A 55,353-nucleotide genomic window follows, 5' to 3' on the forward strand; every position below is an offset into this window, starting at 1 on the left:
TCTCAGCCATTCACTGGACTTGGATTCTGACTCCCTGGACTGGAAATTGCACAGCAAGAATGAGTCACACTTTGCAAATTCAGATATAAGCAATGAAAATAAGTCAGTGGAGGATTATTCCAATAAGGAAGATACTCATCACTTGGAGGATGTCAAAGATGGTGTTGGCAATCCTGCTATAGGTAAGAAACTTATATATTTGTGTACCAGCTCTATTTTGTGAGCGTGCATTGATTTTAGTAAAGCACTTGTATGAAAGCATGTTAACTTTTTCAAATTTCTGAAAGGGGATCATTAGTTCTCTTAGCAACTTTTGCAAGTGTATATCATTTCAGACAGCAAATTTTTTTCCTTATGCAAAAATCATTTGGCATTTTAGTAACAGTTACTTTTTCAGTCTGAAACTGATGGTATTTAAACTATTTATTTATCCATTTGATCTGCAACTAAAACACAGCGGTATTAGGGTGGGTTTGTTAATTGTTATAGTTGTTTAAACTCTCATTATGCGGAAGCCTATAGATAGTCACATGAATTGTGCTGTATGCAGAGATATCTCTTTGCAAACATTTGTTATATGAAGGAATGGGAGCTGAAGCTGCTTCTCAGGCATTTGATGCTGAAAAGTTGGATATAGAAAAATTTACTTCTTTAGGTCCTGCAGTTGTGAAGAATGATAGGCTTGTTGTTAGAATTGGTGGCCATTACTTCCCTTGGGATGTAGCTGCTCCTATTGTTTTAGGATTAGTAGCATTTGGAAGTGAAAACATATTTGAGTCAGAAGGCATGATACCTGTTGATCAAGTTGAGAAATCTCTTGTAGGGGATCCATCAGAAGCCATTGCTAGCACTGGTGGAAGTTGGAGACTTTGGCCTTTCCCTTTTAGAAGATCAAGATCCAGGAAGACTTTGCAGCCAGCTCTAAGTGATACCAGAAGTTCTGATGATTTTGTAGTTTCAAACGGCATTATTTGCGTTGATGATGATAAAAATGTGCTAAAAGGAGAGGCCACGAACAAGATGATGAAGGCAATTGCTCCAACATCTGAACAACTGGCATCCCTGAATCTGAAGGAAGGGAGTAATGCTGTAACATTCACGTTCTCCACTGCAATGCTGGGGAAGCAAAAGGTTAATTCTGATTTGTCATTGCATTTATTACTCATGAATTAACTTGTGCCCTGAAAAATAAAAGAAATTTTCTGCATTTCCTTTCTCTTTTTCTTCTCTCCCCCCCTTCCAAAAGAAAAAAACAAAAGAAGAAAGCCCATAATTTTTTTTCTTTTGCACGTTCTGTTTTAATTTCTATTGAGTGATTAATTGTATGTTGCTCAACAGGTTGATGCCAGAATTTATTTATGGAAATGGAACACTCGCATAGTGATCTCAGATGTTGATGGGACAATAACAAAGTAAGAACTCTGTAGCTTTCTAGTGTATTAGTTATTCTAAATCTTTTGAAACATGACATCATTTCAATTTGAAGTTTCACGGTTTTACATATTATGCCAGTGAGAAAGTAGCATTATGCATACTCTTATCAGACTTGAGTGTGCCAACCAGTTTTGGTGGTAATAGTTTACTGATGTTAGACAAAAGTCCTGGGTCAAATCCCACTCTTTGTTGAAAATAATTTGGGAAGTTGTCCTCTGTTTCTTTCAGATCAGATAAAATCTTGAATAATGTTGCAGTGTTTATTAGACCCTGAGAAATGTGGCTTCTGGGCTTTTGCTTTCCTTAAGGCTGTGGTTTTTCCTAGTCCTGTTTGACTTTGTTTGTTTGACATTGTTATTATCATTGCAGATCAGATGTTCTAGGCCAGTTCATGCCTTTGGTTGGGATAGATTGGTCACAAAACGGGGTTGCACATTTATTCTCAGCTATTAAGGTACCTCATTTCATGTGTTTGTATTGAAATATATTTGAGTGTGTATATTATGGTTGATGCAATGTTTGATATATCATATTTTTACTCATTAGAAAGAAAACCTCTAGAGTTGGGCTCCATACAAGTCTAAATGGGAGAACCTTCTTTTTCCCTCGAGTCTTTTTGTATGGACCCATCTTTCTGAGACATATTAGTTTATGGGCAATGTTTGATTTCTTTTTTCTGAGAATGATAGTTAAGTGTGCAACTGTTCTCTGCATTGTGTAAAACGGTATCTTGACTTGTTACTACTCACAATATTGTCATATCTTGCATGGATTAATTTTTTTTTTCTTTTTTTTTTTTTGATGGTTTGTTGCAGGATAATGGGTATCAATTCCTTTATCTAAGTGCACGTGCAATTGCTCAAGCCTATCTTACTAGACAGTTCCTGGTTAACCTTAAGCAGGTTCTTGAGGCTTAACTCACAATTTTGAGTTTCAAGAAGTCATGACCAAAAAAGTGAAACTTGGGTTTCTTTGACTATTCAATTTTTCTTTATTCAGACAAATTGATGATCCTCTTTTTGCAGGATGGGAAGGCTCTACCAGATGGTCCTGTTGTTATATCACCTGATGGACTTTTCCCGTCTCTGTATCGTGAAGGTAAGTGGTCGTTCCTCTTACTAACTTCTGTGCAAAGTGATTGGTTAATTCTTTTATCTATGCATGAGTCTTGTTAGTTTGTTGTTTCCACTGAAACTCTCAAACAAATGATGAAGTTATAGGCACTGAGCATTTAGTGAATTTTCTGGAGACACTTAATGCTTCTGATTATAATGTCCAGCCTAAATGTTCCCTTTTTTTTTTTTGGTCAGTCATCAGAAGGGCTCCTCATGAATTCAAGATTGCATGCCTGGAGGTCAGTTTTCCTCTCTCTCACACACACACGCACATCACTTTTTTTAAAAAAGGAAGGGGAGTACAATATCGAAGTTAAGTTTCTTTAGGCTAATCCATCAGAATATCACCTATACAAACCCCTAAAAAAGGGCTTCCATGGGACAATCTATCAGAATATTACCTAAAGAAGCCCCTAAAAGAGGTTTTGTCTTGTGGAACAATTGATCAGAATATCACCAAAAGAAGCCCCTAAAAGAGCTTCCATGGGACAATCCATCAGAATATCACCTAAAGGAATCATATAAAAGAGCTCCTGTAGCCCAAGGCCACAAAGATGAAAGAACTAAGAATACCACCTGATTCCACAGCAAATTATAGGACAATTTTGGGGTCTCTCCAATGTCCAACCAAATTCACCAAATAATCAGGAAAAACAAAATCTTAAACTTTGGCATCTTTCTTTCTCCTAATCCTATATTTGTCTAACCAAGAAACTTCTAAAAGATTTTGACATGGTTATGCCGCCTCTAAAATGCTAGATAGTGCATGCCACCTCACTGTATAATCTGTATTCCTTTTATCTACCATTTTCAAATAGTATTGCTTGTTTCTTCTGACAGATTAAGCTTAAATGTTTTGATGTTCAATTTAGATTATGCTAGTCAATGTGTTTTAATGGAAACTCTTAAAACAAACTTGTACCGACTTTGGTATATTTCTCATGGAAGTTGGGTTCTAATGTTTCAAATTCTTTTGAATATCAGGAGATCAAGGCATTGTTTCCTTCTGATTGCAACCCTTTCTATGCTGGTTTTGGTAATAGAGATACTGATGAGATTAGCTACCTAAAGGTTGGGATCCCAAAGGGAAAGATCTTTATCATTAATCCCAAGGTATATCAAGGTTTTCATGCTTCAAAGAAATCATTTATTATGGCAGAGTTTGATTCTGATGGTTTGCATTTTCAGGGTGAGGTTGCGGTGAACCGCCTTGTGGACACAAGATCATATACTTCCCTTCATGCTCTTGTGCATGGCATGTTCCCGGCCTATACATCATCTGAGCAGGTTTAGCCCTTCTCCCTTTTGTCCACTCTGTGCATGTGATAAGTTCGGAGCTATTATGGATTGTTATAATGATAAGTCAGTTGTAGATCTTCACACCCATGGGCCCAATGCTTCCTTGTCCTGCAATTGAATGCATGTATTCAAGCATATCAAGTTGAAGTGAGGCTAAGAGGGTGTTTGGTTTGACTACTTTCAACATTTGATTTGGATTGCAGAGTCAATTTGAAAATAAGTGATCTCTGTTTGGCATTAAGGTTATGGGAAAATTTGCTCTTTTTTTATTTTTAGAAAAAACACCATTTTAGCTGTTAAAAAGGTAGTTTGAAAAGTTCATTGTCATTTTAGAATTTTTATAACTAAAATATATTAAAAAGTTGACTTCAAATCAATTTTTTTTAACACCCATTAACTAACATAAAGAGTTTCCAATGCAGTGCCAAGTAGATCTCATCGTTGAGTTTTTGATAAAACTATTTAGAAGTTTAGTTACTTCTAAGTCCTTTTAAGTGTTTGATTAACATGTCAAAATGACAAAAATAAAGTAAGGTACATGGTATTTTTAAGTAGTTGAAAGTTTGTCAAAGTGAGGATAATTCTGTTAATTTTTAAAATTTTTTTAGGACAATGTAGCGTTTTATTTGGCCAAGTAGTAGTTTTAGAATAAGTAGATAATCAGAAGTAAAGGTTATCTTATTTTTGACTTGTAACTTATTTTAAGCATGTACATATTTATAACTTGCAAGTCAAACCAAACGCTATTCTATACTTATGACTTTCTATTTATAAGTAGGTTTGACGAACTTATCAGTTAAACCAAACACTTTGAAGTCTTAGTAATATTTATTTATTTTTTGTTAAAAAGTTATCGGGTGTTGAATTTACCCTAAGCAACTGAGATATGTTACCATCCTTCCCTGCGTAAATTATGTTGGAATTTTCAGATGTAATAGCAATTCTTCCACGGATTGACATTTTTTTCTGTTTCCTCTTTTACCCTTATGGAAACAGGAGGATTATAATTCATGGAATTTCTGGAAATTGCCACCTCCTGATATTGATATTTGAAGGCGTGAATTCAAAATTAGCCCCGAGTGTAAAGGCTAATGGTTTTTGGCCGAGATTGTTGTATAACCATTCAGGTAAACCCATATTTCAGTTCTTATGTAATTTCACGAGAATCCATTAAAGGACAATGGAAACGTGTTCAGTGAAATAAGTTTCTTTTTGTGTTGAAAGCTAAAATGACCAATCACAATTCAAACTGTGACAGTCGTTGAACAAAAAACAACCAATTTCAGAATGTTTGCTCTAGTTCAGTATATCAGATTATGTTCATTTCTATTTATTTCCTGGATAGTCATATTGTGCTGGCAAATTACAGGTTTACGAGTGATGAGACGGTGATGGAGGAATTTCCCCCATGCAAGCTGTGTCATCCATTGATGATTCAAAAGGATTAATACGAGATCTGCACAAGAGAGAGCCGAATTCATGAACAGTAAAATGTACAATATACGTGACATTGTATAGCACATACATTTAGTCCCATACAAAATGTAAGAGCGCAGTTAAGTATGCCCTAGAAAGCATTGATGTATTATTGTCTTCTGTCAAATGCCTTGAATTTGATTCTTTTTCTCTAATTTATAATTTTTTTTATAAATTTAGTTTTAATCAATCGTAGCTTCTGAGTCTTAGATGATACAACAGATGTTTAGTTCTTTTCTTTAGTAATTTATATCGTGCTTGGAGAATTATTTGATAGAGTTGATTCCATCAATAGAGTTAATAAAAAATATTTTTTAATAAAAAAATAAATTATTTAAAAATAAAATGATTTGTTCAAAAAAAATTATTTTTTATATTTTAAAATTTTTATTAAAATTTTTTAATAAATTTTATTTTTAAATTAAAATTAAATGATAAAAATACATTATTTTATTTAAAAATATATTTTTTATAAAAATATTTTTTAATATTTCTATAATTTTTTTTTTTAAAATATAAATTATCTTTTCGAAAGCAACAAACTTTAATTAGAGATCAATTTTAATGGGTGCATTGAAGTTATTTGTCCGAATGTTTTTGAGCGGACTCAAAGCCTCTTTATAGGGTGGTACTTTTAATCCAAAAAGAGGGAAATTATTTAATTTTTAGTTCAATCAAATTAATTATTTTTTTATTTTATAATTTTTATTTATTTTATTTTTTACATATATTAAAAAAATAATAATTTTAATACTTTTTTAATTATATTCCTTTTAAAAATATTAAATTTTATTAAATATTAAGTTATTTTTAAAAATAAAATAAAATTAAATAGAATTATAATAATCATTTTTCTATTATTATAATATAAAAAAGTGAATAATAATTTTAAGATAATCAAAAAATAAATAAATAAAAATTATAGGATGAATAGATTATTTGGTTTATTTCTTTCTAAAAATTTCAAAAAATTGGTGGAGTTGAGTAGATTTTATTTTGAGATTGAGTGATTAATTGGCAACAAGAACATACTATTGAAGAGGGATTAAATATTTAATCATAGATTAACCATCTTGGACGATATAAAAATATGGTTTAATTTTGCTAAATTATAGAAAGTAAACAATAATTTTTTTAATAAAATCATTTTGCAGTTGATGAAAATATTTTTGAGTTGGGCTGAAGGTAAGAAAGGATTCACATGCATAAACCCAAATAAAATAAGAAAAAGTCCGTTACCCAATTTGCAAGCACTTGAATCCTTTCAAATTTTCTGGTAGCACGTGCTCGTAAAATACACACTAAAAGAAAATTCAAAATTTCATTCCTAATCACGTGCCCCATTGTGAACTTCCACCAACTACCAGTCTATTGAATTTCAATTGTATATTCATCTCACACCAGAAATACAACGCATTTAATGTGGACAATTTAAGTAAATACTTATATAGTTAATCGTAATTTAAGTTTCAAGCTTATAATATATTAAAACTCTTTCAATTGTAATTTTTCTCTATTTTGCCTCATTATTTTTGATAAATTGATAATTTTAGGAAAAAAATACACGAAACTACTTTATATTTACGTATGAATTATTTGGTTACATGTTTTATAATATTTATAAGTATTTAATTTAACAGACTATATGGATGAATCGAGTTACGTTCTAGTCATTAGTTAGATAGTTTAAAAACGTTCGCGATATCAACCTTTTGATTCTTTATAGTTTTTCGAGCATAATCTTTTGTTTGTCAATTTTTTTTGATGGATTCTCTTTTAGCAATAGATAAATCATTATCTTAGACTCCATAATTTGAATCGTTCCAATCTCTCAAAGTTAAATGGTAAGCCAAAGTTTTACTATACTTTTTCTTATTGTGGACTTCATGTAATGATGCGATATAGATCTATATGCTTTGGAGTCTTTGCTACTCTCTTTGTGGATGGCTGAATTGATGATTTTGCAACACATTTCTTTTATGTTTTTCATTCTTGGCCTTGCACTTCATGGAATCAGATTAGAGAGTCCCAACGTTGGTTGTCCAGACGATAACAACAACATCTTTATAAGAGTAAATCTTTCTCTCAAATTGGATCTTGACATGATTTCTATTCTTATGCGTTAGACTTTGTGGAATGATATGAGTTAAAGTAGATTAAGGCTCTTAGTATATGTGTACTATGAGCTATTCTTTTATGGATTTCTCATATCTTTTTTATAATAGATGTTAAAGTTTTTTTTTCATCAAAATAATAATTTTTTTTTCAAAAAAATTTATTTTTAGACATTAATTATGGTACGATAATATGCAATAAATAATAATAAATGCATTTAATATTTTTGATAAAAACAAAGTAATCGTTTAGGTCTTATTTAGTTCAATTCCTCTATTTTTTGGAAAGTAATTTCTCACGATAGTAACTACTTATTTTGGATAAGTAAGTTACTTTCTTCGCTTTAAAAAAGTAAATTCTTTAAGTTTCTAGGAAATTTAAAAAAAATTTGACAATCAAACAAGATGAATATGGCAACTTTCCGCGAACTTGAAGGTTTTTAGTTCATTTAATTCCAATCAAATAAGGCTTTAGCATTACAAGGATGAGGATGACACATGTGCATACTTTTAGTTCATGGAATTTTCTCCAGTGAAATAAATTGTGTAGACTAAATAATACATGTAACTAATATATACATTCAAAATGATTAATGATTTTTTTAATAAAATAATTAAAAAGTTTGATTTTATAAAATATAAAAATATTTTTATTAAATAATTTTAAAATATTAATAAACTAGTAAATTTTTTAAAAATATACAAACTTAATAATAAAATATATATATATATATATATATATATATATTAATAAGTTAAAATATAAATTATTTATGTTTAAGAAATCTAAGAATATAAATATTTATTTTAATTTAATTTGATGATTGAATAATATTATATATTTAGTATTTTAATTATTTAAAAATAATTAATAAAAAGTTAAATAATAAAATTTTAAATTTAACAAAATCAAAATATAAATACCAAGCTATTAAATTATAAAAATAAAAAAAAGCATGCAATTTAATTTTGATATACGAGGAAGACGTTAACGTAACCAATATCCAAACCCGAAAAGAAATTCCAATTAACGTTACGTCATGTCGTCAATAGTGATTACAGGAGCAGGAACAGAACGCTGGTCGTTTGAGATGTGGACTTTTGAGTTGGGAAGCTGGAAGAGGAGAATACGTCGTCTTCTCCTGTAGTGTCCGTTAAAGAACAGAACACAACAGAATAAAAACAGAACAGACGACAAGAGAACAGAGGGGTTGGGTCCAAAATCCAAATCCATACAAATTTCCTTTGCCATTCTCACTCACTAACTGAAACAGAAGCCGACCACAAAAATCAAAATATACAAAAATGGTCCTCCCTAAACCTAACAAATAACCCACACAAAGTCCCATGCTTACGTGTCAACAACTGCCATCATCTTTCTCTCTCTCTCTCTCGACATTTCCAAGAAAAAAAAAAAAAAAACTCTTTCTTGATCATTTCTCCTTTTGAATCTGTAGAGATCGGAGATCTCTTAGCCCCTCCTGGCCTTTTCCTTTTCTCTTCTCCGGGTCAGTTTCTTATGGCTTTGCTTTTATCTCTATGCTTTATTTATTATTCGTTTCCATTCTCGTTGTGTTTCAATAGTATAGCAATGAAATAATGGGCTTGTTTTTTGAAAAATGTTTTACGTCTTTGCTGGTATTAAATGATTTTACAGTTTTGGCACATTCGAATAAATTAAAACGAATATGCTTTTATTGCACCCCAACTACTCTTCTTTCTTATTGCTTCCTTTTGGATACGGTGCTTTTCCAATTTAAATGTTTCTCTGACGATTTTTTTCGGCTGCTTTGGTCTCTGATTGATTCTTTCTTATTTGTTTCTTAATTTACGCTGTTGGGTATTAGCAACTCATGTAAGTTTCGCGGGTGTCCTTCATTTTTTGTTTTGATGCTATAGTAGGCCTTTATCTCTTCATCTGATTTTTGTTTTTTTGGTTCCGCGCCAAAAAGCATTGTTATTTTGAGTTGTCATTAATCGGATAATTGAACTGTTATGTGAATTTGGGTTTTTTTTGATCTGGGTTCTATCAGAATTGATGTTTTGGAGATATTGGGAGGCTTAGGAGCGTGTTGATTGCGAGGGTTTTGAGGTTTATACTGAATGGAGCCTCGCAATTTTGTGGGGTTCATAGCTCGGGTTCTTAAGTTATGATTGAATTTTGAGATTTTGTGTGTTGGGTAGTCTGAAATATCCAATTATCCTAAGATGTATGCTGTAGGGAGGCTGGGAAGCTATATAACCAGAGGGGTTTATACAGTCTCAGGCTCCTTTCATCCTTTTGGTGGGGCTGTGGATATCATTGTGGTGGAGCAGCCAGATGGGAGCTTTAAATCCTCGCCTTGGTATGTCCGGTTTGGGAAATTTCAAGGGGTTTTGAAGGCAAGAGAGAAAATTGTTAACATTTGTGTTAATGGAATTGATGCAAATTTTCATATGTATCTTGATAACAGAGGAGAAGCTTACTTTCTCAGGGAGGTAGAAGGAGATGAAGGGGAATCTGTTTTATCATCTTATAGTGATGAGGCAGATGAACCATCCCAGAAAAGGATGCCGTTGAAGTCCAAAAGTTGTAATTTTGATTTAAATCAGTCAAATACATGTGGCCAGATTGATGGAAATAATGGTAAGATTGTTGCTAGGACTAGTTCCCGACGGTCAAGGATATTTGGTCTTGTTTTTGGACAGAGCTCAATGAAGGAAGATGGTTATCGAGATGAAAATAACGGTGATGATGATGGTGTTGTAAGAATGAGTTCATTGGACCGTGCAGAGATTGCAGCCAACCTATTGGATGTGAAGTGGTCAACTAATCTCGCCTCTAGTAGGTCCAGGAAAGGTAATGCTTCACAGTTTTCTGCTTCGTATACTTCTGAGGGTACAGGGGTCAGGGATAGGCCGAACAACGATGGACAAAGCCAGGTTGGCTCATCTGTGCAGGTTGTCACTGAAAACAGCATGGGCCATTATATGTTGGCTGAGGAAACTGGTTCTTGTAATATGCAAATGGGCACTAGTTCTCACTCTGGCTTTGAGAATGGGAAGTTTTCTGTTGAAGAAAGTAGTGTAGCAGTGTCCAGTTTAGGTGCCACTGAACAAATTGTGGAGACTTTTGTATTAGACGAAAGTTCCCTGGAAGAAATATCTGGAATATCAAGAGGCGCCAATGAACCTGGTTTACAGAATCCTGATGAGAATTCTCATGGTATGATCTCTGAGGTGGCTTGTTCTGATTCACAAATCCAGGATGTGATTGGAGAATCTCCCAGCAAGAAGTTTGACCAAGAACAGTTTTCTGATGAAAGAAATGTTGCAGTAGCAGAGGTTGGCATTTATGAGGAGACTGGTTCCAATAGAACTCAATCGTTCATTTACTGCGAGAATTCTGAGAACTCACTGGTGGGGTTGGATGGTTCAAAAGAGCAATCTGCGGAAACACTCTACCTCGCTAGTGGAGGACCTGGTGACATTAATTTTTTTGCTGAAACTTTGCATGTGACAACTGAATTTCTACTTGAGGTACATTTTCTATCTGTTTATTAATTTGAAAGATTGCTTATGAATAATCCAGACTTTTAAAAATAATTTAGTGTTTTGATAAGGGACAAAAAGAGTAATTACCTAATATTCAACAAATAAGATATAGGAACTTCTGCAAACACAACTAGGCATCACATCTATGGCTGTGAAGAGCTGACCCTGCCTGTTTACTGTTTGTGAGAATATCTTCCAGAGCTCAATTATAAACTGAACAAGCCAATATAGAGCTCTTTAAGCTGAATCCAAGTTAATTTTGGTTCAGCTGGTCAGCCTGACCCATAACTGAGTGCTTCTGTTAGTCCCAAGTGCGATGATAGCTTGTTAAAGCCAAAGCAACATGACATCCTTTTGTCGTAATGGAAAGCAAGCAGGGGCTTCTACATCTTCTTCTTTGGAAACAAGTGTCCATGTGTCAAATGAGGCCCTATGAGCTGTGTAAATGTGGCCTTATGAAAGTTTTAGCTGCCAATAGGTCCACTTGTTAATGTGTGCATTCACAGTAATGTTGCTGTTGCTCTTCTTTTTTTGTTTTAAATTTTCTATTTTCCAATATGATGCTCAAAGTTAAAAAAGAAAAGAGTAGTTTAGGAATGAGGCTTGGGTGACTGACATGGTCCTAAATTCTTATTCCATTTAACCATCATGACCTTGGTTTTCTGCCTAGTGGAATAACCACTGGGTCAATTTTATGCTAGGTGCCCATACCTTTTCTTTATCTTGAGCCAGGTTCAGGCTCATTCATATTCAGCTCGCTTGTGACTGATATCAACTTTCTAAAGAAAGAAATATATTCACAAGATAAAATTCCTTTTTTTTTTCTTGGGGTGGGGTAGGGATGGATCCATGCATGATCTCCCTGATTTTTTTTTCAAAATTAGAGGTGTTTATGTAATTTCTCATTTCTCAAACTCCTACTTAATTTTTGGTATAAATTGCTATCCTTTTTTTGAGTATCGGCCAACTAATAATCCAATTCCGTTTCCTATTCTTTCCAATATTCCAAAAGTCAAGTACTTTAGTGGTTCTCATATTGTCTCTATTTCAAATTTTCTCTTCCTTTGAACATATTAATAAAAGTAAGTCTTTTATTCTATCATTATTCTTATACACCATTCTTTATTATTTAAGAGGTGACTGAATTTTTTTGTTTATCTCACTTTGTTGCAAATTTATTTAAGGGAATTGATCGAAAATATAGGTTATATTACTTAATTTAAGAAAAAAATTTTAATTTTTTTAAAAATGAGTTTCATATGTAATGTTTAGATTATCTAACATTAGGAAAAGTAAGTTTTAATTGCAGATGACCATGAGTTTCATGGATAATGGGTACACTATTTAAATTTACGAAAAACAACTTTTAAATCTAGATAAATATGACTTTAATGAGCAGTGGGTTAAACTATTTAAATTTAGGAAAAAAAATAAAATTTAAATATATAAAACTATGGTTTTACAGGTAATGGATTAAACTATTTAAATTTAGGGAAAAAAATTTTAGTGCTTAAAAGTTTTTCTAAATTATTATGTTTATGATTTTTATTAGTAGTTATATGAAATATTTATCTTAAGTGATATTTAACTGTATTTATTGATTTTTTTAAAAGAAACTTATAGCTATGGAACAGTTCTATAAAAGAACAATTGCATAATAAGTATCATCGATCAATCAACCTGTTCAATCAATATTACCCAAGTAAACAAAATTAGCTTTTTCAGCAATAAATATCATTAAAAGTCCACTCTGTAATATAATGAAATGATAATTTGGTGACTTACATTGAAAAAGATATACTTGCAAATATTGTTAATAAAATTATTATGAATAGATTTCAATTAATGAAAAATAGAAAAAACTAATAGTAATTTAATTGTAATATATTATTAACTTTTTATTAGAAATTAGCTTCTTGATATATATTTATTCATGTCAGCCTCCCAGTTAATTTCTGTGTGTCCACTGCTGGTGGGTGGGGGAAGGGGGCAGCTATAATGTAGGGCTGTTCCTTGGATTGATTGTTTAATTGCTATGCATTGATAATTTATGATTCTTTGACATTGAGGTGGTCAAAGTTTCATTCAGGATACAGTTACTCAGCAAGCTGAGGAAATAGAGCTCGAGACATTATGCACTGAGTCTTGTGATAACCACCCTCAACTAGCAAATCCATCTCCTCCTCTGGTACGTGGCCATGATGAGGTGAACCTTGAAGTGTCACTGGCAGAGCCAAAATCCTATACTCAAATGGTCACTGTGGACCCTGCATGTGGTTTGACTGAAGTACAGTCAACGAGCTCCAGTTTTACCAACTCAGTTTGCCAATTTGAAAATGGGATAAACTTTGGGGATAAAATTACCAGTTATGAGCTACAACCTTCTTTAGAATCAGTGGGTGGTTCAGAACAACTTGATGGTGATCGTGAGCTGGAAAAAGCAGTTAGTGTTCCATCATCTGGGAGTTTAGAACAACTTGATGGTGATCGTGAGCTGGAAAAAGCAGTTAGTGTTCCAGCATCTGGGATTTCAGGACAACTTGATGGTGATCATGAGCTAGCAAAAGCAGTTAGTGTTCCAGCATCTGAGAGTTCAGAACAACTTGATGGTGATCACGAGCTGGCAAAAGCAGTTAGTATTCCAGCATCTGAGAGTTCAGAACAACTTGATGGTGATTGCAAGCTGGCAAAAGCAGTTAGTGTTCCATCATCTGAGAGTTCAGAACAACTTGATGGTGATCGTGAGCTGGCAAAAGCAGTTAGTGTTCCATCATCTGAGAGTTCAGAACAACTTGATGGTTATTGTGAGCTTGCAGAAGCAGTTAGTGTTCCAGCATCTGAGAGTTCAGAACAACTTGATGGTGATCGTGAGCTGGCAAAAGCAGTTAGTGTTCCAGCATCTGAGAGTTCAGAGCAACCTGATGGTGATCATGAGTTGGCAAGAGCAGTTAGTGTTACATCATCTGAGAGTTCAGAAGAAGAACAATTTATTTTTGGTGATCTTGATGACTTCAAACACAAAGAAATTCAGGGAAAGCTGAATTTTTCAGATGGTGTAGTTGAAGAAAATAATCCCTCGTGTTGTCCTGAGGGCACTGACGAAGTGAATGGGCCTCTTAGTGTAAATGATGAATCATTTTCATCTGGAGACAGCTTTTTCCAAAAGAATCAATTTGCCGATGATGAAACCTTGATGGGAAATTCAAGGGAAGCATCAAGTCCCATTTCTATTCCTAACCTTAATGGCACTGCTGATGTGAGAGCTGAACGACTGGCAGAATCATTGCCTAATATGTGGTCTTGCAGTGATAATATGGATGCAGAGGACCTCCAACATCCTTTAAGCCATTCAGTGGGCTCGGATTCCAAATCCTTGGAGTGGAAATTAAATAGCAAAGATGAACTGTGCTGTATAAATTCAGATATAGACAAGGAAAACCAATCATCACCGGAGCCCTCCAATAATGAAGATTCTCCTCATCCAGAAATAAAGAATAGTGTTGCCAATCCAGCTGTTGGTAAGGAGATTTTTGATATTTGGTTTTATAATACCATCTTTCTTTTCTGGGCTTTAACTTCAAGTTGATTAGACAATAGTGCACTGAAATGAAAGCATTTCTATTTTGAATTTGGTAATTTCGTCTTATATTCAGTGTCATAAAATTTTATGCTGCTGCATTCAGAACAAATTGTTATTTTAATTTTGTACCAACCTTTTCTTGACATTTCCTTTTCATAGGAATTATGTATTTTTGGATTAAAAGTGGTACCATCTCTAAATTTATGGCTTATTCCTGTCATATTAATTGTGATTAAATCCAAGTGAAGCTTCGGTTGTATTTGGTAATTGTTCTAGTTGTTCAAATGCTCCTTATAAGGAAACCACAGAAAGTCCTAGTGTCACACACATTATGCTGTATGCTGAGATGTCTCTTTGCAAACACTGAGCTGACTGCTTCGCAAGCATTTTATGCTGAAAAGCATAACATAGATAAATTCCTATATAGGTCCTGCAGTTGTGAAGAATGATAGGCTTATTATTAGAATTGGTGGCTATTAATTCCCATGGGATGCAGCTGCACCTATCATTGTAGGAATAGTTGCTTTTGGAGCTGCAATCATATTTGAACCAAAATACACGATCCTTGTTGAGCAATTTGAGAAATCTCTTGCAGGGGATCCATCAAAAGACATTGCGACAACTGGTGGAAATTGGAGTCTTTGGCCTTTCAATTTTAGAAGATCAGGATCTAGGATTCCCACACCACCAACCGTAACTGACAACAAAAGTTCTGATGTTGAGAATGTTCCCGACAGCAATATTGATACAGAAAATGATAAAAATATTGTCAAGCCCGAGCTTTCGGAAAAGGTGGTAACGGCGGTAACTGACAACAGAAGTTCTGATGTTGAGAATGTTTCAGACAGCAATATTGACACAGAAAATGATAAAAATATTGTGAAGCCCAAGCTTTCAAAAAAGATGGTAAGGGCGATTTCCCCAATATCTGAAGAGTTGGCATCATTGAATCTGAAGGACGGCAGTAATACAGTAACATTCACATTCTCCACTTCAATGCTGGGAAAGCAGAAGGTTGTTCATCATTGCTTTTTTTGCTTAAAATAATCACCTTTTTTCCCCTTGTAGATGATACTTTCTATATATTATATCCTTTTCTTTTGAAGTTATTCTTTCATTTTGTTTTTTTTTTTTTATGTCATTTAATTTTATGTTGCTCAACAGGTTGATGCTCGAATTTATCTGTGGAAATGGAACACTCGCATAGTGATCTCAGATGTTGATGGGACAATAACAAAGTAAGATTTTTTGAATTTTTTTTTAATGCAGTATATCATTCCTAAATGATTTGGATTTTAAAATGATTACAAATTCAATTTTCACTGTTTCTTAGAGTTGCATGTTATTGCAATATGAACTTGGCAAAGGTGAAGTCCATCCTAAATATTAATTCTTCTATAACTTCTGTTGTTGTAAACATAATGTGAATGGAAAAGTACTTACATAGGTTATTTATCAAGTATCTACTAACCGTGTCATATTTGGTTGTCGAGTCTGTTGATAGCATTGGACACAGGACTGGGTCTTAAACCCAATCTCATTAAAACTGAGTGGGGTTATATGAAAAGTGAATATGTGCCGAAACTGGAACATAATGAAACTCACAAAGTAGGTCTAGCATGAATAGTTATGGATCTATTTTATCTCTTTTATGCTTCTAAAATTTTGACTACTTAAAACCGATATTGATGTGATACAATAACTTATGGTAATGATTTTTAGCTACCAGTGCTAGGTGTCTGAGCTTTAAGGATTCCATCTCATTTATTTATTATTACATCCTTTCCTTTTTCTTTGAGGTCATTCTTTTATCATGGATGTTGCATGAAAACATCATAATTAAGTAATTTTTTCTCTCTGAATTTCTATTTATCTGAACATTTAAAACTTTATAATATCTATTTCAAAAGCCTCATCTCTTTTCCATACATCCTTTTTACACTCATTCACTTGGTATTGGAGTCGGCTTGCATTGCATTGATGCCCCTTTAATGTTTTATGATTTAGTTTTTTTTTTTTTCTCTTAGCTTTTAGTTTCCAGGCTGGGGTTTCTCCTGGACATATCTGACGCCTTTCTTTGACATTATCACAGATCAGATGTTCTTGGTCAGTTCATGCCTTTGGTTGGGATGGATTGGTCACAGACAGGGGTGGCACCTTTATTTTCAGCTATTAAGGTCTGTTGCATCTCATTTTGTGTGTGTTTTTGGATTGGAATTTGTGTGAGAGTTCATAGTTTCGAAGCAATGCTTGATATATCATCTTTTCATTCATTACTTCAATTAAGCTAATTCCTTCTTGCTGTTTTCCTCCATACAGTCCAAATTGTAGACTATCTTTTTGGTCCTAAATTCTTTTTGTTAGTTTGGAATCATCTTTGCATCAATGTAATCATGTGTTTGGAGATGTATAATTTCTCTTGGTGGGTGTGTTAAAAATGCAAATATATTTGTATGTTGTGTACAAAAAGACTTAAGACTGCGGTAGTGCTGTTGAATCGTGCATGGATTTAAATAGTTTTCTCTTTTTGTACAGGAAAATGGGTATCAATTGCTTTTTCTAAGTGCTCGTGCAATATCTCAAGCCTATCATACTAGACAATTCCTAGTCAACCTTAAGCAGGTGAATCAATGCTGAACTAACTATTTGAAGTTTATTACTCAAAGTTCATAAAGTCTAATTATGTTTCTCTCTTATTTGTATTCTATCGCATCACGGGATGTTTGATAGGAAAGAAGCTCATCAAAGGGAGCTCTTACCATTTCAGTCTCAAACTCGTTAATGAGAGAAAGTTTTATATCTCAATGTATTTATAATTTTTCTACTTGTTTTATTGAATAAAATAATACTCCTCCTAAGATAAAATAACAGAAACCTAATAATAAACGATAAGATAAGATAAATTAATATAAATAAGATAAGATAATAGAGATAAGAAACTAGTAGATAAACATAATCTGTTTGTTATGGATTTGATCTATCCGTTATCCATAACATTACTCTCCTCTTAGAAAAAGAGCTTGTTTTCAAGCTCAAATTCTAAATAAGATTGGCTATCTTCTGTTATCTTCATTGATCCTCGTGCTCCACTCTCAACCAAAACAATTTCGTAAATTGATAACCAGCAAAATAAAATTCATCATTGTCATAAGAAAGATCTTTAGCCTTTTTCCTACCATTTCTAAGTTGTTGAGCTTTTTAATGAGTAGAGAAGTTTCTTTCATAATCTCTGAATGAACCATTGTAGATTGTGTGGTGGACCAGAAAATTGTTTTCCATCTATTTCACCATTGCTTGCAGCTAGATTCATGGTAGTCATCTTCCTAGTTTCTGCCCGAGTTCTAGTTCTATTTTCAAATTGAATGCTTTTATTCACAAAACTATTGTTGCTACCTGTATCTGTATCCAAGTTTTTGTTGCAATTGTCATTGGGATTACCAAGAAAATTTTACAACTATTGAAACATATTGTATATGAGACTCGAATTAAGCAATCCTAGCTTATAGCTGAACCAATTTAGCCTCATTTTGTGCTTGCATTTCGTAAAGTAAGGACTTCAGTTCCTCACTTAAATTTGTTGAATCTCCCATCACAATTGGCTCTAATATCAATTCCTAGCTTATAGTTGAACCAATTTAGCCTCATTTTGTGCTTGCATTGTGCAAAGTGAGGATTTCAGTTCCTCACTTAAATTTGTTGAATCTCCCATCACAATTGGCTCTAATACCAATTTGTTGTGGTCCCGGATTACAAATCGCATTACGGGATGATCAATAGGGAAGAAGCTCATCAAAGAGAGTTCTTTTAACACCTCAGACTCCTTGATGGGAGAGAGTCTTAAATCTCAACGTGTTTGTAATTTTCGGTTGGTTTTATTGAATAAAATAACCCTCATTCAATCATAGTGTTTAATTAGAGTAGATATCTAATACAAACAATTATTAGATAAAGAACTCATAAAATAAAATAACAGAAATATAATAACAAACGAGTAAAATAAGATAATAGAGATAAGAAACTAGTAGATAAACATAATCTGTTTGTTATAGATTTGATCTATAAGTTATCTATGCATTTGTTCTTTCATTTGCAGAATGGGAAGGCTTTACCAGATGGTCCTGTTGTTATATCCCCTGATGGTCTTTTTCCATCTTTATTCCGTGAAGGTATCTAGTGTATTGAATTATTTTCTATAGTTCTTTCAGGACTGAATACATAATTTTGCTCCTGACCTTAACACAGAAGTCAATTGGTAACTTGATCTTTTTATTCTAAATATTTAACACCTAAATTTTTTTTTTAAATGTGACTATTTAAACCTCTAAATGCGGACGGGGATTGCACATGTACTGACTTTTCATTACACTTTTATAAAGTTCTGGTATTTAATAGTTATACTTTACAAACTTCAGGGTTAAATATTTATATTTTTATAAAAGTTTAGATGTTAAATATTAGCCACAAAAAAAAATCAGAGTTCCAATTGATATTTTATGTAAAAGTAAGGGCCAAATAATATATTTAGCCTTCTTTCAGATTTTTTTTCTGCATGTTCTATGCATGCGCATCATTTAGTCTTGATCTACATTTCTTTGCCTGTGCAGTGCATGCTTGTGGCTTCCACTTCTGTGCAAATCCTAATAATACAATTTTGATGATGGCTTTGAGCATTTAGTGAATTTTATGTTGACAAATGCCTTTCCTAATTATAATTTATGGACTAATATCCTCTCTTTTTTGTCAGTCATTAGAAGGGCTCCACATGAATTCAAGATTGCATGCTTAGAGGTTAGTTTCCTCCGTTGTTTCTGTCTCGATATATTCTGAAGTCGTCGAAGCTGATATACACTTGCCATTTTGTTAATCTCTTTCATAGCTAACATTTGTTTCTTCAGATAGATAACTTTGTATAGTTTGAGATTCTATGTAAATTATTCTAGTCTTTGCGGTTTTAGTACTCTCTCTCCATTTGATAAAAATGCTTTGAAAAGTATATTTCCCTTTTCTTCAGCTGTTCATTGGAGAAGACTTAGATTTTACAGAACTTCTTACCAGAAGTGCAAAGTTTTCTCTGAGATTCTATACTTTATTTAGATAGAGGAAGATAAGTTGTGATAGTTAACATCTTCAGGAGTCCCAAAAAACTTCTGAGAACTATTTGTATGGGGCCATTGGTATATTTATGAAGGTGAGTTCTAATACTTTACGATCTTCAATATCAGGATATCAAGGCGTTGTTTCCTCCGGATAGCAATCCTTTTTACGCTGGTTTTGGTAATAGAGATACAGATGAGATTAGCTATCTTAAGGTTGGAATCCCAAAGGGAAAAATCTTCATCATCAATCCGAAGGTAAGTCAAGGCCTTTGTGCTGTAAAAGAAGCATTTTATAATCCTTTCCTAATATCTCTACCGTTTGTTTTTCCTTCTGATGGTTTGCATTTTCAGGGTGAGGTTGCCGTGAACCGCCGTGTTGACACAAAATCATATACCTCACTTCATGATATTGTGCATGACATATTCCCCGTCATGACATCATCTCATGAGCAGGTATAATTCTGTTTCCATTTCCTCTGTATGCTCGAGCCGGTTTAGCTTAAGTAAACTTTCAGTGAACCGACCTTTAGTCACTCAAATTATTTCTGAATTTTCAGATTTAGTTAATTCTTCTGTGAAGTGACTAATTTTCTGCCTTTTTTCCCCTTCATTTGGAACAGGAGGATTATAATTCATGGAATTTCTGGAAATTACCTCCTCTTGCTATTGATTGAGGTGTCCACTGGAGATCCATGCTTAAACCCCCTCAATAATGAGAAAAATGGGTTTTGACCATGCTTCTTCTGGCACTTTTCAGGTATTCGTTGTTTTCAGTTTTTATTTATTATCATATTTACAAGAACTCAAGACTGAACTTTGAATTCGTTTGATTTATTATTTGAAGTTATTCCTGTAGCTGCATGCTATTTTATACCGGATTCACTTTAGAAGATTTGGGAAACATAACTGTTCAAATTTGGTAAACATATTCTTAAACTGGGAATGAAAAAAATCTGTTAACTGTCTCGGCATTAAGGAGTCAGAATCTGTTTTGAAGACTAAAATTGACTAGTCACATTTCGAATTCGAACTGCCATGGCTCGACTAAAGACCACAAATTAGTTGATTGATAGGCAGCTTAGATTACTTTCTCTAAGAGATTCAAAGATGCATTGTGCTCGAAAATTACAGGTTGCATGCGGCCAAGACCTTCGACAGAAGTCACACCTCGTGGTGGTTTTGCTGGGCTGGCTTTGTCTCTTGATGTCTCAAGAGGAGTTCATAGATGAGGATTTTTTTTATACATTTATCTTGCTTCAGAAACAGTTAAACGCATGAGATTGTATAGAGCACACATTTAGCCCCACGAATGTAAGCATTTCTCGTGGGAAGTAGGCGTGCATGAAAACACATTACTGTATAATCTTCAGTATGAAGTGCATTGTTATTCTTAGTCATTGATTCTGAGTTTAGCTTTCCAGTTCCATTATGCGCAGTGTATCGGTGCTGGTGCTCATTTTTGTAGTATATTATGATTCAATTTGGTCGTATGATTTGCAGTTCCATCCTCTTATGAATGGTTTTGGAGTGTTTCAGTCTTCTGTTGTTTCGATTAAGCTTTATTCAGTGAATGTTCATTCAATGAGCTCATCTACTCGCCTGACTATACCAGACTTATCCGGAGAACTTAAATGTCCTACATGGCCTAAGTGCTTTTGTGCAGACTCTAAGATTATTGATTTCACTCGGCATTGGAATCTGCAGACTCTATCCCTCTCTTCCATCTTGCAAACAATCCTCCATTGGTTCGGATGGCATCCGTGAGCTCTTCTCTGCTTATTCAGCCATCTTTGTCCGTGTCAAATGATTTCAATCACCGATCTCCTCGACTATCACTTCATAACTCGTCTTCACATTGATTCTAGAGGGTGGTCTTAGGTGTGACTGTTAAATTTGGGTTTAGATTTAATGATGTTTTTGAAATTTAAAAATCAATGCCCTCTATATACCACGCCTCATAAATTTAAATATAAATACAAATTTAAATTATATTTGACATAATTAATTAAAATTTTATCTTTAGCAAAATTTTAATAAATAATCATCTAAGAAATAATTAATTATTTGTGAATCTGTGATACGAATAAACTTGTTGAAAATTTAAATATAAATTTTGTATTATGATTTAACATGCTGAAGAATTTTATTATTAACAAAATTTTATAATGTGATTTTGAAAATATAAAATTATTTAATTTTTGTATCATTTGATATTAACTAATATATTAACTCATTAAATATTTATATCTTTTTATTATTTAATATTTACAAAATACATATTATTATGAGAAAATTTCATTATTTTTTAATTATTTAATCAATTTAAAATTTAATTCAAAATCAACCATCTTAAATTTAGACTTTTAAAGTTTAAAGAGAATTAAAGTTATGGACTCGGTCCGATATGCTTGATGTATTGTATCGTATATCAGGGATGTGTGATGTAATTTTACCGTTTATATTTTAAAATTTTGTGATTTAAATTGGATTAAAATAGTATCTTATAATATTATACATTTACTACAATATTAATAATTTTTAAATACTATTAGAAAATATTAATATGATAAAAAATATTATTTAAAAAGAAAATTATAAAAAATATTATATAATTTTATTTATTTTTATTTTAAAATTTAAAATTTAATTTGTGTTAAACAACATCAAAAGGCTTTTTGCTTTAACTATTTTGAAAGAAAATTTAATATTGATATGTGTAATTGGAAAGATGAATATATAAATAATAATTATATTATTTTTGCACATAATGAGGTGTTCTTTATTGTGTTAACAGAACTGAAAACACAAGTGTTAAACGGTACAAAACAAAAACGGCATCGTTCTCTATACTCAAGTGGACTTTTTTAATAAACGGCATCGTTCACTATATATATATTTTACAGAAAATATTTTTTTTCTCTTCTTTTCTTGTGCCATCTGTTTTTAACGTTTTATGTATAATTAAAATTTTTATTGTAATAAATTAGAAATTTTCTAAATTTTTTTCTTCTAAAATATTTATGCATTTTCTAAAATATTCAATACAAATGTATAGATATAAGAGTAAATAATGAATAAAATAAACTTGTTTTTTTTTTTTTTTAATTTCATAATAAGTTTGGAATCTCTAAAAAAATATTTACTTATTTTTCTTATGTATAAAATTCTTGTTTAAATTTAATTGATTATAAATATAAAACACATAAACATGTGATGGAATATATTTATGCTTTTTATATGCAATTATATCATCTAAGGATTCTTAACAGCTAAGGGAAAAAGACAGCTATCACTCTCATAAACCAGCATTATACTATAAGGCGAAACCGTTAATAGAAAGAAGGGTGAATTATTATTAGTTTTTATAGTCAAATTTAACTATTTGTCACTATTTTGAAATTACTCAATTAAAATATTTTTATTTTTATATTTTATAAAATTAAATTATTTAATTATTTTAATTAAAAAAAGTTAGTTAATTTATTTTAATTTTAAATAATTATTTAATCCTTATCACTTTAATTGTATAAATTATTTCATCTTTTTAGTAAATAAACTATTTTTTTTAAATGAGTAAATAAACTATTAGTTAAGTTATTTTAGCATTCATTAAAAAAGTTAAATGGTATAGTATGAATATTTAAAATTAAATTAAAATATATAAATGTTTTAATTAAGGAATTTAAAAATAGTGTTTTAAGTAATTAATTTTAAAAAATAAAAATTACTACTAAATTTCTATAGTATGAAAAATTTACTATTTTTAAATTTAAAAAATATATTAAAATATCTTTAATATTTTAAAAAATTTACTAATTCATCTTTCTGTTAATTTGAATTGTGAAAAATTTTATTATTTAATTTCTATAGTTTTTAAACACTTATTAATTGATTTTTTAAATTTTTAAAAAATTTATTTAGTTTCTTAAAAATATTTTAATTTCTTTTATAATATTTAAAAATTAAAATTAAATAAAAAATTAAATAAATTTTTTTTTAAATATTAAAAATATTTTAATATATTTTTCAAAATCAAAAATTAATTAGTGAATTTAATCAGTTGTGAGACTTTTTTTACCTTGAATACAATAGAGGCAATAGCCATTAAGAAACAAATAAAAGCCTGTGCTTTACTCCCTTGGTTTACACGTTCAAAGTCTTAACACAACAAAATTTTTTCTTTCGTTTTTCAAATACAGAAAAATGCAAGCCCTTAATTGGGCATTTTTTTACCAAAGACGGAAAGGAATCAAATGGGCAAGAAAATAATACAAGCCCTCATTTGAGCATTTTTTTCTTCTCAAAGGCAGAAAGAATCCATGACAGCACAAGGGGAATTACTTGGTCAAGCATCCCACAAGGGGAAATAAATTCTTGGTCAAGCATCCATCCTCCAAGGATCTATAACAGCAAAGGGAAAAGGACCACTAGCGTCCCTTTGATTTTTTCAAACAAACAAAATCTAAATAATTAATTCTAATAAAGCATAAGGAGTTGATAATACTTTACTCTCAGAAAGAATTGAGAGGCAATTAATGCCAGTTAAGAAATGGAGAAAAGCTTATGCTTTCCTCCCTTTGGGTGTATGTTTGAAGTCTTTCCATAACAGTCATTTTGATTCTGTTTCTTTTTTTGTTTGTTTTTTCTCAAGGCAGAAAAGAAAACAAGCCCTCAGACATTTTCTAGCGATGCATCTAATTCTTGATTAGACACACACAAGGAATCTTTGACGAGGAAGATATCTAAGCTAATTGAATGGTTTTTAAGCAAAGATAAAAGACGAATCTATTGCTATGCGTGTGCAAGACAAATTGATTTCACATAAGAAAGAAAATAATTACAATAAAAAATTATTTTTATTTATTAATATTGAAATATTTTTTAATATAAAATATCGAATTCAAACTTTAAAATATTATAGAAAAAAATAATTACAAACTCTAAAACTTTATAGAAAAGATTGTGTTCTCCTAATAAAATTATTTTTCTTATATGAAATAGATTTGTTTAACCTAATTTATTGTAAATTGAAAACCAATACTTTTATGTTTTAAGTTTAGTAATTTATTAATCTCTATTTGTTACATCAATTTTATTTTTCATATTTTTTAATATTTAATATATTTAAAAAATTAATTAATGAAAAATATATTTCTGATAAAAAAAATTGGATCAATTTTTTAAAAAGTAACTGCTTTTAAAAAAAAAAGCCATTTGCTATACTTTAAAATTTTATTAACTATTACATATAAATTTATTAATATTTTTTATTTTTAAATTAAAATTAAATAATAAAAAATTATTTTATTAAAAAATATATATTTTCTGTGCAAATTATTTGGTTAACCACAAACTCAATTCTTTTGATATTTTGTTATGGTTGATGCTTAATTTTATTTTTGCATTTATTTGGTAAATTTAATTTAGTTTGAAAAAATAAAAATAATTGGGCTTCGCTTAATTTTTTTAATTTAATAATAAAGAAACCAAGAAATTTAACTTAAAGAATAAAAAATTAAGTTTCTTTATTTTTTTCTAAATCAATAAATTAAAAATTTTAACTCATAAATTTTAGCTAAATTTGATTTAATTTGAACAAAAAAAAAAAAAAAAATTCCAATGTGCTAAATTGAACATCTCCTGTAAATACAGAAATGCAATTAAGCATTTACTCACTTTCTAAGTTGGCCCCGAAATAATTTAAATTATTATAATTTATATTATTTTAGCCATGATTGATTTTATTTTATATATCATTCATGCTGCGGGCGCTCGCTCTCTGACCACCCCAACCCAAAATTTTTCTTTCTAATATGAGGCTCTAAGTTTTTTTTTTTTTTTTTTTAGTAATAATAATAATAATAATAATAATAATAATAATAATAATAATAATAAAAATAAAAGTTGAGATATTATCCAAAAAGAATGCTTTAGTAAAGTAAATATAATGATAATAATAATAATAATAATAATAATCATTGATGCCCTTCGTGCATCTTTTCTTCGAATGTATACCCGTAAAATAAGAAAAAAAATATAGATATGTTAGTTTGACGATAATTTTTTACAATATTTAATTTAATATGAGTAATGAGTAAATATTAAATAATAAAAATTAACTAGTGAAATAATATCATGTCTACTTACGAAAGTTGTAAACATATATTGTATATAATTTAAATTTTATTATGAATAAATGAAATTATGTAATTATTTTTGAGATAGGATAAATAGAATCCTACATGGGATAACATATAAAATTTTATATAGACAAAAATTATCCTTCTGATATATATGCATAATATACAAGTTTTTGGACTTTTTCTAACTCTGGGATCATCTGAATATCTTCTAATCTTTATGAGCTTCTTGGTTTTTTCCAGTTTTATTGAGCTTCCTGATATTTTTTTAATCCTAACGTATTTTCGAATATCTTCTTGCCTCGATTAGCCCTGACAAACTTTCGAACATTTTCTAACTTTTGTGATTATCTGACTTTTTACAGTCATGATGCGCTTCCCAGCCTTTACAGCTCTAATTGTATTATGTGTATTTTTACAGTTTTATCGAGTTTCCAAGCATTTTCTCAGCCCTGACGTGCTCCTTGTCTTTATAAAGCTATGATGAGCTTCCTTGTATTTTTTCAGCCCTGGCGAGCTTCCGAGCATTTTTCCAGCCCTGACGAGTTTCTTTACCTTTTACATCCCTGACGGGTTTATGTATATTTTTTCTAGACCTGACAAGCTTCCGAGCATTTTATCAACCTCGACGTGCTCCTTGGCTTTTTACAGCCCTAATAGACTTCTTAGCCCTTTACAATCTTGATGGATTTACGTGTATTTTTTCAGTCCTGACGAGCTTCCGAGCATTTCCTCAGCTCTTACGTGCTCTTTAGCTTTTTACAGCCCTGACGAACGTCCTAGCTTTTTATAGCTCTAATGAGCTTCCGAGCATTTTCTTACCCTGACAACCTTTTGGTCATTTACCTCCTTGCAAAAAGTTTTAAATTTTCCGAAGTGATTGTAAGAACAGCGAAACATGCCTGTGATTCTTTGGGTGAGATGGGACCAATGCTCTTAATCGCGTGGCTTGGCCCATGCCCACCTTATGGCCTGGCATCATATGCCTTAGAATCTTTTTATGAAATGGGACTAACACCTGTTTGGTATTCCCACCTTATGACCTAACATTAAATGCCTTAGAAACTTTTCGTAAAACAAGACTAATACCTGATCTTCTGGCCTAGCATATACCTGCCTATGGCCTGGCATCAAATGCCTTAGAATCTTTTTGTGAAATGAGACTAACATTCAGTTGGCTTGGCGTATACCCGCTTTGTGGCCTAGCATGAAGTGCCTGGTTATGCGGGACCCATGTCTGGATGGTCTTATGACTTTTTATAAATATTTATTTTCGTGGACTAACGCTCGAATTATATGCGGGACCCATAACCGGATGGCCTTGTGGCCTTTTATGAATGTTTGTTTCCGCGGACCAATGCCCGGATTATATACGGGACCCACATCCAGATGGCCTTGCAGCCTTTTATGAATATTTATTTTCGCGGACTAATGTCCATATTGTATGCGGGACTTATGCCTAGGTGGCCTTGCGGCCTTTTATGAATATTTGTTTTCGCGTACCAATGCATATGAATGTTTATTTCCGTAGACCAACGCCAGGATTGTATGAGAGATCCATGCTCAGATGGCCTTGTGGCCTTTGTTCTTGTCTCCACGCTTTCATCCATCCAACGATTCTAATTTTCTTATCAACAAAGAAGCTTGAAGAATACATACTAGTTTTATAACATTTTCATAAATCATAAATATTTCTCTAAGAATAAAATAAAAGACTCGGTTATTTGATTTGACCAATTTCAAAACTTGGAGTTTAACTTAGGAGCTGGACATCTGTAATGTTCTCCTTATTGTCACCCCTATTAATACTCGGTCCTCCTGTAATCACATAAATAACCCCCCACAAGTTCACTATCAGGGGATAGTTTTGGGAATTGTTACATTGAGCTCGACCCTCCTATCTTTTCTTCTCTTTCTGATGAACTTCGAAAGTATACCATTCCCTACTAACCTTTTGATCTCCTCTTTCAATTGCCAGCATCATCCGTTACATGTCTGTGGTCTTTATAAAAATGGCAGTACCTGGTCCTGTCTCGTTTTCTGGCTTTAGAGTTGAGTTTGAGAGGCCATTTGATATTTTTGTCATTTTTTCTAATCCACGTTAGACTATGTGTTCATGAGTTATTCAATGGGGTATATTTCATATACTTATCTCGGCCATTCCTTCCTCGGGAGACCGGGTACCTTCTGTGGTCTCTCTCATACTCTAGCTTCTCCTGCTTTTGGCCTTGCTTTTGACCCTCCTTTTATCCTCTTTCCATCCTTCCCAGCATCTTTGAATAGCCTGTACCTACTTCCAGCTAGCATCCTTCAGACTACCATCTGATGGCTCCTATTTTTCGAACTTGTCCTTCCCTTTCGACTGCGTCTGGTTTGCCCTTGTCTGAGTCCTTGAGGTATCTATGGGGGCTTTCTCCCTTCGTCTGAGAGCCATGAGTGATGCCTCTTCTCAAGTTTTATACTGCTCAAAAACAACCTGCAACCTTCGAACGTATTAGAGTATTTGCTCAATGCTCAGATTGTTGGGATCTGCTTCATTGACCATAGGAAGTGTGGTTTTTCCACTGCAAAGAGTGGAAGAAAAGATAGCCTTCTCATCAGTAGCGACCTTAGCAGCAGCTTGTGAATTGTTGGCCATTTCGAGAGATAAAAGAGATATTTTTTTTTAAGAGAGCAGGGATAAGAGACCAATTTAATCCTAATGAATAGAGAGAATTCAATAGATTTTTAGGCAGTAGAACCAAATGATGCTGCTGAAACCAAATTGATGATATAGTCAAAATAGAGCTGTGCTGTGATTGGCTAAACCTGCGAGAAAGAGAATGTGAGGTTGTGGGTGTCCATGGCAATCACTCTGACTCTCAAGTTAGTAATTTGGAGAATGAGATGAATATAGAAAATTTGAGAGTATTTGTGTTAGAGAATAGTGTACATTTGTCTCTATGATTGTTCTTTTTTTATACTGTAAGAAAATAAAGATAAATATAGCATTTTCTGATAATTTAGTGATGATGTGGCCGGCTCGTTGGTAGGAGATTTTCGCTGACTAATTGATCGAAAATTCCGTGATCATAGGCGTGAAGGGATCTGCTGAATTGTAGCTGTTTAATGGTAATTTTCTTATGAAGTCTTGTTCTGAAGTTAAGAGGGTGAGTCTATCCATCCTGGGTCCTGGATACCTGTCCTGAAGCAGACCTAAAACGCCCGAATTTTTTTTTTACGGGTGAGACTGCATATAGAATTATTAAATTCTTGCCACGTGCCCTGTTATAAGGCAGTTTATTGTTTATTTTGAAAGAGGCTTATGTAGCATCTAAATAATTTAATTATTTGGCATGTATTTGTGTGTGTATATATATATATATATATATATATATATATATATATCCTTTACTTATTTGATTTGCTTTTTGATCCGATTACTAATTCTCAATTTTATATAACTTTAATTTATAAGTTGGAGTTTATAATTTTAGATAACTAACTAGAACTAATTCAATCATATTAGATGATTCAAATATTTCATAGAAAATAATTTATATTTAAAAGATATTTTTTATACAAAATATTTTATATTGAAAAATATTTTTTAATAAATAATTTATTTTTATTATTTAATTTTAATTTAAAAAATAAAACATTTATATAAAAATTTAATAAAATTATTAAATTACTCTAAATAACTCATCCTTTAAAAAATAGTTATTTTTCTTAAAATTACTTAGTTTTTCTTTTAAATAAAAAAATATTTTTTCTTAATTAATTTTTCTATCTCAAATATCAAAAAAATATAAAAATATTTTTTATATAAAATATCTTTTCTGAAATAAACCGATTTTTAAATACTTATAGAATTATTGTTATTATGACAATAACTTTTTATTTATTTACTTTTTATTCTTATCTTCGTCTTCAATATGTTTGATAAAATGACTCAACAAATTTATACTTATATAGGCTTCAATTAATAAATGATTAATTACTAATAATTCTTGGTATTTATAATGATTAATTATTAATCGTAAAATCTTCTTAATTTATGATATATGCACCAATGAGTCTGAGTGATGGTTTCTAAAAGAGTAGTGTTGTGCAATTTATATGAAAATTATTAAATTAAATATTTTTCTTAAATTAATTGTTTACGTATTTAATAAAACTCATATTACTTATTTTAATGAATCCATGTGAACGTTTAATTAATAAAAGTATAATTTATAATATTTTACTTATTTTATATTTCGTACGAGCGATACTTAATTTTATTTTTTAGTGAGATCGAGAGTTTAATTTTAAAATACTCACACAATATTTTAGCGGTAGAAATCGATCAATATAAATTTAATAATACTTTAATTATACCAAACAAAGAGAGTAAATTTGATCACTTTCTCAGCATAGTTCTTGTAGGGTAAGTTGGATGAACATGAGAATCAAATCCCTCTCTTCCTCTGCCTTTCATGAAACAGTAATATAACTATTAGCCCATCTTTAAAAAATGATGCCTTACTTTACATAAATAAAATAATATTCTGAGTCCGACATATGGCACGTAAGGTGTAATGAACCTTGGGTAATATTTATATATAACCCATGCTCTCCAAAACAATGCATAGCTTCGAAATATCTCACACATGGAGAAGGACCTTTCTTTCACCAAGTCTCGTTTTCATACAAATTCTGAAAAAGCTTCAGTGGCCTTGTGTGAAAATGAGATAAGGGAAATATTCATGCTATTCGACACAGATCACAACTATGTTCTGAGCAAAGAAGAGCTAGAGAATGCTTTCGTATACCTTGGTGCAATGATCCCTGCGTTAAGAGCCTGGCGTGGGATCAACCATGCAGATACTAATAGAAATGGACAAGTAGAATTTGGCGATGAGTTGGATAAGCTTGTCAAGTATGCTTTTAAATTTGGCTACACTGTTATGTAGAAATTAATCTCTTTCAAGGGTTTGTGGTCGCCATGCATAGCTTGCTATATCTACCTGCTATTATATGGCCAGCTTCTTTTTCTCTCTCTGTTTGTTTGTTTTACTATGATCCATGATTAGTATTTATAGATATTGTAAAATATTTATGGTTTCATCCATTAGTTTTGCAAATATTTTATAATTTTATTTATTAGTATTATCTTTTCATCTCTCGAAAGTAGACAAAGTGATAGAAAGTGAGAGAGATATAAAAGAGAGAAGGGAGAAATGAGGAGATAAAACTAAGTGATAAATGTGTAATTAATCGTAAAAATGAGGAAAACAAAACTACAGCTAAATAATATTATAATCAGGGGCGGAGAGTGGGGTGCAGGATAGGGGCGAAACCGGTAAATATATATATAATAAACATTAAATTTTTTACATTCCTCTTCGATTATGGGTCTACAACACATTCAAATTTTTTATAACTTGTAATCTTAAACATTTTTTAAAAAATTTTCATACACTTAATTTTCCCCGTGAAATGTTTATTTTATATTTTAAACTATTTTTATTTTATATTGTTTATCAATTTTTTTTATAATAGTTTATTATAATCATTAAGAATATATAATTTTATTTTTATTGATTGATCTAAAAAGATAAAAGTTTGCATCTATTTATATTTTAATCTATTCTTTTAATTTTAATTTAATTGTTACAACCTTTATATTTTGGTATAATTTAACTGATTTATAAATTTCTAAATTTGATAGTTTAATTGGCATATCATATGTAGTATCATTATTAGGCCAACTGATCGAAAAAAGTCCAATATTTGTGTCATTTTATATTTTAATCTAAACGTTTAAACTGTAGAACAATTGATTTAAAAATTTATGTTTGGATATAATTTTGGCTAATTTTTAAAATCAAAATTAAAAATAAATAATTTAATTGTTAAATATGTAGTTCACATCTTCAATAGTTATGAATTTTATTTTATTAATTATGAATATTTTATAGCATATATGTTATTTAATTCAAAATAGCAGTATATATAAAATAATTAAAAATAATATATCTATTATAAAATCTTCATAATAATTAATGCAAAATAAAAATTATCTACTATTGAAGCTATCGATTACATATTTAATAGTGATATAGCACAATAATTGTCTAAAGTAGGCTAGGAACTGGCACTAAAAAACAGGGTCACGTGGCAAGTGTCTAATAAGATGATACTTGGTCCCATAGGCATAAAAGAAGATGCGAACGCCATAGGTCTAAACTCTTTGTCAAGACTCGCACTCTTAATTATAGCGCGAGACTTCATGAGAAATTACTGTTAGACAATACAATCCAGTAAATCCCCCTCACACACATGTAATCGCAGGATCCTCTATTCATTGGCCGATACTAATAAGATTTTCAGAAGATGTTACAACTAACTCAATCTTCTTACATCATAAAAATTAATGATCGTAGAGATCAAGGTACACAATTTTTATGCAACTACTATTGAATTAAAAATATTACATTACACTCGTCCTTCTCCTCAGTTTACTAACTTGAGTTTCAGAGTGACTGCCGTATAAGCCAACCACCTCATATTATCTTTCTTGCAGGTTGACAAGTCGCAGCACAGTTTCATTTCAGCCACATCATTTGGTTCCATTGGCGAGTAATTCCATTGGATTTTCTCTATTCAATTGGAGTAGAAACCGACCCTTCATTTATTTTCCTCTTAAAAAGAAACATTTTCCTTTTCTATTCTCTAAAATGGCTGACAATTTATGACCTGCTACTAAGACTGCTGCTAACAAGGGCGTAATCATTCCCTCGACTCTTGGTAGTAGACAAAACACCCCATCAATAGCCAATGAAGCTGATTTGAGCAATCTAAATAATAAGCAGATGCTGCAATACATAAAAAGACTACAGGCCACTCTCGAGCAGTATAAAATTTAGAAAGAGGCCTCCTTCATGGCTCCTAGGATGAGGGATGAGGCTTCCATCGACATCCTAAGGACTCGGACAGAGGCAATACAAACACAATCCAAGGGGAAGGCTAAGTTGGAGAAAGAGGAGTTGTCAGATGAGACTCAAAGGATGTCGATTGGAAGCTGATACGGACCGTGCAAAGGTACTAGAAAGAGCGGAAGGACGATGCCTCGCCCTTGTTAGAAGAGATCTTAGTAGAGAAATTTTTTGCTAAGTTCAAACTTTGAAGTGTAGACAAATACGACGGAATAACAGATCCCAAAAGTCACCTAGTGATCTTTAGGACAACAATGCAGCTCCAAGATGTTAACAATTTTGTGTTGTACGAGTATTTTCGTCAATACTCGCAGGTTTGGCTCAGAAATGGTATCAACATCTGAGTCAAGGTTCAATTTAGAATGTTATCCAATTCGCTATGTTATTTAAATCCAGGTTTATTACTTGTATACCTCCTAAAAAGCTCTCCTCTGACTTGTAGAAAATTCACCAAGGAGAGACCGAGTCTTTAATGAGTTTTATCTTATGTTTCAATGCAGAAGCGATACAGGCGGAAGAATTAAATCACGAGATAATATGTGAAGCGTTGAAAAAAAGAATATGTAAAATCAAGTTTATTGATTCTCTAATCAAGAACTCAGCCGCTACTTACCAACAACTAATGGATAAAGGCCAGAAGTACATAAAACTGGATGATAAAGTCCAAGCATTGAGAGAAGAAAAGAAGACGAGTTAAAAGCAAAATCAAAAGCCACAAGGCGGGTATCTGTCAGGCTCCATAATTTAGGTGTTAGTCCCACTAACTAAGACATTTTATGCCAAGACCATAAGGCGGGTATCCTCCAGGCTCATAATCTGGGTGTTAGTCCCACTACCCAAGATATTTAATGCCAAGACCACAAGACGGATATCTGTCAGGCTCATAATCCAAGTGTTAGTCCCACTAACTAAGGCATTTTATGCCAATGCCACAAGGTGGGTATCCGTCAGGCTCATAATCCGGGTGTTAGTCCCACTACCTAAGGCATTTTATACCAAGGCCACAAACCGGGTATCCGCCAAGCTCATAACTGAAAGTTAGTCCCGCTAATAAGGTATTTGATGTTAGGCCACAAGGTGGGTATCTGTCAGGCCAATCCGATGTTAGTCCCGATTAACTAAGATATTTTATGCCTAAGGCCACAAGGTGGGTATCCGCTAAGCCAATGTCCAGGTGTTAGTCTCAATTAACTAAGACATTTTATGCCTAAAGTCACAAGGCGGGTATCCTCCAGGCTCATGACCGAGTGTTAATCCCGATTAATAAAAATTGTCAAGGCGCATGCCACAAGGCGGGTAACTTCCGGACGAGTCTTTGGGTGTTAGTCCTAAAAGACAAAGGTAAGTTTCTGCTGAAAAGCGCTACAAGGCAGGTAACCGTTAAGCAAGTCTTCGAGTGTTAGTCCCAAAAAATAAAGGCAAGTTTCTACCAAAAAGCGTCACAAGGCGGATAATCGCCAGACAAGTTTTCGGATGTTAGTCTCAAAAGATAAAGGCAAGTTTTTGCCCAAAAGTGCCACAAGGCGAGTAACTACCAGGTGAGTCTCTACCAGGCGAGTCTTTGGGGTGTTAGTCTCAAAAAATAAAAGCAAATGTCTGCCGAAAAGTGCCACAAGGAGAGTAACCACCAAGCAAGTCTCTTTATTTTGTTAAAATTAATTATGTAATACTTTTAATTAAAATGTATTATGTAATTCTTTTAATTAAAATGTTGTTTTATTTTGTGGAATCAAATTTTTAATCGATTCTATTAAACTAAACTATTTTTTGAAAGAAGGATGAATTGCGAACTATCAAGTCTATGTATTTTATTAAAATTAACTATTAGCTTTTTTATAGGAGACATTTCAGTATTTTGTGAAATCAAATACGTAGTTATTTTAACTTATTAACCTTAAATATTTATACTATTAAATTCTTGTAATTTTAATTATATATATAAGTCTATTGAACAAAAAGATATAAAAATATACATTACTTCAAATATATATATATATATTATTAAATTTTAGATAATAAAATCAAATTATTAAATTTAAATTTGAAAAGTTAATGGTAAATTATAATGTAGTGCATAAAGTTTTATATTAATAAACTTACAGTCCTCATCCAATGCTCACTTTTAGTCTACTTTTAGACTGTGTGTGTCTCCATCTGGGTCTTTCGAGTCTCAAAAGATGCTTCCTCCCTTATTTTGGGAGCCATGAATGAGACTTCCTTCCGAGTTTTGTATTATTCAAAAGTTTTTTGCAGCTTCTTGATGTATTGCACCATCTACTCATTGTTCAAATAAAAATGATTCAAAAGTATATATATATATATATATATAACAAACATTAAATTTTTTACATTTCGAGGAGAAATATGGGTCTAAAAAATTTTTTACACACATTTAAATTTTTTGTAATTTGCAATCTTAAATATTTTTAAAAAAATTTTCATACACTTAATTCTCCCTCCTAATCATCAGTGGAATATTTATTTTATATTTTAAATCATTTTTATTTTATATTATTTATCCAATTTTTTTATAATAATTTATCATAAGTATTAAGAATATATAATTTTATTTTTGACTGATTGATCTAAAAATTCAAAGTTTGCGTGTATTTATATTTTAATTCAATTTTTTTTATTTTAGTTTAATTGGTCCAATTTTTGTATTTTAGTGTAATTTAACCGATTTATAAATTTTTAAATTTAATAGTCTAGTTGGCATATCACATATAGTATTATTATTAGGCCAACTGACTAAAAAAGGGTCCAACGTTTGTGTCATTTTATATTTTAATATAAATATTTACATTTTAGATAAATTGATAAAAACATTTGTGTTTAATATAATTTTGATTAATTTTTAAAATCAAAATTAAAAATAAATAATTTAATTATTAAATATGCCGCTCACATCTTTAATGGTTATAAATTTTATTTTATAATAATAATTATAAATATTTTATAGTTGATATGTTATTTAATTCAAAATAGCAGCATATACAAAATAATTAAAAATGATATATTTATGTATAAAATTTTTATAATTATTAATGCAAAATAAAATTTATCTACTGTTGAAGCTATTGACTGCATATTTAATAGTGATGTAGCACAATAATTGTCTAAAGTATACTATGAGCTGGCACTCAAAGACAGGGTCATGCGGCAAGAGTTTGATAAAATGATACTCGGTCCCACAGGCGAACAACAAGACGCGGACACCGTAGGTCTAAGCTCTTCGTCAAGACTCGCACCCTTAACTATAGCGTGAGACTCTATGGGAAGTTACCGTTAAAGAATATAATCCAGTAGATTCCCATTACACATGTAATTGCGGGATCCCCTATTTATTGGCCGGTACTAGTCGGATTTTCAGAAGATGCTACAACTAACTCAATCTTCTTACATCATAAAAACTAATGATCACAGAGATCAAGGTATACAATTCTTACAAAACTACTCTTGAGTTCAAAATATTACATTACACTCGCCCTTCTCTTCAGTTTACTAACTTGAGTGTCAGAGTGGTTGTTGTATTAGCCAACCACCTCACATTGTCTTTCTTGCAAGTTGATTAGTTGCAACACAGTTTTATTTTAGTCACATTATTTGGTTTCATTGGCGAGAAATTCCATTAGATTTTCTCTGTTCAATTGGAGTAGAAACCAGTCTTTCATTCATTTTCCTCTTAAAAAGAAACATTTTTCTTTTCTATTCTCTAAAATGGCTGGCAATTCATGAGTTGCTGCCAAAAAAATGTTAGTATATTTGCCCTAAACTATTATCTTGGACTTTTTGTATGTTATTTTATTTATTAATAAAAGAGATTTTATTATTATTATTATTTGTTTGCATGTTACATAATAATGATTAATATCCCTGGTTACTTATTATTATAATGGTGATAATAGAATATGACTAGTATGATTATTGATTGATAATCATGAGATGATTATGTATATGTTGATATAGATTAATAATCATAGATACTTGTTAGAGAACAAAGTATTGGATGGACTCGCATTGAGATTACTACATGGGTTATTGTCATAAGTGAATATCAAGATAGTTATATTTTAATCCTTTGACTTGAGATTGTCATAATTTTCAATATAAAGACTGTTATGTTTTGATATAACCAAATATTGTCTTTAATCGGATAATCATAAAGGTTATGATTGAACATAATAGAAATTATGTAGAGGATATTGAATAATCAAGATAGAATTTATCTCTCTCTTTGAGAGAGATATCTTCTGGGTCCTTCGATAAGTGAGACTGAAAAATGCATGGTCGTGCTCAAATGAATTGATAACGTGATCAATATCATTTGGTTTTATCAATCTACTTAGAGATCGAGAAATCATAAGTTTGAATATTATAAGTTTGACATTGATCATGACTTATGTTCAAACTAAATATCGTGTGACAAAGGGATTAATACATGTTCTGTTTATTAGGCTTTATCGGACCATCGATCCTCATATTAATTGGATAGTCATAATGTCTTACTAGAGGCCGCTTATGATATATGGGCCTTGTTGGATTGGACCTATTGTCAATTAATGTGAGCCTATTGGGTCACACACAAAAGAACGTCATTGATATATTATGTCATATTAATGGGCTAAGAGCCCGTTAGTATAATTAATAATAATATTAATAAAGATATTATTATTAATATTAATTATTTGTTATTATTATAAGATAATAATATTTAAAAGATCTGCAGTTTATTTATAACTGTTACAGATAAAAGATTTTTTTTTGTTTTCTTTTGAAAAGGACTTATTGCATAGATATATTAATATCTGCGATACTGTGACGGTTGCGTTGAACACAACACTTTTGCGAATAGAAGTGTGGGAAAATGAAAAGATTGAGAAAAAAAATGAGTGAACATAAAACACCTCTTTTGAGTTGCGTGAGGATATTTTTATTGTAATCGTTTTCTAGATTGCAGATTTGGAGCACATAACTAATCCATCCGTTGAGAGAGTTGCACTCCAGACGAAAATGTTAATGTGGATATCATTGAGGGTGTTCATTTCAGGAGTAACACCATCAGTCCGGAATAATTTCTTTTCATCAAGTCTAAAAGGTTAGTCTCTTTATCCTTCCTTTCGAATTAAACGAAGCACTCGGATCCTAAAAGGAGAAACAAAGATCTTTTTTGTCGCTGCGTAGTTTTGGGTTGCAGTGATCTCTGGGCTTCCTTACACAAGAGTGTAATCATTGCCTCCACTCTTAGTAGTGGACAAAACACCCCATCAATGGCCAATGAAGCTAATTTGAGCAATTTAAATAATAAGCAGATGCTATAGTACATAAAAAGACTACAGGCCACTCTCAAGCAGTATAAGTATAAAGCTCAGAAGGAAGCCTCCTTTATGTCTCTTAGGATAAGGGATGAGGCTTCTATCGACATTCTAAAGACTCAAACAGAGGCAATCCAAACACAGTCCAAAAGGAAGGCCAAGCTGGAGGAATAGGAATTGTCAGACGAGACTCCAAAAGATGTCGATTGAAAGCTGATATGGGCCGTACAAAGATACCAGGAAGAGCAAAAAGAGGATTATGGGATGGATGATGCCTCGCCCCTGTCAGAAGAGATCTTGATGGAGACATTTTTTGCTGAGTTCAAACTTTTAAATTTAGACATACAACGGAACAGCGGATCTCAAAAGTCACTTAGCGATCTTTAGGACAACAATGCAGCTCCAAGATGTCAATAATTTTGTGTTGTGTGAGTATTTTCGTCAACGCTCATAGGTTTGACTTAAAAATGGTACCAACATTTGAGTCCAAGTTCAATTTAGAACGTTACTCAATTCGCTATGTTCTTTAAATTGAGGTTTGTTTCTTGTATACCTCCTAAAAAGCTCTCCTCTGACTTGCAGAAGATCCGCCAAGGAGAGGCCAAGTCTTTAAGGAGGTTTATCTCATGTTTTAATGCAGAAGCAATACAGACAGAAGAATTAAATCACGAGATAACATGTGAAGCATTGAAAAAAAGAACGCGTAAAATCAAGTTTATGCATTCTCTAATCAAGAACCCAGCCGCTACTTACCAACAACTAATGGATAAAGCCTAGAAGTACATAAGACTAGATGATGAAATCCAAGCGTTGAGAGAAGAAAATAGGACGAGTTAAAAGTAAAACAAAAAATCACAAGGCAGGTGATCAAGCATAATTTAACCACATTTTTATTATCATTATTACTGTTTAAATATGCATTTTTCTATTTTAATTTATGTTTTTATGATATTTTTGCAGAAAATGAGAAAAATAGAGACTTGGAGAAAATTTACAAAAAAAAGCTGAAAAATCGATTTTGCCAAAGTGATTTGGCCAAATCAAATCCAAAGGAAAACTGAAGCAGAAGACTGGAAGTGACAAAAAATTCAAAATTCCAAAAGTGCTAGAGTCCTATCTTACTTTAAACACCCCAATACCAATCCTATGACAACTCCAAAAGCCACGCCAAAGAAAGTCCACCAAAGGAGTTTTATTCATGATAAAATACAATGGCAAAGGAGGAATTAAAAGACCATCAAAAGATCAAGTCAAAATAGGATTCCAATTCCAAGAAGGATTAGGACTTCTCACCTATAAAAGAGGACATCAACCCAACAACAAGAGATGTTCAGATTTATTCAGAATTTTCAGCAGCAACTCTTCCTCCCTTTCCTTTCTTTTTGTTCTTTGCCCACCATGAGTGGCTAGACATTTTTTCTCTAGTTGAAGTTGGAGAAATTTCAGTTTTGTTATGAATTGGAGGATCTAAAACTCCATTGTTAAACTTCTACTTTTCAATATTTATGCAACTTGATCTTTATGTTATTATTGCCTTGCTTTTAGAATTAATTGAGGCCTGTTGCTTTTAATTGCATGAGTAATATATTGTTAGTTTGAATGATTTGGGTCCGTAATTGCTTAGATTATTTGAACACAAGTACAATTGGTTGTATGATCTAAACTTGACCATGCGGTTGGCAAGGTTAGAATTAGGTTTCTCTATGTCTTAATGCAGTTAACAGTTGAAAAGTAAAAAACTCCAAGGACGTTCCTTGGTAACTTATTAACTAGTATTTGATTAGCGAACGTTTCCTAATCAAACTAAAACTAAGGAGGAATTTGGTTATGAGAAGCGCCTTCCACAACCTAAACTAATTTATTGAAATAAATAGGAGATTCAAAGAATCAATGATCAATTTTAAAACTGAAATAGATCCTATACTTGAACTAGAGTCCTTCTACCATTGATTTACTCATCTTTTGATTATTGCTTTCTTTTATTACTTTAGTTTTAATTATAGTTCTCTATCATAAAAAAAACAAACCCCCTTTAATTTACTTTTATTATTGATTTGTCCAAGTCATTGTTAGGAAAGTCGTTAGCGTCAAATCCCTGTGGTTCGACCCTATTGCCACTATCTACAGTTTTTAATTATTGATTATTAATAGGTTTATTTTTTACGGCTTCGACAACCACTATCAGCAGGTATCTGCCAAGCTTCATAATCCGAGTGTTAGTCCCACTAACTAAGACATTTTATGCCAAGACCACAAGGCAGGTATCCTCCAGACTTATAATCCGGATATTAGTCTCGCTACCTAAGGTATTTTATACCAAGGCTACAAGGTGGGTATTCGCCAGGCCCATAATCCAGGTGTTAGTTCTGCTAACTAAAGCATTTTATGCCAAGGCTACAAAAAGAATATCTGTCATGCTCATAATCCAAGTGTTAGTCTCGCTAATTAAGGCATTTTATGCCAATACCACAAGGTGGATATCCGCTAGGCTCATAATCCGGGTGTTAGTCCCAGTCCCACTATATAAGGCATTTTATACCAAGGCCACAAGGCGAGTATCCGCCAGGCTCATAACTGTTAGTTCCGCTAACTAAGGCATTTGATGCCAGGCCACAACGCGGGTATCTGTCAGGCCCATGTACAAGTGTTAGTCTCGATTAACTAAGGCATTTTATGCCTAAGGCCACAAAGCGAGTTTCCGCCAGGCCAATGTCTAGGTGTTAGTGCCAATTAACTAAGGCATTTTATGCCTAAAGTCACAAGGCGGGTTCCTCCAGGCCCATGACCGGGTGTTAGTCCCGATTAATAAAAATTGTCAAAGCGCAAGCCACAAGGCGGGTAACCTCTGGGGGAATCTTTGGGTGTTAGTCCCAAAAGACAAAGGCAATTTCTGCTGAAAAGTGCTATAAGGCGGGTAATCACTAGGTGAGTCTTCGAATATTAGTCCCAAAAGAAATAGGCAAGTTTCTGCCGAAAAATGCCACGAGGCGTATAACCACCAGGCGAGGCTTCAGATGTTAGTCTCAAAAGACAAAGGTAAGTTTTTGCCGAAAATTATCACAGGGCGAGTAATCGCGGGGCCCATAATGGTTTTTAGTTTCAAAAGACAAAGTCAAGTTTCTACCGAAAGGCGTCACAAGACAGGTAACCGCCAGGCGAGTCTTCAGGTGTTAATCCCAAAGGACAAAGATAAGTTTCTGCCAAAAAGCGCCACAAGACGGACAATTGCTAGGCGAGTCTTCAAGTGTTAGTCCCAAAAAACAAAAACAAATTTCTGCCCAAAAGGGCCACAAAAGAATAACCACCGAGCGAGTCTTTGGGGTATTAGTATCAAAAGACAAGGGCAAATATCTGTCGAAAAGTGTCATAAAGCGGGCAACCACCAGGTAAGTTTCTTTATTTTGTTAAAATTAATTATTTAATTCTTTTAATTAAAATGTTGTTTTATTTTGTGGAATCAAAATTTTAATCGATTCAATTAAATTAAACTATTTTTTGAAAGAAGGATGAATTGCAAACTATCAACTCTATATATTTTAGTACAATTAACTATTTAGTTTTTCTAACGAAGACATTTCAATATTTTGTGAAATCAAATACGTAGTTATTTTAACTTATTAACCTTAAATATTTATGCTATTAAATTCTTGTAATTTTAATTATATATATAAGTCTATTGGACGACAAGAATCTAAAAATATACATTACTTCATATATATATATATATATATATATAATTATTAAATTTTAAATAATAAAATCAAATTATTAAATTTAAATTGGAAAAGTTAACTGTAAATTATAATATAGTGCATAAAGTTTTATATTAATAAACTTACAGTCCTTATCCTATGATTTCACATCCTCACCTTTGGCCTACTTTTGGTATAACGACTCGAAAATCGGACCGCTACCGGCGCTAAGATCCAGATCGGCTTAAAGCCGCCGGGACCCGTAGTAAGTCAACCATTCATCCTGTGAACCTGTTTAATCCCATACATGATCAACAACATACATAAAAATTTTGAACTTTTCTTTCATTCCTTTACCAAACTCAACCTGTGCATGCACTATACATAAACATAATCATAAACATTGACCCCTCTTTGGGATCTCATCAATGCCCCAATGGGTGACATAACATGTGTTGAGTTGGTTTACATAAACATCATAAAACATCTAAGATCATGTATTAAAAGGGATAACAACATTCTATGGTCAAGCACACCTTTAACATCCATGAATATCATTACATTACATTTCTATACTGTACTTATACATGACTGTACTAAACATAACATCTCAACATTATTCATGTCCATACTATCTATTATATAACCAAGACTTCATTACTCTTGCTGACCTCCTGGTTTACCTTGTACCTGCAAACCTGGGGGATAAGGGGAAAAGGGGTGAGCTACAAGAGCCCAGTGAGCAGAATAATATAACATTCAATTTTATTTTTTCATGCTTTCATGAAATGCAACATATCACAAACAATTCACATCAAGGATGAACTTGTCACTAATAGCCCACTACTGAATCCAATAGTGCCAGGGGCGTAGTGCAGGCCACATCTGGTCTTTCTCTTATACATAACATATCATAACATATCCAATCATGCCGGGGGCGTAGTGCAGGCCACTTCCGGTCTTTCTCTTACATAGTGCCAGGGGTGTAGTGCAGACCACATCTGGTCTTTCCACATCATATCATAACGTAGTGCGGCTAAAGGATCATTCAACATTCATCCACATCAACAACATATTATGCAATGCAACACATTCGTGAATTCTAATGCAAGCAACCTAGGATATAACATGGCATTTGTGGTGCATGATTCATGTTAAAACTTTCATTTATTTAAACATAAGAGTTTATTCTACTCACCTCAGCTAGTTCTGATAATGACTGAGGCAGCTAACTCACTGCTGGGGTCCTCGGTTCCCCGGGTCCGAACCTACACAGGTGGACTCAAATGAGGGACCAAACATACTAGAACATGACTCTTAAAATACTCCCCAAAAACCCCCTTAAAACACCTCAAAACATCCATGGAAAGAATGCAAAGGAAGGCTGAACAGGGCACTTTCGGCGGCAGGTTCGGCGGCCGAAAGTCCCTCCAGAGCCGAAAGTCAGGCAGGTTCAACGGCACCTTCGGCGGCCGAAAGTGCCCTCCAGAGACGAAAGTCTCTTTTCGGGGGCAGGCTTCGGCAGCCGAAAGGCTGGCCTCCCAGGCAGGTTCGGCGGCCGAAAGTCCTTCGGTTGCCGAACCTGGTTTCTGCCAAAGGGCAGAAACTTCGGCTCCTCAACCTCAAATGCCTCCCAAACCTTCCAAACATGCATTATCCTATTCTATAACATGCATACTCAAGCATACAAGCTCCTAGGGGCTTCAAACTATCCTAAACCCCAACTACAACACATCACAAGCATCACAGCAACCTACATTGTCCATAAAACACATAAAACCTAACAAATGCTCATCTAACTTACACATACATTTCTACCCCCATGGATCAACTTAAAACTTGTTTAAAATATATAGTGAGCTCAAGATCGGCCCTTACCTCTTGAAGATCGAGAGGAAAACGACCCTAGCTCGGAGATGGGAGGGATTGAGTTTCTTGAACCTCAAAGCTCCAAAACTTGCTTTATACTTGAAAATCTTCAAAACAAAGTGAAAACTTGTGAAAATCGTGAAAGATCTGAAGGAAAAAACTCGAAATCGGTGAGGGACGGCGAAAAGCTCACCTTGGCCGAAAATAGGGAGAAAAGCTCGCCCGTTTTCGGCTAAGGGACCCCTTTATAGGTGGCTGGCCAGGCCACATTCGGGAGCCGAACGTGCCTCCGCATGCATGCCATGTTCGGCGGCCGAACATAAAGTTCGGCGGCCGAACCTAGTTTCCCTCACTTATGCCTTCGGGGGCCTAAGGCACACCCGAAACACATGCATGTTCGGCGGCCGAACTTGAGGTTCGGCGGCCGAACCTGCATCTTCCTCCAAGGCTATTTCCATTAAAATTCAACTTCCTTTTTATTTAAAATTATAAAATACATTAAAACATTTTATAAAAACATGGTTTTACCCTTCTAGAGGTCTCCGACACCCGAAATTCCACCGAACGGTAGGAATTCCGATACCGGAGTCTAGCCGGGTATTACATTTGGACTGCGTGTGTCTTTGTCCGAGTCTTTCGAGTCTCGAAGAATACTTCCTTCCTTATTTTGGGAGCTATGAATGAGACCTCCTCTTGAACTTTATATTGTTCAAAAGTTTCTTGCAGCTTCTTGATATATTGTACCATCTATTCATTGTTCAAATTATTGAGGTTTATGTCGTTAACCATGAAAGGAGTGTCCTATCCACTGCTAGGGTTGGAGGAGACAATGATTCCCCTATTGGCAGTAGACTTAGCAACAGTTTGTGAATTTTCAGTCATTTTAATAGTGAGAGATGAAAAAATGATTCTAAGGGAAGAGGTAAATAGAAAGGTTAGGCCAGATTTATCTCAAATGAACAAGATGATTTTAAGTGTGAACAAGATTATTCTAAGTGAAGAGGTAAATGGAGAGGCTAGATATTACGAGAGACTCGATCAGACATACGGCGCAAACCTTCTATTATTCCGAGTACCGACCATCCTGTTGACCAGGTCTTCTTTCTTATGTGTGAAACTTGAGTGCGAGGGTCAAAATTTATTAAAATTTTATCACATGGTCCCATCATATGATGACAACGCATGATATAATTTACGTGATTATTATGCCATATATATATATATATATATATATACACATACACATAATGCATTATTTATGTCAGTACAATTCAATACTATCTTTGATCAATTATATTTTTTTTTCAAATAAAATATGTATTTAACTGATTTTTACAACTTCTCCTCATTCTTCTAAGAAATATTTAAATATAAGTATTTTAAATTGTGCATAGGTGGTCTGTGCATTTAAGTATTGGTTAAAAATTATTTAGCATAGATAATAACCTCTATCTAGTTATACCTGTTTAATGATGTTAAAATTATCACAGTTATTGCTATAAACAATACTTTAAAAAAAAGTATATATATAAAATATAACAAATAATACAAAAATAATAATAAAAAATATATAAATGCTACCATTTCTTTAAAAAATAAAAAAAATAAAAAAATTAAAAACAAACTTACCTACATTTACTTTGATATTTTTCTGTTATCATACAAATTAACTTTCTTTTACAATATTATTGTTTATACTAAAACTCAAAGAATATTTCATATTTTGTAAGTATTAGTTATGCATGCCCACTCAAATTTTAAGAAAAAGTAATTAATTTGAGGGAAAATAAAAGTTTTTTTTTTTTTTTGAAATAGAGAGAATAAAAGTTATCTTTAAATATTAGCAGCTTTAAATAATATACTATTTCTAATTATAAAATATTATATTTACTTCACAAATAATATTGATAATTACATTAAAGTATAAATTATATTAAGTAAAATAAGTAAATATATTAATTTTTTATTGTATTAAGTAAGAAAATATTAATTTTATATAATTTAATTAAAAACTAATCAAGAGACTATAATTTAAACATCAATTTAGAGCTATAATCCACCAATATCGAAAAGTTTTGAATTTTTTATTATGAAACTTTTAGCAACACCTGTAATATCGATAAAAAAATTAATATTTAGATAAAATTATTATTTAGTCTCTATAATATGTAGAAATTTACCGATTAATCCATTGATTTTAAAAATTACATTAAAATGACCCTGACATTTTAAAAAGACTACTAATTAGTCTCTTTATTAATTTTATCATTAAGTATTTTACTATTTAGTCCATATAGTTTTGAAAAACTTATTAGTTGATCACTCAAATTTTTAAAAATTTTACTAATTAATCACTACATATTAAGGATATTTTAAACTTTTTTATAATATTTAACGACAAAAACTAACAGATAGATTAATTAGTAGATTTTTTAATTCGTTAGAGACATTTAAGTCTAAAGACTATATATTAAGTATTTTATTGAATATCTAAACTCAATATTATAAATTCTATGCATATTTTTCATATATGAAAAAATATATTATTGAAATAAAAATATGTATTTTAAAAATTATTTTATTAGTTAATATAAATTTTAAGGACTATATAGTAATTTTAACTTTTCAAATTCTATTAAGTATTTTGACTATAATAATGACAAATTAAAAAGATTTGACCTTATTATTAAAAATTAAAGTTTACAATATAAATTTAAATTACTTAAAAATTTAAATTTTTTTATCAATAGCCCATATATATACTTAAATATTTATTCTATATAGTTTTTGTGATCCTGAGTAAAAAAAAAAAAAAAAAACGTTTTATTTAATAAAAAAAGTAAAGAGTTTACTTTTACAAAATATAAAATGTTTTAATTAAAAAATTTAAAAACAGAATTTAAATAGTTAATTTTAATAGAACATAAGGAGGTAATAGTAATTTACCTTTAAAAAAACTTAGAGGCAATACCTGTTAAGAAATAGAGAAAAACCTTATGCTTTACTCCCCTTGGGTGTATACGTAAAGTCTTACCACAAAGGCATCTTTATTTGCCCTTTTCTTTACTTATTTTGGAAGGTAGAAAAAAATACAAACTCTCAATGGGGACAAGAAAAAGATTACAAAATTAATATCTTATTTAAAATAAAAAATTTAATGATAATTTTTTTAATAATTTTTTATTTAAAATAAAAAAAATCAAAATTTTTAACTCAAAAAGTTTTTATTTTATAAGAAATTAAATTTTTATATGATCCGACAAATATTTCCTAGCGAAGCATCAAGATTCTTGAGTACTGAATGCCATATAGACAGACACGCATGCCCAAGGAATTTAGTATAATTTGATGAGGAAGATGATGAGCAATTATTGAGTGGTCCTTAAGCAAAGATAAAGACGAATCTATTGCTTTCCAAGTGTAAGATATAAAACTGGCTTCACATAAGACAAGGGAAAAGATAATTATAATAATAAAAAATTGTATTCAATTTTAATAATATTATCTTAATATTATTTTTCTTATGTAAACTGTTATCAAATTATTAATTTAATAATATGAAAGTAACGATTTTATAATTACTACTATAATATTACTGTATAAACTCTAAAATATAGTAGTAAATTAAATTTTTTAATTTTTAAATTTAATAAAAAATTAAAAAATTTAATTAAAAGAATTTAAAATTCTTGATTTTTGATCTAAATCAATATTGGACATCTCTCTATAAATACAAAAATGAAATTAAGCATTTACATCACTTTGTAAGTTGGCTCGAAATAATTTAAATTATTATAAATAATATTATTTTAGCCATGAATGAATAATATTTATTTTCCGTATATGCTGCTAGCACTCACTCTCCGACCAGAAGAATTTAGAACTCTAACACTTTACTTATAATGGATTAAAAATCATTTTTTTCACTTTCTCTGCATGGTTCTTGTAGGGTAAGTTGGATGAAAATGGAAATGAAATCCACATCTTCGATATCTGCATATCTATCCAAAATGATGCCTTCCTTTATATACTTAAAACGATATTCGACTTCAACATATAGCACATTAGACACTTCTCTTAGAGATAATATCGCACAATAAATATTTAATTTTTATCGTTTGATTTTTATAAAATTATAACTATTTTATTTGTATACGTATGTAATTTATACACGCTTCAATTTTATAAAATTTAAAAATTGAATAGTTATTATTTATAAAATTTAGGGGGTAAATAATTACACTTTTTGTAAAGGATATAGGTTAAAAGTTAATGATAAAAATATTAGAGTATTAATTAATTTTTTATACAGAAGTGAGTTTAAATTATGTATTTAATAAAAAAATAAAGAGATTTACTATTTAATTTTTGAGTATTGCTATTATTAATAAGTCAGTCCCTATATTTTTAAAAATTTATTAAAAAATTCTTATATTTTTTCTCTGTCAATAAAATAGTATTTCCATCATCTTTTCTGTGTCAACCAAATAGTCATTCCTTCTCCTCCTGCTCCTCCTCCTCAACAAAGAAGAAAAAGTTAATGGAAGGATTATTTTATTGACGGAAATAAAAGATGAGGTCGTTTTAATAGGTTTATATTTAAAATTTAGTCTATCCAAAATGCATGGATTGACTTGTTAATAATAGTAATATTCAAGAACTAAATAGTAAATCTCCAAAAAGTAAATTTATATTTAAAATTTTTATATTATGTACAGTTATTATTATTATTATTATTATTATTATTATTATTATTATTATTATTATTATTATTATTATTATTATCATCCTCTTTTCCGTGTCAACCAAATAGTCATTCCTTTACCTCCTCCTCGAAGAAGAAAAAGTTGATAGAAAGATTATTTTATTGACGAAAAAAAAATATAAGAACGTTTTAATAGGTTTATATTTAAAATTATTTGGTCTATCCAAAATGCATGGATTGAGTTGTTAATAATGATAATATATAAAAATTAAATAGTAAATCTCCAAAAAGTAAATTTATATTTAAAATTTTTATATTATGTACAGTTATTATTATTATTATTATTATTATTATTATTATTATTATTATTATTATTATTATTATTATTATTATTATTAATGATTAATAGTGAATTTAAATAATAATTTAAATTTAAGGTTTAGTTCGGTGGTAAGTGCATCTGAGTAAATTTGAGAGATTTCAGGTTCTATTCTCTCAATTCCATTTAAAAAAAAAATAATAATTTGGATCTTTGGATATATATGTTATATATGTTAGCGCACTTGTAATTCACCCATCTTATACTAAGAAAGATTGTGAGTTCCTCTTAATCAGGACACCTTAAAATAATAGATACATGTAATGATATGTTTTTAAAGTTTAAGATAAAACGAAAACTCTTTGATAAAGTTGTAATGATGGGTATATATAAAGGATGGCTTCCAAGAAGCCATGCATAGCTTCAAAGTATCCTACACAAGGGAGAATTAAGGAACTTTTTGCACCATGTTTCTTTTTCATACTACAAAATCTAAAAGAGCTTCAGTGACCTTGAGTGAACATCAGTTAAGGGAAATATTTATGCAATTCGACGAAGATCACGACAATGTTCTGAGCGAAGAAGAGGTAAAGAAAGCTTTCACATACCTTGGTTCAAGGATCCCTGACTTTAGAACCCTTCGTGGGTTCAACCATGCAGATGTCAATGGAAATGGAAAAATAGAATTTGGCGATGAGTTGGATAAGCTTGTCAAATATGCTTTTAAACTTGGCTACACTGTTATGTAGAAATTAATCTCTTTCAAGGGCTTGTGGCCTCCATGCATGGCCTGCAATATCTACTTGCTATTATATGTTTTTCCCTTGTGTGGCTGTTTTTTTTTTTCCAACTTTTTCCTCTCTCCCAAGGTTAGGGGGCGATCTCTGATCACTTGTGTAAAGGCATATGCTAGAACTATATAGTATGTTATTATGGGAAATTAACTCTTCTGGGCATCAATTGCCTTTGGCATATTAATTACTCTGTTCTAATGACTTACATCTGCAAATCAATTTCCAACTATATATATTGCTTTTGGAATTTCATTTCTTATATATACGTACTCATATAGTAAGATGTAATTTTTTATTATTATTTATCATGGATTAATATTGTTTTAAGTGATTGGATATATTAAATTTTTATGTTGGACGTATCAAAATATCAGTTATTAACTTTAGGTTTTGTGGTTATTAACACTTAAATATTTATATTTTGAAAATTAAATTGTTTGATTTTCAATTTTATTTTCACGATACAAACTGCCAAAATCCAACTAATCCTTTGCCAAAAATATAGTTTAGCGACAAATTGTAATCATCGCCGCAATAATGCAGAATAGTCACGGAATGGATTTGTTGATAAAGTTAACTTTGAGTGAGAATTTCTAATTGGTCGCTAAAGAATTAGCGACAATTCACCGGTCATCCGTTTCATTAGTGATGATTGTCTAAAATCCGCCACTAAAAGTCTGTTTTTGAAGTGAAAAAACTATTTTATATATTTTTTTTTGAAATCTAATGTTTTACTGCCACAAAATAATGCTTTATTATGTTTATATTTTGTTTCCTTTATTATTGTTTATCTTATTTCTTAAAAAAATTATTTTATACAACTGTTATATGTATAATATTATATATTACCCATCGATTATAATAGAATTTATATAAAGTTTATCAATTATATACCATAAGAATTTTAGAATGAATAAGGGCATATGGACTTCTTAATGAAGGTGTTTAAAAGTGGCAATTTTAACATTTATTTACATTAATGTATATAAATATTAATTTGTAAACAAGTTCTTCTCTATATATTGACATGAAAATTATTATTTATTTAACTAAATAAATATTATTAATTAACTAGAAGCATGTATCTCCTTGAAAATTTAAATAATGTATTTTAATTAATTGAATATATATGGCTGAGAGCCTAATAAACTGATAATTGTGAGATTCGAGATAATCAAAATATAGACCCGTAGATAAGATTTCTTAGAGATTTTATGTTGAATGGTGTTTGTCTTAATAATGAGGATAGTAATGATTCTGGGTATATTTTTCCAGAATGTTAAGGTTGTAGAGTGAGTTAATAGGTTTTGAAGAAATAAAGTTTGTATTTTTATCTTCAAGACTAGAAAAGATATTTATATATGGATTTCTATGGGTACTTTTATGACTTATTTTTTTTGGAGGAGATTGGCGTTTTTAGTAGACTTTTTAGACAATTTATTAATAGTAAACGGTTGACTCATTTAATATTTAGTTGATTAAAATCATGTTGTATCTAACACACGTTACATCAAACTTATTATTCCGCATGTATTTAATATCTCATGCAATGATTTAAAATAACAGAGTTGAGTCCTTTTATTTCAAGTTTCTTAAAGATCGGTAACTTCTAAAAACCACTGAACTATAACTCCGAGAGATCAGCTGTCCTAAAATCTCAATACTATTATTGTCCCTTATATTTAAATCACGTGAGAGAAACTTCGTGTTTTGATTAGAGATTAAAGATGAGAGCGTAATTTAGAGGTTATCACAAACTTACACATACTATTCATGCTATATGCGCAACTGAAAAAGGTAGGAGCAGTTGGGTGACTACAGAGACCGCATTGTGGCTGGATGAGTGGAGAGCACATATTGTGACGTCTTTAGTGCCTTCGCAACGGTATTGGCTCTTGACGTAACCTTCCATTTAGTCATGCTGGTCCACTGAAAGAGATTGATTTTTTTTTTTTTTTTTCCCTTTCGGATATTCGTTTCTATCCATTTTTTTAACAAAAGGATATGGATAGAAAATAAATTAGAGATTTTTTTATTTAATAAAAATTTAAATTTAAGAAAGAACCGAGAGAGATTTTTCTCTTTGGTAAACCTTTTTTATAACATATTTAAATTAATTTAAATTTAAAAAAAAATTCTTGTAATATAAAAAATATATTAAAATATTCACAATATCTTAAAAAAATTATTAATTAATCTTTCCATGACCTGAAAAATAATGGAGTGCTTAAATTCCTTGAGAAGACATGGAATTGAGATATAGTACATATCTTTTATTATGTCCACTAAAAATGGATTCCCATTACCCATCTCAAAAGTAATTCCCATGATAACAGTATATTGCAACAAAATATATAAGTTACTTTTTTTTTTTGGATAAAAAATATCTAAATTTGTGTCTCGAGGATTGATGACCGCTGGATTTCTCCACCCCGGTCTGGGGCCAGACCCATAATGACAGCCCATCAATTGGAAGCCCCCCGGTCTCTCAAATGAACCAGGACCAGCCCGCTCAGCCTTAAGACTAAGGTCCATCCAGACTCTCCAGTCAGACCGGCCCAGCCTAGTGGGCCCTGAGACCGGATCTCCACCTGAATCAGTTCACTTCTCTCCAACCCTGTCATGAGAAGAAAGGACAATAGGCCCGGTCACTTCGCAACCATGTCCACTCATGCGCTAGAGGGAATTAAATGGCCGCCTGACACAGAGAGGGTCACCGCATTATCCGTACGTACGGATCCATACGACAGCAAGTGTGGTCCTGTGGCAGAAAGGTGGTAACACGCCAAGGGAAGGGTAGGATAAAAAAGGGGGACACCCTCCTTACAAGGGGAGTTTTTTGCTTTTCAGCTTAGGGAACGCCTTGTAAACCCTATCTTCTGGATCTCAGATTATCAATTGGCGCCGTCTGTGGGAAACGAAGGAGATCTTTTCATCGCCGGAGTTCCACTCTTACAATACCCACTGAGATCCACAATGGCCAACAATAACGAAAACAACCTTGTTAACACCCCTAATGACCTGAGCTCTGCTCAGGAGGGACAACAATTCTCTTTTTCCAGTCCCACAACCCCAAACAACCAAACACCAATCCCTTTCAACTCCTTGCTAAGCTTGGCAGGGAATGTGCCTGGAACTGCTCTATCCAACCAGGACCTCCAAACCATGGCCCTCCAATTGCAAAATACCGCTCACTGGTTAGGACAGATGATGCAACAGAGGGGCCTTAACACCCCGGTGAATGTGTTGCCAGTGGTAGAAGAACCCAGGACCAATGAACCTCAGCAGCCTACCTTCAACCATCCTCAAACCAATAGCAGAGAAACTGGAGAAGGAGGAAGGAGAACCGGAGGCTAGGATTCATGGAAGAAGAGTAAGGGAGTTGATAGAAAATGACGAGGCCGACAGTTATTCTGTCGGAACAGCCAAGAGGACGGGAAGTGAAGCGTGGGAAGAGGAATGTTTTTGTTATGTTTTTGTAGAAAAGGAAGAAAATGGAAAGTTGGAGAAAGAGTGCAGAAAAGGCTGGAAAAGTGATGGAGTCAAAGTGATTTGGCCAAATCACTCGCAGAGACTGGCCAAATCACTCGCAGAGACAGAAAGCTAAAAATTAGACTGACTCACAGAAAGCGATTGGGGCAAGTGATTTGCCCAAATCACCCGCCCCAATCACATTGACAGCAGAAACCGACAGCAGAGCAGAAAAAAGGGAAAAATCAGATTTAAAAAGAAAAGAAGTCCAAATCCACCTCAAACACCACCAGCTCAATTCTAAAAGTCACGAGGATGTCCTTCTACCAAGAGAATTCCATCTACAACAAAATTCAAAGACAAAAGAGGAATTAAAGACCACAAAGACCAAGTCAAAATAGGGATTCCAAACCCTAATTGAACTTGGACTCTCCAACTATAAGAAGGCAGTTTCCAGACCAGCAAAGCATCTCTCACCTTTGAAAATCTGCAGAATTCAGCAGGAAACCTGCGGCAGTCCCTTCTTCTCTTCTTTTCTCTTTTCTTTTGTGATTTTGTCCACCATGAGTGGCTAAATTCCAATCTTTTCTAGTTAAAATTGGGAAAATTCAGATTTGTGATGAATTGGGAGATTTAAAACTCCATTATTAAACTCTTATTTACTTTCAATATTTATGCAACTTGATCTTTCTATAATTATTGCTTTGCTTTTGGAATCAATTTAGGCCTATTGCTTTCAATTGTTTGAGTAATATTTTGTTTGAATGATTTAAGTCCGTAATTGTTTAGGTTGTTTAAACTCAAGTTTAATCACTTGCATAATCTAAACTTGACCACGCGGTTGGCAAGGTTAGAATTAGGTTTCTCTAAGTCTTAATGCAGTCAATAGTTATTCGATGCTAAAAGCCCCAAGGACGTTCCTTGGCAACTTGTTGACTAGTGTTTGATTGGCGAATGTTTCCTAATCAAACTAGAACTAAGAAGGAATTTGGTTGTGAGAAGCGTCTTCCACAACCGAAACTAGTTTATTGAATTAAAATAGGAGTACTAAATAATCAATGATAAATTTTGAACAAACTGAAATAGATCCATACTTCAACTAGAATCCTTCTCCCATTGAAATTCTCATTCATTTAAATTATTGCTTTCTCTTGCTTTTTAAGATTTAAATCATCAAAATAAAACCCCCCTCTTTTATTTACTTGCTATTTATTTACCTAGTCATTATTAGAAAAATCTTTGGTGTCAAATCCCTGTGGTTCGACCCTATTGCCACTATCTGTAAGTTTATTGTTGATTGTTTAATAGGTTTATTTTTGACGGCTTCGACAACCGCTATAAAAAATTGGCGTCGTTGCCGGGGATTTGATTTAAACTAACGTATTTTCCCTTTATGACCGGGGCTGGCCGTAAAGAAAATCTTCTTTACGATCCATAGATAGAACGCACCGCCAAGAGCTTAAGGAAGCAAGCAAACTTGAGGAACCAAGCCTCAAAAGCATCTTCATCAGCACCAGTAAAATCACCTACAGCCCCTGCTGCAGAATTTTCTACACCAGCAGAATTTTCTGCACCAGCAGAATTTTCTGCACCTGGAGTGTAACGACCCGGAAATCGGACCGCTACCGGCGCTAGGATCCAAATCGGCTTAAGGCCACCGGACCTCATCCTTCTAACTCAGGGCCTCAGCCCTTTCTCGCTGGATCTCCTCCAAGGAGGACAGCTGCTTCAAAGCTTTGTTCCGCTGATCCTCCGCCTCAGCTGTCCTCCCATCAGCCCTTTTGAGGGCCTCCAACGCAGTGTGTAGCTCTATCTGGAGGGACCTGGAATGCTCTTGGGCAGCTGCGAGATTGCCCCTAGCGTCGCTGGTTGCAGACAGGTTCTCCTCCAGACGTGCCCCCTCAATCCGGTGATCCACAGACTCCCGGAGGGAGTGGTCACGAGCGTCCACCTCCATGAAGAGGCCCATCACCTAGTACAAAGAAAAAACCGTTAAAACAAAGAAACAAAGAAAGCCAGTCAAAATGAAAACAAAAGGGACAACTTACCATCAGGAGCATCTCCCTGATCTTATCTCCGAGCTCCCCTCGGGGTCGAGACCAAAAGGCTGCTTGCTCTCGAGTAAAACCAGCCAAAAGGCCAGTCAAAGCAAGCAAGCGAGGGTCTGAAGCCTCCGTAATCCCACCGAACATCCGCTCCCGCAAGATCTCCGCTACAACACTCGCCGGAGTTTGGTGAGTGATATCCTCCGCGTTTAAGATATCGTTGTCAGGAGCAGACAATAGGGGCACCATGGAAGCCTCTTTCTTCTTCTCGAGAGGAGGGAGAGCTGGAGCCGGTCTCCTAGAAGCCCTAGTCTTCTTGGAAGCGGGAGCTGGGGCAGGAGCTTTGGAAGGAGGGGGATGCTTACTCCCATCCCCTCCTGCAAGGCCTTCAGA

The 55,353-nt window shown here is 32.3% G+C and overlaps 3 protein-coding genes across 10 annotated transcripts in view; all 3 read left to right on the forward strand.

Annotated features, from left to right (window-relative positions):
* LOC110615244 (phosphatidate phosphatase PAH2) overlaps positions 1 to 5,514 on the forward strand; it is a 9,403-nt gene extending 3,889 nt beyond the window's left edge. The window contains exons 3-13 of one of the 2 annotated variants that reach the window (XM_021757026.2): positions 1 to 182; positions 551 to 1,131; positions 1,339 to 1,412; positions 1,804 to 1,888; positions 2,250 to 2,336; positions 2,460 to 2,532; positions 2,745 to 2,788; positions 3,534 to 3,662; positions 3,738 to 3,836; positions 4,845 to 4,975; positions 5,218 to 5,514. The exon at positions 1 to 182 is cut by the window's left edge and continues 731 nt beyond it. In XM_021757026.2, coding sequence (XP_021612718.1) covers positions 1 to 182; positions 551 to 1,131; positions 1,339 to 1,412; positions 1,804 to 1,888; positions 2,250 to 2,336; positions 2,460 to 2,532; positions 2,745 to 2,788; positions 3,534 to 3,662; positions 3,738 to 3,836; positions 4,845 to 4,901 — 1,411 coding nt within the window. In that variant the 3' untranslated portion in view covers positions 4,902 to 4,975; positions 5,218 to 5,514. The remainder of the gene's footprint in view (positions 183 to 550; positions 1,132 to 1,338; positions 1,413 to 1,803; positions 1,889 to 2,249; positions 2,337 to 2,459; positions 2,533 to 2,744; positions 2,789 to 3,533; positions 3,663 to 3,737; positions 3,837 to 4,844; positions 4,976 to 5,217) is intronic. The other variant, XM_021757027.2, reaches the window with a different exon arrangement.
* A 3,114-nt stretch (positions 5,515 to 8,628) lies between these two features.
* Positions 8,629 to 21,138, forward strand: LOC110615243 (phosphatidate phosphatase PAH2). Of its 7 annotated transcripts, none has more exons than XM_021757024.2 (13): positions 8,629 to 8,946; positions 9,472 to 10,957; positions 13,062 to 14,490; positions 15,148 to 15,566; positions 15,717 to 15,790; positions 16,645 to 16,729; positions 17,088 to 17,174; positions 18,646 to 18,718; positions 19,297 to 19,340; positions 19,775 to 19,903; positions 20,000 to 20,101; positions 20,269 to 20,405; positions 20,780 to 21,138. In XM_021757024.2, the coding sequence occupies exons 2-12, from the start codon at positions 9,647 to 9,649 to the stop codon at positions 20,320 to 20,322; spliced, it is 3,807 nt and encodes a 1,268-aa protein (XP_021612716.1). In that variant the 5' UTR covers positions 8,629 to 8,946; positions 9,472 to 9,646; the 3' UTR covers positions 20,323 to 20,405; positions 20,780 to 21,138. The 7 variants fall into 7 exon arrangements, with proteins under 7 accessions (XP_021612716.1, XP_043812798.1, XP_043812799.1 ...); XM_021757025.2 differs by lacking the exon at positions 8,629 to 8,946 and adding an exon at positions 9,002 to 9,293; XM_043956861.1 differs by lacking the exons at positions 8,629 to 8,946; positions 20,780 to 21,138 and adding an exon at positions 20,493 to 20,773 and having other exon boundaries at positions 9,002 to 10,957.
* Positions 21,139 to 30,422: 9,284 nt separating this feature from the next.
* On the forward strand, positions 30,423 to 49,399 carry LOC122723713 (calmodulin-like). Its single transcript, XM_043956819.1, has 2 exons — positions 30,423 to 30,691; positions 49,150 to 49,399. The coding sequence occupies exons 1-2, from the start codon at positions 30,423 to 30,425 to the stop codon at positions 49,397 to 49,399; spliced, it is 519 nt and encodes a 172-aa protein (XP_043812754.1).
* The last annotated feature ends 5,954 nt before the right edge of the window (positions 49,400 to 55,353 follow it).

This window comes from Manihot esculenta, chromosome 5, assembly GCF_001659605.2.
Source record: "Manihot esculenta cultivar AM560-2 chromosome 5, M.esculenta_v8, whole genome shotgun sequence".
Taxonomy (NCBI): domain Eukaryota; kingdom Viridiplantae; phylum Streptophyta; class Magnoliopsida; order Malpighiales; family Euphorbiaceae; genus Manihot; species Manihot esculenta.

Coding starts and splice junctions, on each gene's coding strand:
- LOC110615243 (XM_021757024.2), top strand. CDS start 9,647: ATGTATGCTGTAGGGAGGCTGGGAAGCTATATAACCAGAGGGGTTTAT. Junction 14,491..15,147: donor TGTTGCCAATCCAGCTGTTG/GTAAGGAGATTT, acceptor AATCTCTTGCAG/GGGATCCATCAAAAGACATT. Junction 20,102..20,268: donor TGACATCATCTCATGAGCAG/GTATAATTCTGT, acceptor CATTTGGAACAG/GAGGATTATAATTCATGGAA.
- LOC122723713 (XM_043956819.1), top strand. CDS start 30,423: ATGGAGAAGGACCTTTCTTTCACCAAGTCTCGTTTTCATACAAATTCT. Junction 30,692..49,149: donor GAGTTGGATAAGCTTGTCAA/GTATGCTTTTAA, acceptor AAAATCTAAAAG/AGCTTCAGTGACCTTGAGTG.